The sequence below is a fragment of the Spermophilus citellus genome (genome assembly GCF_964194105.1).
Source record: "Spermophilus citellus genome assembly, chromosome: 3".
Taxonomy (NCBI): Eukaryota; Metazoa; Chordata; class Mammalia; order Rodentia; family Sciuridae; genus Spermophilus; species Spermophilus citellus.
Window position 1 is genome coordinate 137,367,528 of NC_138184.1, and position 57,069 is coordinate 137,424,596.

Sequence of the window (57,069 nt, forward strand, 5' to 3'; positions counted from 1 at the left end):
TCTGGGACACTCCGGCTGTACCCAGCAGGGGCAGGGAGAAAGAAGCAGAGGGAGTGTCGCTGACCCCTGCGCTTTTCCTCAGCTGGTGTTCGTTTCCGGCTTCGGGCAGTCTGTGCGCCTGCAGCGCTCCAGGCAGTTTGCGCACCTTCTTAAGTCTGCGATTGATTCCCTTCCTCTTCCGCTGGTTCGAAGTCTCTGAGGCTCTAGGGCTTTGCGGTGGGAGAGAGGAAAGGCCAGCGTGGCACTCTGGGGAGTTTAGAGCTGTTTCTTCTGAAGTCCCAGGCTCCGCTGTGACTGCACTCGGAAACTTTGAGCTGTTTCGTGTCTTTGTCTTCTTTGGGGAAACTGGACGGCAGTTCGGTAGGCCCTGTCCCTGGCCAGGACCGCGCGCCGGGGACCATGGAGTTCACGGCGTCGCCCAAGCCCCAGCTGTCCTCCCGGGCCAACGCTTTCTCTATCGCCGCGCTCATGTCGAGTGGTGGCTCCAAGGAGAAGGAGGCTGCAGAGAACACCATCAAACCCCTGGGTAAGTTGGATTGCCTGGCTGTCCGTGCAGACAGGGGAGGCAAGTCCTGCGCATCCATCAGTTCCCTGGACATTTTGCGCGGCTCGCGAGTCTGGCGGCAAGTGTGGCCGTTTTTCCTTTCTCGTGGCGCTTCTGACCGCCCCCCCCCCCCCCGGCCCTGTGCCTACATCTCAAGAGGGACATTTTTTTTTTTCTTTCTTCGCTCAAATTTACTTTGGAGGTTTCACACTATGTTGAACACCAGGGGTATGGCATCTCCAGATTGGGGTAGTAGTCGCTCTCCTTATTTATCTAGAATCCCGATGTCAAATCGGATGTATGGCGTATGAGTGTTAGGTTTGTTGAGATAAAAATATTCAAGGACAAATAATAATAAAGCCCCCGTTTAAGACCACAGGACTTAGGATGCGTGTAACACCTACTTGTGCATTAGAAACCAAGGGGAAGCCAAGCGGTTTCACAAGAAACCATTTTGGTTTTGTGTGTGCTCTGATGTGAGTAGACCGAATGGAGCCGGCTCCTTAACACCGCTGTGAAGTGCTGTAGATTAAGCCGCTTCTCCCCGCATGAACCATTTTCTTTACAGAAGTACCAGACTTAATCAGTAAAACTCATTTTGTAACTGTCATTTTCACTTGAGGTTGGCAAAAACATTAACCAGTAACCATTTCCCAGATTCCTCAACTTTTAGTTATACTGTTTATTTAACAACCTTTGCCATTTATAGTAGTCACTAGGCACAGAGTAAAGGGAGAGTAGGGTTTATGTTCTCCTTAACACAAGTGAGTTGTGTGGGAAAGAAACTACCCAAGATAAGTGTTTTAAAATCCCTTTACAATCAAGGGGAAAGAAGTGTTCTCATCATCTACTCTGGTGTTCTCAGTAAATAATTATCACATATCCTGATCACTTCATATACCTAATATAGTGAAAGTAATCAAATAGCAAACTTAAGGTAATTTTTTTCTATTTTAACTAGCTTCAATATTTCCTTTATCCTCCCTATCCTCCTCAAATCTTCAAAAACAATCTTAATATCATACCATATTCAAAGTAATCTTAATGTGAAAGAGAAGAATTAGAGATGAAAATCAAGGGACTTGGGCAGAGAGGCCAGAGAACTAAAATCCCTAGCTATAGGAACCAAGGAAAATGAAACAGAAGATCTTAAGGAAAGACCGTTTCAAAAAGTCTCTCATCTGAGGTCTTCACTCTCCTTTTCTGGTTCTTTCCACCTACTTCCATCTGAATAAAAACCTGTTGAAGAAATGGGAGCAACCAGTGAAACCTCAGTTATTTAGAAGAAACCTTAAGGACCAATTTCAAAATCATATTTGTGGGACTTCTCACCATTATTCACCTCTAATTGGGGAGGGGGCTTAATTCTTTATGAAATCCCCATCTCATTTTGGTACCTAGCAGGAAAAGAGAATTTCAGGTTAAAATTCTTAACAGATGTGTGGACAGTGAACTGGGGGACATGCCCGCTCCAGTTGCACTGTCATTTCTATGTTACTTCTTTATTGTTCTGAGAAAAACCACCTTCTCTCTGAATTCCGAAATTCGGAACTATAAAACCATTCCCAGCCCTCATGAACCCCTTCAAGGGACCCCCTCCCAGACACTCTCAAAACGAGCATTCTCAGACTGGAGTTCTGGCTCAGTGGTAGAGTGCTTGCCTGGAATGTGTGAGGCCCTGAGTTTGATTCTCAACACCGAATATAAATAAATAAAATAAAAGATTCATTGACAGATAGATAGATAATGAACATTCTCTTAGCTTTTGAGAAGAGCTCAGCAATAAGTGGTAGATGTTCTCTCTTGCATTGGCCAGTTCAACAGAGCATAGTTAATGACTGTAAGCCAAGGACTCCTACAAGAGAACGCCCAAAGGTTCTGTTATGAGACAGCGTGGTACCTTTATGGAAGCGCTGTGTATGTGTGTGTGACGGGGGCACAATGTATCCTGTGTTCACCCTTTAAACATATTAAGTCTATTTAAAAGAACCAGTAGAGTTTTTAAATTAAGAATAATCAAATCAATTGTCATGCTAATTGTTTCAAGTTCAGAGAAAGAGAACAAGACCATCTCCAAATTTTATCTTCTGATATTTTGAGAAACACATTCACATGATGTCTTTATAGAGATTTAAGTAGTAACCTTAACATAGCTCTTATTTTCCAACAACTAAAAGAGACAAAATTCCCTAAGCCTTAGATTTAATCAGTACATTAGGACTGGGAAGCAAAAGACAAGAATAATATTAAGGTTACTCCTTAATCCTATAAAGCCTCATGTGAATGTGTTTCTCAAAATATCAAGAGAAGATAAAATTTGGGGATGGCCTTGTTCCCTTCCTCCGAATTTGAAACAATCAGCATGACAGTTGTTTGATTATTCTTAATTTAAAACACTCCCATGAGTTGGATGATCATTGTATGAGAAGAAAATGCAATCTTCTCTATATCCTGTTTGTCCCACATAAAAAAGTGTGAGAATTAACAAGGGATTTTATGATATAAACATGTCATACGTGCCCATCTACCTTGTACACCTGTGCATACATACATTTAGAACTTGTTCCCAGTCCTTGAGGGTACTTAGAATAGAGTTGCTTGGAGGTCAGCTTCACATTGTAGATTCAAGTAGTTTCTTTTTTAAGGGATGGAAGATAATTGGGACAATTACAAAAGTCCCTCTGTATTCCATCAAAGTGACTGATGTAGTCCCAGGCCCTTATCAGCCTGGCAGGAAAATGTTCGGTTCATCCAGTGGTATTCCGTCCTCGGACTTTTAATTCCATCTTCCCACTTTAATTCCCTGCTAACCTGGCTTTGAGGTGCCTTTTCTCAATTCCCGAATCTTTTTGAGGGAAAAAAAAAAATCACATACTTTACCTCTCCAGGAATTTTCCAAGTCTAATCCAAAAATGGCCTAAAGAGTCTGCTACGTGCTATAACAAGCTATACGCTGGCATCGTTCATAAGATCTCGGGCTGGAAGGGAGATTATAAAATTTTATAATCTAATGTTGTCATCTCAAAGTCTAGAAAACTGAGAGCCAGACATAGAAATGGAGTTGTTGCTATTATTATTAATCACATCCTCACCTTTCTCCCAATTCCCTGTCCTCCTTTTATGGAGAGAAGGCTCCAGGGGAGAAGGGAAAATTCCTCTCAACCTGGTAAAGGTACTGATTGATCTCTTCACTCCCTTGATTTCCAGGAAGAAAAGTGTCCTGGTTGTCAGAGACAAGACTGGTGCCACATCTCACAAGCTACAAAGTCTACATTTTAGCCTGCATGATCACTATCTTTCTCTTTCTTCACTCCTCACATTTTCCCCCAAAATGGGTTTCAATAATACTGATAATAAGTAATGGTTCTAGAACTCACTGATTTGGTTTAGTAAGCAAGCAATGGGCGTGTTACTCTATGGAAATGTCAGGTACATTTTGTACAGTGGGATATCTTCCGTGGAAAATTTCCTGGAGTTTCTGAGTTTAACTTTCCCAGAGTCACATCCAGGTGTGTATTTGGGCTATGCCGATCTTCCTGAAAATTTCCGTGTTTAACAGTGTCATTCTCTATTCTCTTTGCCTCCAGAGCAATTCGTAGAGAAGTCATCCTGCTCCCAGCCGCTGGGCGAGCTGACCAGCCTGGATGCTCACGGAGAGTTCAGTGGAGGCAGTAGCAGCCCATCCTCCTCCTCTCTGTGCACTGAGCCGCTAATCCCCACCACCCCCATCATCCCCAGCGAGGAAATGGCCAAAATTGCCTGCAGCCTGGAAACCAAGGAGCTCTGGGACAAATTCCACGAACTGGGCACTGAAATGATTATCACCAAGTCGGGCAGGTAGCTGGGCCTTGGCGGGTGGGAATGAGGAAACTGTAGAGACCACGGAGGAAGTGCTCAGGGGCTTCCAGGAATTGGATTTTAGAGCTAGCTGGTCCTGGAGCAGGGAAGCAGCTTTGCTGAAAGGCAGCTTCCTTCAGCCAACTGGCATTTAGAAAGAGCTGCGGATGTTTGCATTCTCAGTGTCTGGCCATGGGAAGCCCCACTAGGGCCTTGATGAGGATGTTACAGAGACTGACAATGGGCTTCCCCAAAGGACACAGTGGGTGGAGTCTTCTTGTCCCTTCACTCCAGGAGGGTTTGGAGCTCCGGGTCACGCCCGAATGCGGAATGGGCGGCTGGGCACTGCAAGGGAGGGAGCAGCTTCCCTATTAGCATCCACAACTTGCAAAAGCCGCCAACTTCCATTAACTACTATTTTTTTAAAATATTTATTTCAAAATAAAATTTGGAGGAAAAAATTTCCTGTCTCAAGGATCCCTGGTGCGGTGGGCCCTTTGGCTCTGAAGCTGGGCAGACTCCAGCGGCAGGAAGTCTTGGGGGGTAGGGCGTGGGCAGCTGGAACCCGGCAAAAGCTCCTAGGTCCGTGCCCCTGGGCAATTCCCGCAGTACCATAGTGTCTTGGGAAACCCGTTCCTGGATTCCCTGCTTTTAGGGTTTGTTTTTATAATCTTTTTCCTGGGTAGCACGTGCAAATTGGATCAGCTCTGGTGACTTTGGGTCCTCTCTAGCTGAATTTTCTCTAATCACACACCTTCCGATGTTGGTGTGTGGGGGTAGGGACCATAAAACTTTCACCTTAGCAATGAGGATTTGCGTAAAGGTGAAACTAAAACCTTGCACGTTTTAGGAGAAGTTGTGTCTTTATTCACATCACTGTGGCTTTACAAGAAAAAAAAGGGTGGTTTGGGAAGGGATGCACTTGGATGAAAGTCCATCCTTTCCCTCCCCTCCCAATTCGAGTCAGTTCAGTTCAAGTCATTTCAGTAGGAAGTGTGAACAGGGCGGGTTCTTTGTCTCTCTTTGTCAGGAGGATGTTTCCAACCATCCGGGTGTCCTTTTCGGGCGTGGATCCTGAGGCCAAGTACATAGTCTTGATGGACATCGTCCCTGTGGACAACAAGAGGTATCGCTATGCCTACCACCGGTCCTCCTGGCTGGTGGCCGGCAAGGCTGACCCGCCGCTGCCAGCCAGGTTCGTGCTTCTGGATTTTTCTGTGGAGCAAAATGTTATTAACCCCTCTGGCAGAATGTCTCTGGCTTATGTGAATTTTAAGCAGGTCTGTTTTTAAAGCAGGGTTCTGGCATGAAGACTTTTCAAACCTGGAAACTCCAGGGTTGAATGGAAAATATATTAGTCTCTAAGAAAGACAGTTTACACATAGAGAAAACACTGATTTTGTTTTTCTTGTACTTCAAAGTTTTCCTTAAATTTGAATATTTATTAGAAATGTCAACCATCTGATTTATGTTTGTGTATAAAATTGCTAATTGATACTTAAACCCCAACTAGGTAAAAATACTAATGAAATGGTTGCCCTAAATTTTTTTTTCAGAACGATGTATTTTAGCAGAGTGTTTGCTTATTGTGAACATTTTTTAGTAATTGGTTATATTTGAACATAATAAACATCATTTTGGTAAAATTTGGTTGTTTTTGACAGATGAAGGGTTCAGAGATTTTAAGAAAATCAAACCCCTTCCCCCCCCTCCACAGTTTTAGTGGATCAATGTAATTCAACAAGTTAAGACTCTTTTACATGAAACATTACTCAGTTAATGTATTAGGAATCATATGTATTTATTCATGTGGTAGTCATTGCTAATAATGTTTTTCTAGGAATATACTGTTTAAAAGAATTCCACACACACTTTTATTATTGTTGATATTTCACTCAAATGACCATTCTGGGGGGGGGGGAGAGCATGTATTTGTGAATAGTAATAGCTAAAGCTACAAAATATAACCTCATAATTTAATATAAAACAGAATATTAGTTGACTTTGTATTTTGTGTTTAACCTCATAATTTTTAAATTGTTTCATGACTATTTTTTTTTTTTGTGTGTGTGTGTGGGTAACTGAAAAGTGGTGTCAGATAAGAATTTACTTAAATGTGCAGATTTTGAAGTTATGACTGATATATATCTAGTATGGAGTTCTTGTCAAGACACACAATTTACACATTCAGCTCAGATATTCTACTTAATCAATAGTTGGTCACATTACTGAGTTTATTGTGTGCTAAATCCACTAGAGAAAGGATTATTAGCACCCTTTCAGTTTTCTTAGAGTAGGAAGGTCATCTTCCCAACCTTTCTAAATCAATATATTAAATAACACTTAGGACTAAGACATGTCTTAAAAATTACAACTCATATTTTTAGTTGAGCAAGATGTTACAGTTTACAATATAAAATTAATGGAACTAGTATTCTCTATTATTTAATAGTCAATTTACTGTTATTCTTGAGCTTCCTTCTGAACTTTTTTTTTCCTTCTGAACTTTTTGATATTGTTTTAAATTAGAGAGAGAGAGAGAGAGAGAGAGAGAGAGAGAGAGAGAGAGAGAGAGAGATTTTAGCCGATTCTTAACTGTTTTTTATAAACACTCTTTTTTGTTTTCCCAGTCTTCTAAGAAGTTAATCGCTCTTATTTAACATGCATTTTCTTCCTATCTGAAGGTATGGGGAAATGGTGCAGGCCAGCAGGACTTTGGAAATATGACATGTCTTGTTTATGTTACTAATCTGTTCTGGTTAGAGAAAGAAAGCTCGTACCAATACACTATCTTAACTGAAGCATGTTTAAGCTATTGCTGGAATTTTAAGTCCTCCTTGGGAGGGGGTCGAGAGGGGAGGGGCTTCCTGTAAGAGTTTTCATTTATTCTACTTCAGTTTATTTATGTTGATATTAGATAAAACTGTGTAGTGGATTATGGGATATAAATATTCTGGATAATTTAGGCAACTATTCTTTATTATCATTGTCAAAAGAAATAGTTTGCTGTATTCTTTACCTCCCCAAAGAAAAGGGGGAAAATTTGGGGAAACGAGAATTTTTGTACTGATAGAAGAAATTTTTTTGTGGTTCTAGGTCTTTGAAGCACTATATTTTAAAGTCTGTTGGTCTGTCATTTTTAATCAGAAGAAATAATGCCTGACAATATTATTTGACAGTTATGGGCAAGACATTTTCATATAGGACATTCTTTTTTAAAAAAAATGATTGGTATGTAAATAGGTTGCTATTTACTCTTAATGTGATTATGTATAGTGACTATGATACTTTAAAGAAGAAAATTTCATCAACTTCTTGGATTTTCAGTAATTTTGTACTTTGGGGGGAGGGTAGGAAAGGATACTGATCAATAAAACAACTGCACTTATAAAATTACAGAGGGATGAATTTGAAAAGCTATTATTTCTGTGCTATAAAAAAAATGAATACTTTAATGAAAGCAGTCATGAGCACCTGTCTTAAGAACAGTGAAACAAACACCTGAAGGCTTTAAAGTTCTTCCATGAATCTGGCAAACATCTTGAATGCTGTTAGCCTTTTCTTTGCTTTGCTCTGAGTGGGCTTTGTGAGTTCTAGCCTGAGTTCAATAGTCTTCTGTTCTTAGTCTTCTTGACAAACCATGGCATAACCTTCTTGTCCTGTATACGAACGTTACAAGGATTGTTTTTGTGACTTCTTTCTCTTGCTTTGCCCAACCAAAATGTTAACGTTTAATTATATTTATAAGACTCCTATATGGAACCTCCATATAAATAGGCTGTTTCATGGATAAAGGAATTTGTCAGGGTTGGGGTGTAGCTCAGTGGTAGAACTCATTCTTTGCATGTAGAGGCTCTGAGTTCAATCCCTCAGATATTATTTTTTTCTGTGAAAACCAGAATTTCACCTTCCCCCTCAATAGTTCTTTAATTTCCCTCTGATTTCAGAAAGGTTTTGTCAAGAAAACATCAGGATAGAGATTTACAAAGAGTTGTACTTGAGGTAATGGTTGCAGGTATAACAAATGGCCTATGTTTTGCTGTGAGTAAAAGATTGCCTTGCATAAAGGAATGGATCAATAAATGATAGATTTTTTTCCATCAAAACTTTTATTTATTTGCTTAAGCTGTTTTACAAATGAATTGATTGAATAATTCAAAGCTTATGCAGCTTGTTTAAACTCTTATTTAGTGAGCATATAAACAGATGATGATGAAAGTAGGTGACAGTGTTTAAAGTACCAGAAGGCTCACCAGAATCTCAGCTCTGATAGAATTCTCTATGTTCCTGTATGAAAATTCCCTTTTTTATGTTTGCAAAGAACATGGACTTTAAACCAAGTCACTATTAAGTTTAAATAAATGGATTCTCTAAAATTGTTGCCTCTTTTAAATTCTTTGTTTACCTTGCTTTTTGATGATACTTGTAATAGGAACTCATGTAAATAGTCTAGTCTTTTTCTTCTGAAAATACCTACAAGATTTTGTGTTTGGTAGTTGCAGACCGGTAGCTGACTAGATAGATAGAAAAAAACAACCCATCTTTTAAAAATGGCTTGCTTGGCACATACAGAATACTTATTATTACCCTTTTAAGATCATTGGTGCATGAAACATAAGATATGTTTTTGAATTATTTTAGCATTATTTATATTAATAAAATGGAAGCATACGGAGCAAACAAAATGGGCCACTTATATAAGGTTTATGTGTTCCTGTAGGCACAGAACATTGTACAACTCACAGAGACAGATTTTTTAAAAAGTGTCTCAATGAAGTTCTCTCATGATTTTAGGCTCTATGTGCACCCAGACTCTCCCTTTACTGGCGAGCAGTTACTCAAACAGATGGTGTCTTTTGAAAAGGTGAAACTTACCAACAACGAGTTGGATCAACATGGACACGTAAGTAGGGTGCTTTGGACTGTGCTGGTACTCTGGATGGAATGGAGAACTCATACAAACGTCCTCTCAGTCCTTTCCTCCCTTCCCACTCCACTTTCTGCTTTTCATCTCTGAGTCATTCTATGAGAACATTCATGTGTTCTTCAGGGAACCTTGACAGATTTTGTCAAGAAGCCATTACACAGATGTCATGTGCCACTGCCCTGGGAGAGGGTCAGGGATCTTCTGTGCCATGGGTTTCCCAACACTTCTGCAACTGCCTTATCACCTGAGTCGACTACACATAGGAGGCTATTGCAAACTGGTCTTGGCTTAAGCATCTAATTTCTGTTAGTAGTGTATCAAAAAATTCAGCATAAAGGAAATGGGACTAAGACTTTCCTTGAGTGTGTTCTATAGAACATATTCATGTAAGATGCAATAGAATAAAAGGGCTTTTTTTTAAATAAGTTTGCAATGCTGTTTACTTATTTTGTATCCCCTTTTGGAGAGTTTTGTAAATGTTAAGACAGAGAATCCTTGCAATTAAAAATGAAACATTTATTTTGTGTCAATAGAGGGTTCATTAAAATATGGAAAAAAAGTGAAATAATAACCATAAGCTCTTATCAGTAGATAATAGAACAAATAGTCATTGATGGAGACCCTTACACATTTGCCAGAATTCCTTTTTAAGGCATTATCTGTGATGTGATTGAGTGCTTCTATATGACAATTTACATAATACATTTGGATTCAGTTTTTATATTAAGAAACTTTAGACAAACTTGCAAACTTCTTTTCAATAAGAAATTACTATCTTTTTCTTTCTTTTACCTCTTTACTAAGTAAGGATTTTGTAACTTAAGGTTTTAGTTTTTATTGAATCTGTGCCAATTAGAGGAAGTATTTCAAAATCTTTTTCAAAGATGTCTTTAAATAGGTAATTAAATAGAGAGTTCTAGATACAGTTTCAAATGACTGGATTGAACCTGGAACCAACTAAATGGCTTTTGGTGTTACCACCATTCATTTGCCCTCAGGCCTCCTTTATAACATCAGTCAAGGTGACCAGGTTAACTTCTGTCTAATGATGGCGCTATTGAGATATTGAAAGTAGGTTAGTAAGCTTTTGTTGTTTTAAGTACTGACCTTTATGGATGTTGGCATAACTTCCTTTCAGTATTTTATTTATTTATTTAATAATAATAATAATAATTTTTATTATTTTGATGTGTCCATTCATGGATTTTTTTCAGGTTAAAATTTATGAAGCATCCGAATGATTTTTTTTGTAGGTCAGTGATAATTTTTAAAATTTCTTGGGCACCAACTGAAATCTTTGCAAGGAGAAAGGAAATTTTTTTTATGGGTCTGGTATTTTCCCTATGTGAAGCTTTTAGGAGGATTATTTGGGTCATTCCAGAAAGACCTGACTGTTCATCTTGAGATAAACTGTCCAGAATTTAAATGTCTTTCTTGTTCATGACAGCTTCATGGTGGGACTAGCACTACACTGGATTTCAGGAGCTCTGGGTTTTAACTTGTTCATGTCAAGATCAGACCTTGACAAACTGTTGCTCATATCCATTTTGCCTTAAAAATTTCATGATTCAATATAACCCTTGGTCACCAGAATGAGTGTGTTCTGAAAATTTTAACCAAAGATTTTTTTGACAATGTGTTGTGGCTAACTTTTTTGAACATGTTCTGAAGCCCTAATACAGATGCATTTTTAGCCTTATAACAGGGCAATTTCCTATCCCCAGAAATTTATTTTTGCAATGAAGCAGAGTCCATATTTCTTTTAATGTTTCTTAGCTCCAGGAGGCATGGTGACTAGAGTCAGAAACTCTGGGGTCTCAGACTGTTTGGTGCATGTTCCCAAATGAAATTGGCCTTGGGAGCAATTGGAAGTAGGGGAAAGGGTGTTATTTAAAGCTTACTGTATTTTTTTTGTCATTTCAATATGCATATGTATGAGTGGGTGTGTAAATGATTTGAAAATTATTCTTAGTAGAACATATAAGGAATGTTGAAGTTTTTATTTTTTCTTATATCAGTGTTGAAGACAAATGCTTCCTTTGGTTGCTTCAAATGTATTCCAGTTTTGTGATTAGCATCAGTAGCATGGACTTCCAGGGATAAATGTATTATGCAAAGAGATGACATTATTTTTTAAAGTTTTATTTAATTCATTTGAAGTTCTAATTTGTTTCAGTTATTCCTATTCTAGTTTAGAGTCATAAAAAGGTGACATATGCAAAATTCAATCCCTTCCCTTCCTGTTACTTTACTTTGGCTTAAAAGTTAAAGAGACTGACAGAGATTGATTATGTTGTTCCCTCCATATCAGTGGGGGTTGGTTCTCAGACTGCCCCCCCCCAAAGCAAAATTCATGGATGTTCAAGAACCTTTATATAAACTTATGCAGTCTTTGCATGTAACTTCCTATATACTTCAGATAACCAGTAGCTTATTCATAATACCTAATACAGTGTACAGTTGTTATACTGTGTTATTTAGGAAATAATGACAAGAAAAAAGTCTATATGTTCTATATATGCAATTCAAAAATTTTTTTGGATTTGAAGTTGATTTAATCTGGAGATGCAGATTGTATATAAATTTATCCCACAATATCTAGCACTTAATTCTGCTAAAGCCTATTGGCAGAAACACTCACCACACCCATGTTAGCAGGAGAGCAAGGGAGTCATCAGCTGCAGTATCAGTAGCAGCAACCAACACTGAGTGCATGCGGCCCTGCCACACTGTTTATCAAGTGAGTGTGAGAGCCAGTCTCTCTGCTAGGGGCTTAGAAGAAAGCAAATAATGTAAGCCCCTAAGCCCAGGAAAGAGACCCAGTTTTAGACATTTAGGTAGCTATCTGGGTGACAGTGGGAAGAGGTGAGAAATTTTTATATCTAAAAATGTGTTTTGTTGCTTACATTTCATAATGAAAATGTTTTATATTTTATTTAAAAGATAAATGAAAGATGTTGTCTCTTAGTTGCCTTGTAACAGGGTATCTTTATTATTTCTAAGAATTTGTCAGCTTTAATCAGCTATAGAATGGAAGATGGCCACCACTGTGATTCGGATTTAGCTTTCTTTCTTTCATCTTTTGGCTGGGCAGATACTAAGGAATTGAACCCAGGGGTACTCTACCACTGAGCTATATCCCCAGCCCTTTTTATTTTTATTTTGAAACAGGGTCTTGCTAAGTTGTCCAGGGTAGCCTTGAACTTACAGTTCTCCAGCCTTCCAAGTAGCTGGGATCAGAGGCATGCAGCACTGTGCTGGACTTCAGGTTTCATGTTATAACTGGAAGTTTTGAATGGGGGAAGCTGTCATAAATATGAACAGTAGAGTTCATATTTACTGAGCATTTCCTATTTCTGTGTGTTTTACCAGGGTTATGCTGTCTGGTCCTCATCAGAGCCCTATGAGGTTAGCCTTGTTTTTGCATTTGAGAAAACTAGAGGTTGGAGAGTTTTAAATAATTTGGTCCCAAGATTAAAGAGCTGTAAAATGGAAGATCTGGGATTCGAACATATGTCTGTCTTATACCATACATCCTTTCTAAGTTATTTTACTCCCGCCCCTATGAGTCATAACCTGGCCTCCTATAATATGTAATTTTTTTTAGAAAATTCAGACATACATTATTTTTAGCCTAACTAATAAAAGTATTTAAAGACTTGATTTTTACCAAATGAATAGAACTTATCCTCCAGACGACCCACTCCCTCTCCCTCATCATTTTAGAAAGGACCTTTGAAGCAAACTGGGTTATTTGCAGTTATTTTGGTAAAATGTGATTCACAACAATGACTCTGCAGAAGTGTGTGAAAATGATTTGCCTGGAATGGAAAGGATAGATCCTAATCTTAAAATTGAATTTGAAATTATAGATTTGATTTTTCTTGCTTTGTCTCACTATACTCTTTGGCTGGCTAAGTATGTAAAATTCAGTACTTTCTATCTCTTTGTTGTAGATCATTTTGAATTCAATGCATAAGTACCAGCCAAGGGTACACATCATTAAGAAGAAAGACCACACGGCCTCCTTGCTCAACTTGAAGTCTGAAGAATTCAGAACGTTCATCTTTCCCGAGACAGTTTTTACAGCAGTCACAGCCTACCAGAATCAGCTGGTGAGTGCACAGTGCACAATTTAGCTTCTGCAGAGGGTAAGGACTTAGGACGCTTCAGTTGCCAGCCCTCAGAATGGTTGTTTACTTAGGATAAAGCTACTGAATGGCATCCCTAGGCCCTCTAGGGGTGTGATGAGTGGCTGTATATGACATCATTTTACTTTCTAGAATCTTCAGATTCTGAGTCAGTTGTTCATTGCCCACTCTCTGCCCCAATCTGCCTTCTCAAATTTTCTTTTTAAATATTTTTTTAGTTATAGATGGACTTTTAAAAAAAATTTATACGTGGTGCTGAGAATCGAACTCAGTGCCTCAGACATGCTACACAACTTCTCTACCACTGGGCTATAACCCTAGCCCTACCTTTTCATATGATCTTTTCTAGAAGATTATCTGCTTCTTTTTTCTCTACCTCCTGTCAACATGTACAACCCTGTCCTTGTTGCTCCATAAAATTTAAAAGTTCAGTTTCTCTGATTAATTAAACACACATCTTCTTGTCAACTGTCCAAACTACTGATACTTCAGATATCTTGTGAGGTTGACTCAATTGTAATTTAGAATGATTCTAGTAAAATTATTTTAAATGTTTCTTTAAATAATAAACTGCAGTATGTAAACAGTTATGCATTTAATTAACATCAAGATATTTAATTTATATTCTTGATATTACATTTCAAATTTGTGCATTTTATTTGTCCATAAAGTTTATTCCAACATAGTAAATATTTATCAAGGTCCCAGTAAGGGCCTAGCACTGTTAGATACATTTTCTTCTTTTGTGGTCAGCATGAGCTCAAGAGACTTACAGTAATAGTAACAATCTACAGGTGAGGAAGTTGAGGCGAAGAGGTAAGTGACTTCTGTAGTTCAGAAACACCAGAATTCGAATTCCTTTGGATATTCTTCTGTAAAAGGGGCTCAAGCTCTCAGTGTACTTCCCGATTCAGTTGTTCATAGCCTGGTTTCATATCTTGCTTTTATTTGATTAGTTGTGGGTAGTCAGGACAGTTGCTCTCCTCTTGTAGTATTCTTGAGCTTTAGTTTCTGAGTGAATAACGACGAGGTACTGCCTGATAGATGGCTCAGAGTCCATCATAGGTTGACCAAGCAGAGGGAATATGGTATAGGCTCTTAGGAAAAGCAAGATAAAGCCTAGAGCACAGGTAGCCCATTGCTCATGAAGGAATGGAAGCCCAGGAAAGGGATGTGGGCAAATTGCCAGAGTGGGTATGTAATGCTTGAGGACCTACAATTCCTGTATGACTTTGAGTAGGCTTTATTTCACCACTGTGGCTGCCATTTTCCTTACTGATAAGTTGGGGCTAAGAACTGACCAGACCATCTTAAGGGACTGCCATGAAGATTCAGTGAAAGCAAACATGCCTTTGGACTGTGTCAAGTTGGACTATCTCAGGCATGTCAAAAGAGAATTTGTCATTGTTTGAATTTTAAATTTAGCGATGTCTTTTCTCAATGAGATAAATGAGGGCATAGTTGTTATCCTGTGAGTCATCTTATTGCAGAAACAAAACAAAGTATTTTACCTTTCACATTTTCTCCAAAATGACAACACAAGAAGAGAACCTTTCAGAGAATGCCCAAGCTAAAACAATGTGTACTGCCTGAAGTCCACAAAAGCCAAAAACCCTAATGCTTGTTGCCCTGAAAATCTGGAATTTTGAAACCAGTAATCCCATTTTTAATTTACTTGAAGGCACATGGAATGCAGATATCATAGATTCAGAAGAAGTTTGGGAAACATACAATTCATTTTTATACTAACTGAATTTAAAACCTTGATAATACAAATACCAGATTTACGAAAATTTAAGAAGCCCTGTTGATGTTTCAGAATGAAGTAAAAACTTGTCACTTGGACATTTCAATACTTTTATCTGAATTCTTTGTAAAAAGGGCAAAGAATTAGTAATTGTTTTTAGTGAAAATTATAGAGACAGATCAAAAACTAAAGGAAGTTTCTATATATAATGCATTAAATTTAGTTTAGCAGGTAACAAAGCAATCATAAATAAATATAGGTAGGACTTCTCATAGTACACTGAAATAGGAGAATATTATATATAATAATAATTTCAGTACTTACTATGCACAAAACACTGTTTGAAGGGTATTTTATTTTTTACTTTTCACAGTGATATTATGAGATAGGAACAACAAAAGAGAAATTATTAAAAGAGAATTTTGAGGGCTGGGGATGTGGCTCAAGGCGCTGGGTTCGATCCTCATCACCACATAAAAAATAAAAAAATAAAGATGTTGTGTCCACCAAAAACTGAAAAATAAATATTAAAAAATTCTCTTTCTTCTCTCTCTCTTTAAAAAAAAAAAGAGAATTTTGACCAATTTTTAAGCAAAATTTTTATTCTGCATTATACAGTTAAAATCGAGGCAGAAGTTAAAAAAGTCACCCAGAGTGATCTTACTGCTCCCATCACAGATTTAAATCCAGGTGGTTACATTTGAGAATTGTTTTTAACCTTCAACGTGTAGGTGCCTACTGTTCAGAACTCATCTTCTCTCTACTTTTGACCTTTATATGCTGAGACATCCTTTTTTTTTTTAATAGGGTTTCATCTCTTTATGCTCTTTTTTTTTTCTCCTCCAAAAATACTCACTGCTCATCTGCTGTGTGAAGGGTTCCATTCAGACTGCAAATTATTGAGTGTAACTGGAGGGTCACCATCCTCAACTGGAGGTCAGAAGATATACTAGTGTTAGCTGTATCTAATAGGAGCTATATGCTTTAATGTCATATTATCTCATATAATTATTTTTCCACTAAACTTTTTACTTAGAAAATTTTCAAATAAGCAAGGAAAAATGTAGTGAATGTACCCTCCTTTTAGATTCAGCAACTAACATTTTTCCAAATTTGCTTCATCTCTTCCTTCTCTCTCCTATTTGTATACATACTTTCCTCTTCCCTGAATTACTTGAAACTGATATGCAACATCATGACATTTTATTACTAAAGACTTCTACAAGTGTATCCTGACAATAAGGATATTTTTATGACCATAATATCTTTATCAATTAATAAGAATTATTCATTAATGTCGTTTAATATTCAGTTCATTTAAAATTTTTAGGGTAGACCAATATGTTTTTGGTAATTTTTTTCTCTCTTTACTAGGCTCTAACTCAAGTTCATAGTTTGGATTTATTATTTCAAATTTAGAAAAACCTTTCCACATTTTTTTTTCTTAATCTATTTAATTCTGACAGTTATCCCTAAAGGAAGCCCTATGAGCATTATTTTGTAGATAAAAAAAACTGAGGTTCAGAGTGGTTAAGTCACTCGCCCAAGGCCACAGATTTGATAAACAACACGGTCCATCCTGAGGTTTTGATCTTCCAGGTTTTAATTCTTCCCTTTTGGTGGCATTATGGTGTGTTTCAAGGCCAAGGATATGACCACTGCCTTGTCAAAGGTTTGAGAAGTGAGTTTGAAAATGTTACTAAGGGCTGGGAATGTGGCTCAAGCGGTAGCGCGCTCGCCTGGCATGCGTGCGGCCCGGGTTCGATCCTCAGCACCACATACCAACAAGGATGTTGTGTCTGCCGAGAACTAAAAAATAAATATTAAAAAAAAAATTCTCTCTCTCTCTCCTCTCTCACTCTCTCTTTAAAAAAAAAAAAAAGAAAATGTTACTAAGTTAAAATAGGTTAAGATAATAATTAATGCTGACTCCAACACTAATTGCTTCTCTTGCTAATGTTTTATTTCTAATTGATACTATAAATGGACTTAAAATCCAGCCACAAGAATCCCACTATCCTTTATTGCATCGTAAAGTATAAAGATTAATATGATTAGTATGTCATTTCATTGCTGAATAACCCACAGTGGAAGCATGTGAATTCAGAATTAACTTCCTCAGCAGACCCTTTTGTGCCTTAGTTTATTTCTGTGCATTTGCCTTTAAAACCACCATCTTTAGTATAAACCCTTGTATAAATGTGAAATTCAGTTAATAGTCCAAGACTTGATTTTATATACTGATAGGCCAGTTTTGCAAATGGTTTATAAATCTCAGAAGATGAATCAAAATTCCTAAAGCAGATGCTTAAAAATATGTGGAATGAATAAATCAGTTTGAGGGGTTTAGCATTTTTACTAGTTTTATGACAGTTTCTAAAGTTTTACTTAATTCTTTCTAGGTCTCTGTATATCAACAGCTTCTTCAGTGTTATGCTGTTTATGCACTGTTTTCCTTACAGTAAACATATGCTAAAATAAGTGTATAAGATATAAACAAAGTAAATATATACTGTGCATAGCATAAATATTAAAATTTTTTCATGAGTGAAGAACAAGGAAGTAAGAAAAAAGAGGAGAGGATTTGAAAGTTGATATTTAGGACCACTTTATATCTTGAATTTTGGATAAGACCATTATTTTTATTTCTATTCAAATCCAAATCAAAGTTTTCAGTAGAATTTGTGGGAAAAAAGCTTCTCATTTATTATGGCTGGTGGTTTTATTTATAAGTAATGAAAATCAAAACTTTTTTTTTTTTTTTGCTACTCCTTTCTCCTTTCTTTGCAAGGGAGTGATTGCATTTCTGTACATTATTAGATAAAAGCTAAATACATTACACTTTCAACAAACTGTTTTATAATTTAAAATTTAAAGGTCATGCATTGCTTTTGAGCAGGCAGATCATTGCCATAGAGTTGAAGTGTAGGTCAGGTTTCATTTTTAAATGCCTTTGGTCAGATCTTTTCCTGATAATTGGAGAAATGGTCTCTGAGGGCCAGTTTCACCTTGTCACTGGGAACCCCAGATTAGGTTCAGAGTCCGGTGATATCACTGGGAATCAGGACACTGTAAAAGCTTCCTTTTGACAAATGGTGGTGTCAAAAATCTGCCCTCCAATGATGCACATATTTATTTGCAGATAATATAGATGTTAAAAGAGTAAATTTTCTCCAAAAGAATTTTATTATGCTCTATATTGTGGAAATCATACATGCAAAATAAAAGCAGCATTGTATTTTGACCTGAATTAGTCATACACACTCTACACTGTAGGCGCTCTTAAGCAATTACAATTACTTTATGTTCTTTTCACCAAGTAAGAAACATGGCTTCCTTTAAAAATTGATTTTGAATGATAAAGAAGCCATAGCCCTGGTTTCTCTATAAGTGATGTTTCATAGTTGATCCTTTTTTGATTCTTCTTTTTTTAAAAATCTTTGACAAGGGTGATCTTGTCCCATGACATACCTCAGGCTTCCTGTATTAGAGCATGAGTGAAATGATGTCCAGCTGCAGCCGGGACTATAGCTCAACTCTTCTCTCTGACCAACTCTCAAGTGCGCTGCTTTTTCAGTTTTCCCAGATTTCAGAAAGGGATGTAAAACTACACCTCCTGAAGTGAATATCTGTCTGTATAACTACTGGCTTTTATTTAAATAGTGAGGAAGGAAATCTCTCTCTGATCTTTTAACATGTGGTTACCCAGAATGTTAAAATTTTACTATTTAAAAATCATTTTATCTTAAAAATTAGAAAATGAAATAAAATGCTTTTAAGTAAATTTACAGTTTTAGTTAGTCTGTAACTAGTAAAAGGATGAAATCATATTTCCGGCTGCTTGTTGTTGAAGTAAAGCATAACATACATTTTGAGTCTATTAGTGTGGACACCCAGGTAAATTCAGCCGTCTAGCTTTATTATAGTGAGTGTGATGGGCTCACTGAGAAGTTGAACCCAGGTCCCTGTGCTGCCAATTAATACTCCAGAAAAAAAATTTAAGGATGTAGTATCAACCAAGAGTTTCTATACAATTTTAATGATAATAGATTTTTTCCCTCTAATATATAAAAGGAATTATGTTCTCCAGAATTAGACAAAGTGGTCCATAGAAAATGTAAACACCTAGTAATTGTCTCAAAGTCTTTTTTCTAATTAATACCCTAAAATTAAATCATTCTGTACCTAATTAGTAAATCTGAGTATATAAAACACCATATATAATTCTTGCAACTTTTCTAAAGTCTGTAATAATATCAAAATGTAGAAGAAAAAGTTACCATTGATAGTCCTGGATTATGAAAACTGGGTTTAAGAAATATTGAAGTAGAGAATTCTAATAATAAAAGAATTCAAAAAAAATTTGAAAACTCACATTAAATTTAATTCAGTTCCTTGCTCAAAGCTGTGGCAGTAACATTAGATAAAGGGAGACAGTGAACAACACATTTTTAGAGTACATATTCTATCTGGTGTTAGGGACTGAAGGTTTTAAGATCACTCCACACTCATCACATTCTGACACATTAATCTTTATTTTTGGAAATATGAACAAGACCAAATATATTTTGAAATCTTTTTTCAGGGACAAAAATATTTAGAAATTATAAAATATAGATAATTCCTTCTGTCCTTTTAGTTTACACTGGGATTTAAAAAAGCTTTCCATGGTTCACATTTAAGAACATCTGTAAAAGAATTTCTTACAATATGAGCTTTTCTATCTGATTTCTTATCTGCTATTATCTCTAGAACATTTAACCACTGGAAAATCCATTCACTTTTTTTTGCTTTTATAAACATGCTACTTGAAGGAAAGCTCACCTTTATTATTCTGTCCTGTTGTTTTGGCTTGAAATTTTCATCTGGGTTTGATTCACCCTTAAGGTGACTAACCATGCAGGGACATGGTGCCACCTTTCAGTTCCAGTTAGCAGTGCAAGACTGCCTGCACCAAGAGACCATGTGTTCTTTATTTATGAACTATTCAACATCTAGCACTGTATATGCAAAGTAACCCTCATCAAGTAGTTGTTGATGAATTATTGCAAAAATATTTTCATGAACTATAGAACACTTTAGAAATATAAAATATTTTAAATTATAATTGTTCAGTAGAAAGAGACATAGCTCTTGCCCTTGAGGATTTTAAAATCTTGTTGATACTTAGAATCGTAGAATACATTGATAGTGTGAGTATTAGGAGATATTTATGATTTATTTCAAACAAACAAAAATTTTCTCCTTCCTGAAAAATCAACCTTCAAAAATAAAGTTCTGGTCCATATGAACAAATGGCTGGAGCTGACAACTCTGTAGTAAATGTTAGTTATGTATGAGAAAAGGTTCTCTACTAGCTTTTGATGGCATGTTATAGAGGCAACCTCAGGTGACCTGTATATTATTTGTGTATATCCTCTAAGTAGATGTTGTTCTCCATTGTCGTCAGGTTGTTTATTTATCTTGCTTATTTTCTTCCCTATTTACCAATTTTCATAACTAAGTAAGAAGGAAATTAGTTACTTTCTTTTGGTGCTCTACAGTGGATGTTCATGAACTAAAGATAAACATTTCTGAGAAACTTAAAGCCCTTAAAGGTTATTACCACAGACCCCATCTTGTGGCTTCCTAGTGTAATGGATAGAATAGAGCTGTCCATCTGGTGGGAATTGTGCAGGAGAGCTTCCATCTTTTTTTTTTTTTAATATTTTTGAGTTGTCAATGGATCTTTTATTTATTTATATGCAATGCTGAGGATTGAACCCAGGGCCTCACACATGCCAAGCAAGTGCTCTACCACTGAGCTATGACTCCAGCCCCAAGAGCTTCCATCTTAAGGGAGGTGAAGAGCTTGTGTGCAGTTTTGCAAGTTTAGCTCACATTAAGAAAAATAGAAAAAAACACATCTTTTTAGTGAGAAAATAAATTATGTGTTAATGATTTAAAGGGAACTGTGGATATACTTTAATTAGAAAAAGTTACACTTGGCAACATATTATTTCACACTCCCTATTCTAGTTGCTATTCCTTATTTTGAAGGAAAAGGACATTTTTCAATCCATGACTACCTTCCCTGTAAGAATATTTTGTATGTGTTTTCCTTCAAAGATTAACATGGGGTCTAATTTTGATGCTGGTGAACTGTGTCTCTCTTGGTAGGTTTCCTCTGTTCTAATTCAGTTACTGACCAGCTGTGTCTTGGTCCTTACACCTTTGTGCCTCAGTGGAACCATATATCAGAGGAGGGCATGGGTTCAATGCTCTCTGAGGTTCCTTTCAGCTCTGATAGAAACTTTCCATGTCAAGTATCTTTTAATTAGTATCTCATCTATTTTTTGCTTCACAACCTAATGTATTTTTCATTGGAGACATGGTACATATGATTTAATGGATCTTTCTACTTTAATGTTAGTATTATAAGAATTATAAATACTGTTGGGTATGATATCACATGCCTGTCTTTCCAGTGGCCCAGGAAACTGAGGTAGAAGGATTGCAAGTTTTCTCCTTATCTTCAACAGGAGAAATGTCAGCAACTTAGAGAGACCCCACCTCAAAAATAAATAATAATGACTAGGGATGTAGCTCTGTGGTATAAGCACCCCTGGTTTCAATCTCCAATACAAAAAAAAATTATAAATTCTTTGGCATAGACACTTAATACTGAAGACTGCAACACTTATTAGAAAGTATTGGTTTCCATATAAGCATAGAGTTCTATAAATAACTTTGTATGGAAGATAACAAAAAATGGACTAATTTGATTCTAATTTAGTCAAGAGGAAAGTGGGAGGGGGTAAACTTATATTCTGAAGACTTTATAACATGTATTTATGCTATGTAATTAATATAGTGTTGAACATGAAGCTATGATTAGCCATTTAATTTTTTAATTTATTATGACATATGTACATGCTGATAGTATTAACAAAATCTGTTGCGAAATCAGAGTGAGTTTGCGGTTTTGCTTTTATTCCCCATTTCCCACCAATGCTGGAATTGTACACAGCTCTCCCACTTAGGGAGTTTCCCCTTCTGCAGTTGAATTCTAGCCTTTCACTATTCTCTTAAATGATTCAAACTCCAGTTTATGTCTACCCTTGCCTGCAAGGCCCTCAAATCTAATTATGTTTATCTTGGCCATGATCCATTCCTTCTGTGAACTTGTCTAACACTGAAACCCTGCTTACGATTTGAGAGACATTATGATATTCTTGGGGTGCTATGAAAAGTGAACAAACTTTCTGATTTTCCCTCCTTGAGCACAGAAATGAGATTATTTTGTACCCATTCTTTTTTTTTTCCAGATAACCAAGCTGAAAATAGATAGCAATCCCTTTGCCAAAGGTTTCCGGGACTCCTCCAGGCTCACTGACATTGAGAGGTAATGAGAATTCTCTGTTTACTTTTTTGTCCAGATAAGATAAAGAGAAGAGTGAGTTTGTAAGAACACATGCCTTTCGACGCCAAGGAACCATAACCTTTCTGCATATAGTCTCCAGTTCTTTGCACCCTTTCCTTCCAGTTGTAAACCCCACAGATATTCAGTTCTTAAGTTTTGACAGCTGCTGCAACTGGATCTATCATATGCTCAGTTTGAGTAAGGAGATGCTTTGGTTGGGGCACTCATTTCACAGTGAAAAATAGGACTTTGTTGTTATCAAAGTTTTAGTCCTCTTGATAGTATTAAGTTTCATGTTTTGAGGAGTGACAGTCTGCAGAAAAATGAAAACTTGATAGCCTTTTGCCTTCTGAAGTGGATGTATTTGCTGACACCAAGAGTATAAGGTTAATTTGGAAGTTTGAAACAAGGAAATGTAATTTAATTTAAGGTTACATGATTTTACCTATAGAGTAGATGTCTTATCTTCAACAGGAGAAACGTCAGATCTCAGGACCTGAATGAAGAGAAGCAATAGTCATGTACCTGTAACTTAGCTTACTTCTTCTCAATTAAAATGGTTCATGCAGTTTGAGACCATCTAGGTCATGGGTAATGACTATATCGAGATTTATAGTTTGCCCAATATGAATGTCAAAAAATATATTTCCCAAAGAAACTTCTAACCATATCAGTTATTTGTATTTCTTCAACACACTGTCTCTCTATATTTAATTTTTTACGTGACTGATGTCTGTGTTGACTAGGTGAATACCTTAGATCCCAGCCCTTTGGTTTACTTGTGTCTCCATATCTTTGTGTGATTTCTTCACCAGCTCCTATACATTTCTGCCACACTCTTTGTTACCCACCACATAGCCACATCTGACCTCAGCACTTCTGCCCAACTTCTCTTGGCAACTCATATTAAAGGATAATGATGTCTGATTCTTCTTGCACCTTCCCAAGTGTCAGGGAAATGGGGAAGTGGTTTGGATGGGGAGAAGAAATACAGAGACTCAGTTTGGAGGCAGAGGATCAAGCAGGACTGGCTGAACATTGGATTCAAACTGTGGGATTTGAATCAAAAAGAAAGATTAATTAGTTGGAGAGTTTCACAAGTGGTAGGGGGTGGTGAGGTCAGGGTAGGAAACTTGGGCTTATGGTTGCAAATCCACTGCAAAATGCAGAGAAAAGACAGGGTAGGTGAATAAGTCAGTGAGAATGTTATAACCAGTGTGGGTAAGAAAGGAGTTTACTTACAAAGCCTTCTTTATTTAGGCGTGGCTTTTCCAATTCCTCCTTCTGAGGGCCAGAAACTCGGATGCAGATGAGTTTGTGCAGCTGGAATGATTTTAAGTGAATTTTTCTTCAGTTTTATATGGGTTTCAAGTGTGAATACCAACAATGACTCAGTGGTGCAGTAGTAATATATTTCCATTGTGTACTGTCATATCTCCTGTCTCAGATCAGGGGGTAAGCATGATATATTGGGAGAAAACAGTCATGGGATAGGGGTGCAGCTCTGCCTTTTCCTGGGAGAATGATCCTGGAAAAGTCACTGAATCAAAGTCTCTTTCCTAATCCAGAAAATGGACACAATAATCTTGCTCACTTTGAAGGTTTATTGGAGAATCAAGTAAGAGGACATTTATGGAAGCACTTTATAAAATATAAAAATGCAAAATAATTGCAAGCTTCTCATTGTATTAGGTGGGCATTGCCTCTCACAGCTTGTCCACCATCTAAGGCTACTTTTAATGGTCTCAATGAACTACTCTTAGAGTAAAAATAACCTTGTAGTCACACATGTGCTCATGAGATAGGCGTACACAGTCTGACTGCCCTTTAGAGCAGCAGATTTGATAATACACGTGGCCACATTTTCCACTTATTGAATAAGCATCCTGATGTGAGAGCACTCACGTGTATGTGAAGCTAAGTAGTTTTCAATGGTCTGAGGGCCAAGAGAGCACTCTTACGTGACTAGCTGAAAGTTTGCAAGATGACCTAAGTAGTGTGAAATTGGCCAAGGTTTTGGATTTCATTTCCAGGTAGTTAAGTCTGAATTTTTCCTAAACAGCCTTTGGGGATGGGACAAATCAGATCAATTGATCTTTAGAGACCTACAGAAATTAAATTAGTCTGGAGTCAGTTACTGCACTAAACCATCTAGTAATTGAATTGCTTCTTGTAACTGATTGAAAACAGCCCCATCTGTAACAATATTGGGAGCTTTTCTTCATAAGAGATCTGAGAGAAAAACACATCTTTTTATGACATGATGACAGATATTGCACTTTTCTAACCTAATTGAATATGATGTTATGAATATGTGACCTTAATGATTTCAAGTTTCCTGTTCGAGATTTACAACTTACTGTGTAGGACAACCGAACAAAAATGCCTTTAGGATCTGATCTGTTTGTCTATACCTTGAAACTCTGTTATTATTCCTTTTGTAACTGCACTAGCTTGGTTACTATTAAGGCATTAGGTTTTTCTAGGTTTAATTTTACTACATTGTGTTTGAATAGTGGAATGTCTCACTTCACGTATAATCTTACTTTTCAGGGACAACATCTTCCTCGCTTGTAAAAGAAAACCAATCTTGTTATCAAAAATAGAAAGTATATCCACTATGGACAGCTAAGAAGCGGTCTAAAAAGCCCAAAGGGATATCTTAATGTAATCTAATTTCTAGTTATTTAGATCAGAAAAAGAATTACCTACTGGTTCCGTATGATAAATAACTACAGACAGTCTGCCAGTTGGCATTTTCTTTTTTGCTTTAGGCAGGGGGTACATTGTGCACTACACAAAGGCACAGTATTCCACCTGAGAAAGGAAAAATATCTGAGATTTTTTTTAAGAAAATGATTTCTTCAGAAATGTTTCTTTTATTAATTTTTCCCTTTTACCAAAAGAGCTCATGCTCATTGCAAAAAAAAAAAAAAAAAACAAAAAACAAAAAACAAAAAACAAAAAACAAAAAACAACAACAAAAAAAAACCAAACCAAAAAAAAACCTAGAAAATAATGACAAGGAAGAAAAAGCATAAAAATAATGAGAATCCCATTCAATTAGAAATAACCACTGGCAAACCCTGTTATCTGTTCATTCTTTCAAGTGCTGCTCTCTGCATGTACAGAACATTATTTCCTTTAAAATTTGTCATGCTGCACAAACTACTTTAACTCTCTATTTACCTAATAATCTATACCTATGACACACTTTTTAATGGCTGCCTATGTTTTCATTATGTACCATTATTTATTTGACTAATCCAATGTGTTGGCTACTTAAGTTCCTTTTTTTTTTTTTTGCCATTACAAGTATGTCAGGAGGAAAATGATTTTTTTAAATACATATTCTTATTATGACTCACATAATTTTTGTGGGTAGGACAAATACCCACAAGTAAAAATGCTGGGTCATGGCTTATACTTTCTTTTCTTTTTATTGTAGTGCTATTTTTAATGTTAAAAATTGGGGGGTAAGAACCTAAATGTTCAATAGCATAATAATGGTTTTTAATGAACTTTATAATCATGGAAATTTTAAAAATAGTGGTAAAATATACATAAAAAACAAAATTTACCACTTAACAGTTTTTAACTGTGCCATTCCATGACATTAATTATGTTCATGATGTTAGGCTGCCATCACCTCTATCCATTTCCAGAATGTTTTTACTATTTCATCCTAATAGACACTCTGTACCCATTAAAATAACTCCCCATTTGTTTTACCTCCAATACTTAGTAATTTCCACTCCACTTTCTGTCTCTGAATTTGCCTGGGGTAGGTACCTCATATAAGTGGAAAGATACACATGTTTTCAATCAATTCAAGCTTCCTTTCAGAAAGACTGTATTAACTGCCCACTACCCTGCACTCTTGTCAAACATGATCATCATCTTTTAATCTTTGCCAGTATGATAGGTGAAAATTTGTGTTTTCTTTTGGAAATTGGCCCATTTATTTCTTGAGCTCAGTTTTTTTCCTTTTTGATTGCTCACCTTCTTCTCTTATTTATCTGTATAAGGTATTTATGTATCAAGAGTGTACATATTGGGGCTGGGGATGTGGCTCAAGCGGTAGCGCGCTCGCCTGGCATGCGTGCTGCCCGGGTTCGATCCTCAGCACCACATACCAACAAAGATGTTGTGTCCGACGAGAACTAAAAAATAAATATTAAAAATTCTCTCTCACTCTCTCTTTTAAAAAAAAAAAAAAGAGTGTACATATTTATTGTTCCTATATGTTGGAATCATTTTACCAGTTTGAAAAGTTATGTTTTTGAGAAATAAAAGATTTTATTACAAAATTTATCATTCTCTTTATGATTTTTGCCCTAGGAAGACTTTCTTCACTCCAAAATTACATGAATATTCAACTATAGATTTTCTATCACTTTATTCTTTTTTAATTTTCCACTTAAATCTTTAATTCATGTGTTATTTATTTTGGTATAAGATATAAAATAGACATATTACCTGATTTATTTTTTAACAAGTAGCCCTAATATCATATATTTACTAATATATTTATTTCTTACTTATTTATAATTCTCCCTTCATGAATTCCAGATTCTTATCTGTATTTTTTAGTTTATTTATTAAAACGGCATTATTACACTGTTATAATTTTCATAAATTGATAGCAGTTGATGATACCTAAATATCTGAGATTTCAAATCTGTTCTTTTTACTTGTCATTTTTTAGATCTTCTTTATGTTTATGCTTCTAGTATTTAGAATCATTTTGTTAAGTCCTCTAAACAATCTTGGAACTTTAATTGACTTAGATACTGAGACTTCCATTTTAGAAGTATGTCATATATTTGTTCTTCCATTGTAATCTCCTCCTATGTTCTAAGAAGTTTTGGCATTTTCAAGTTTGTAAGTCTTGTATGTGTTTTCCTAGGCACATACTTGTCCAATACAATAGCTATTGGCCACAGGTAGCTGGTGAGTACTTAAAATAATCCTTATTGAGATGTGCTTTAGATGTAAAACATAAACAAAAAACTATGGCCCAAGGGAACAATCCTCTTTCCCCCATTCAAAAAAAATAAAAATAAAAATAAAATAAAACAAATCTGGACTGGATTTTTAAGACTCAGTATAAAAATAAGAATGAAAAGTTCTCATGAACAGTTTTAAAATACTGATTAGATACTGAAGGATATCTTGATTTGGTTAAATAAAATATGTTTTTTATGTTTAATGTGGAAACTAGACTATTTCAGAATTAGTTATGTGGCTCACATTACATTTCTATTGCAAAATACTAGAGTTTTCGTAGGGGCACAGGTTGCTTTTGTAAATAAAATTTTAAATTAGAAATCTGCCTAATTTAATCTATAAAAACTATTACTTTCCCTGTCTCTAGCATTCTTCCGTTTACAGAACAAAAAATTAGTTTTAATAAATTTCCATTTTAGTCTGTTTTTCAGATTGCTGTGTCATTTGGAAAAACAATGATTTTTCTCTGTTCTAATAGTTACACATTATCTTTTTCTTATGACAGTGACTAAAATTTCCAAGATAGTACAGAAAAATAAAAATAATTGGCATTTTTTCTTTTTTTTTTATTTATCTAATAATGCTTGTAGTGTAGATAGTTTTTGATGGCTTTCAGTTTCAGATGATATAAATGCAGTACCCATCTATGCCTGAATTAAGAATCTTTTGCTAACTTAATTTCAATTGAATTTATATTTAATGCTTTTTAACATCTATTGAGTTGATCTTAGTTATTTTTCTATTTTCACATAACAATTTGATTAACTCTAGTCATATTGTCTAGGTTGAACCATCCTTATATTCCTGCAATAAATCCTACCTGAATTCTATGTTATTCTTGTAATATATTGCTAAATTGAATTTACATTTTTTTTAAATATTTATTTTTTAGTTGTAGTTGGACACAATACCTTTATTTCACTTATTTATTTTTATGTGGTGCTGAGGATCGAACCCAGGGTCTCACATGTGTGAGGGGAGCGCTCTACCGCTGAGCCACAACCCCAGCCCATTTTTTAAGGACTTTTGTTATTAATCTTCATAACAAAGATATAACTTTGTTTTTCCTTCTATCAGTTTTGGGTGTCAGATTTCTGCTAGTTTGTTCATATTGAAATGAAATATTTTCTTTTAAATTTTTTTTGGATTAGTTTAAAAAGCAAAGAAGTAATCATTTACCTGAAGAGTTTATCGATCTGGTTCATAAATCCACCTGGGTGCAGTATTATTTGGAGGGAATACTTCTTTAACAGTGTTCTCAGTTTGTTCCAAATTCACAAATATAAATTGACTTCTGTCCCATTTAGTGCTGTTTGCCTCAAATTCTACTTTGTCTAATCTACATTTCTACCCTTTAAAATTTTTTGCTCTGTTTGCCTGTTGATTTTTAAAAAATGTTCCCCTCTTGTATCAGCATAGAAATATCCTGACATTACTTTCATTAAGACATAAACAACCCTCTCTTGATTCATTTGCCTTTCTCAGTTTTCTGTTCCTTCTTAGAGTAAAGCTTCTTAGGAAGTTGTATTTCCTTCTCCAATCCCTTGCTTTCCTTTCTGCTGCTCTGCCTTTTAGATTTACACTGCCATCTTTTCCAGCCCATCTTTTCCAGGTCACCAGCAAACTCACCATTGCCCAAACCAGTGACCAGGCCCATTCCAGTCTTCATCCTACCTGCCTGTCAGCAGCAGCATTGAGAACAGTTGTTTATTCCCTCCCTGTTCCCTCCCTTGGCTCCCAAGACCTCTCTTCACTCTTTTGGCCAAGACTCCTCACTCTTCTGGGTTTTGGGATTTTTTTTGGGGGGTGGGTACCAGGGATTGAACTAAGGGGTACTCAACTACTGAGTCACATCCCCAGTCCTATTTTGTAGTTTATTTAGAGACAGGGTCTCACTGAGTTGCTTAGTGCCTCACCATTGCTGAGGCTGGCTTTGAACTCAGGATCCTCCTGCCTCAGCCTACTGAGCTGCCGGGATTACAGGCATGTGCTTTACCATGCCTGGATAAAGCTTTATCCTTTTAATTATAATAACAACAGTAAGAGCAAACACTCCATATTTGCTATGTGTCAGGCAGTGAGTTATATACTTGGTACATTTTTTTTTTAGTTACTCTTGAAAACAGTCACATAACAAGGAAACTATTATCGTCCCTATTTTACAGGTGATACACCTGAAGCTGAGAATTTAATACTTTGTCCACATTCACATGATTAGTACAGAAATCATGTGAACCCAATTTAGTTTGTTAGAAACCAAAGTCCTTTCTCTAATGTTCATTATATTTCTTTCAAATAATTATTAACATCCTTAAATTCTAAAAGAACCTTAAAATTCTAGAAGAAAGTAATATAAAGTTGGTACTTCTCTTTCTTTTTGCCAAGAATGAATTTATTCATTTTTACGTTTTCTTGTCTGACAAAATAGGAACTACACATACTACCTCTTTCTCAACCACTAATTTTTGTTTAAATAATCTTAAACTTAAAATACAGACTTTTATTCCCATATTTTTTTATAGTCTTTCTCAGATTTTTCCTTAATGTTCATAGAAGGATTGCAACATATTAATTACAATCATTTTAAATTTAATGCAAGCCACTCATTTTGTTGCTTATTGCTCATTTCTTCTATACTTTCTTGAATCACTGCAATTGTATTGTGACTTTATTCTCAGTGTTGAGTAAACATTAAGTAATTGGCTGAGGAAGGTCATGCTGGACTTCCTCATGTGTTCTTGTTTTTTCTTTGCAGGAAACTTGCCTGTTTCCTGTCTGTACAAATTATTTCTAGAATGTTTTCTTTATCTTTGAAATTCATAAATTGTATCAATATCTGTCCTGTTGTAGGTTTTTTTTTCATTAGTGTTTAAAAATTATTTAAGCTTTCCCTTTAACAACTCAAGTTTTAATTGAGCTCAGGAAGATTTACTTCCTGTTTTTGTTTTTCTTTCTCCTCCTCTTCTTCCTTCTATTTCTCCTAGCTTCCAATTGGTCTGCTCTACTCAGATCTTCTAAAACTCCTGTCATGGAACATATGTTGCATCTCCTGAATCTATTACCTATTTATATATTTAACTTTTTACTCTGAATTTTTTGAGAACTTCTTGTATCAGTTTTCCAATTTGTTTATTCTCTTTTTTTTGCAGCATCCAATATTCTGATTACTGTCTTTATGCGTTCCTACAAAATGCTGTTTTATTGTTTCCAGAAAATTTGTACAAGTTCAAAATGTTTCCCTTTCATGGCTTCTAGTTCCTGTTTTATTAATATAGTCTTCTTAACTCTCACTGAAAATTTGAAAACACAAGTTAGATTTTTAAAACCATGTCTTCCTGTTTCTTGCAATAAATCTGTTTCAGGGGGAATAATTTATTTTGCTTTATCAAATAACTCTTCTCCTTTTGAATTGCTGAATGGTTTGTAATGTCCAATTTTTTTTCTGTAGTTGATCTATAGAATGCAATATCTGTTTAATATTAGAAACTAAGGTTAATTCTGAATGTTAGTGCGTGGTGCTATGTCAGATCTTCCAAATGCAGACTGAAGAAAGGGGAGTAAATTTACTGTCATTTTACCAATATGGAAACACAGTATTTCTGTGTAGATTAGAGAGCTGTTGCAGTTAGGGGGAAGCAGCCTCTGAAAAGGGAGCATTATCTTTGCAATGCTATCTACCTTGGCTGCTAGAAACCAGTCAAGTGACCCATGCCTCCTCCAGAGCTGTTCACAGTCATGGCTTCACACTCTTGGGTGAACCAAATGCATTGTGAGCTAATTCTGTCCCTCTGGACTCCAGAAGTTTGAGAATCTGCTCCCTATCAAGTACACAAAGATTTGCCTTCATCTTAACATCCATTGCTCCAAAGCTCAGAAGCCTTCTCATTTACTTCCCTCAGATATTTTTCTTCTTTGCACATGGACAGATGGCAAGCTGGTGAATACCTCCCTCATTCCTCTCCTGTTTGTGGGTGAAATATCTAATGACAAGTTTGGTACCATACCTCATTTTGGGGTTTCTCTTGTTTTCTTGGTCATATCAGTGGAGCAGGAAATTAAATATATGTTTATATCACCCCATTGGTTTGGAATTCATACTGAGAATCTCTGTAAAAGTGATTTTAAAAACCCCTTACATTGAATAAAACTTTCAAAACATGAAATTTGGACAAAAGCTCAGTGGGCTTTTTTTTTCCCCTCAGAATTCACTGTTGGTTTAGATGAGGAAGGAGACTTTAAGAAATAAAGTTGAAAATCTAATTTCTAGGAATTTATAGAATTTTTATCTACATCAAGGCAGTGAGTTGCAAGCATGTTGGCAGATTTGCTGAAGAGGTACGTACCCAGTTTGCAGATAATTTATGGGTCTTTCATAATGACTTACAGTGCCAGAAATTATTGTGTAGTCCCATCATAGATCTAGGCCAGTTTGTATTTTCTGATGCAGAAGATTTTCCTTAGGAGTACTACATGGTTAGCAGAGCCTACATCTAATCAGTTAAACAACCTTGAGCAAGAGATGGCTAATGATAGCACACAAGCTAAGAATGGCTTCTCACATTTTTAAATGGCTGAAAAATTTTTAAAGTAATATGTCCTGACATGCGAAAATAATAGGAGAGTAAATACTTTTGTCTATTAATAAAGTTTTATTGGAACATAGTCAATATAGTTTATATTTGCCATCCTGCTATAAGAGTTGAGTATGTGTGACAGAGACCATATGGCTTGCAAAGCTTAACGTATTTACTGTCTGGCTCATAACAGAAAAAGTTTGCTGATCTATCTTTGCTTAGATCTTAAGGGGCTATGAAATATTGGCAGCAAGGAAACCTACTATAAAATTTTACCTCTTTAGGGTGATTTTTCCTCTTTTTTCTGTAACTAAAATGAAGAATCCTAACCTCATTGTGAGACCCACATGGTGCCACTACTTTGACAAAGCTGGAGATATCTGATCTCTGCTAATACATGTCCTGCCTGTCCCTAAAGAGGTAGTGGAGACATGTTATTAGGGTTGTTTTCGCACTGGTAGTTGAAGCCAGAAGAAAGATGACAGAGTGGGAAATAGCTTAGAGATGCACACTTTTCAATGGTTCCCTAGAGATCTTAGTTATCTGTGTAACTTTTGTCCATCTTCTAAACTTGTGCCTTAGTTATTGTGAGTAACTGAAAACCAGGTTATGCTATGGTTTGAAGGCTGTAAGTTGAGGCTTGGTCTCCATGGGGTGGTGGGGATGGCAACTTTATGAGATGATTAGATCACCAGAGATGAGCACTTTACTTAAGGGAGTGAGTCCTTACTCTAGAGGGACTAGACTGCTCACTTTGAGAATGTCTCCTTCATCTTGCTTGCTTGCTTTCTCTCTATCCATGTGTGACCGCTCTCTCCTTTGCACACACCATCATCATTGTCACACATGCTGTCACATGATGCTATCCACCATGTTATGACATAGCACCAGGTTCTTGACAGATGGGGTCAACACCCAATCTTGGACTTTCATCCTCCAAAGCCGCAAGTTAAGTAAATCTCTTTTCTTTATAAAGTACTCAGTCGCATATATTTTGGGGATGGTAGTACAAAACAGACTAAGGTTGTAATTTTTTTCTCTTTCAGAGTACTAGAACCTTGGAGTCTTTAGACAATTAGTATTAAAGGAGTTAGGAAAAAATAAAAAATAAAGTAGGAGTTAGTAGGTGTTAAAAAGATTACTAGAATATCAGCTTGTTAAAGGATTGGAAAATACCTTCTTTTTCCTTTGCTTGTATTGTCTATGCAAATGGTAGGGTTTTCAGGGGGCATTATTGGGGCATTATTTCAGGGCCTCTATTTCTTTTACCCACAGACTTTCTGAAACAACAGAAAGAGGGTAGAAATAATTCTCTGAATATCACTTTTTCTCTTCTTTGTACTTTCTTAGAATGAGGGGTCCTTTTAAGACACCTTGAGACCCTGCCTACACTAAATTATAGGGAGCTTCCCAGTGGAATCCTTTTTACATTGTCAAAAGCTCTGCTGATGACTTTATGGATGGAGAGGAGGAAATTCACAGTGAAATGAAGGATGAGGATTATGTAGATTTCCCTTCTCTCATCTAGTACCCCTCTGGCACTTGAGCCAGCTCAGTGGACTGGGAGATCTGAATGGGCTCCATAGTCTGTCTGTCCTATAGTAGAGGCATTTCTTAAAATCCTCCTCTGCCTTGGAATTCTGGACATATTAGTCACTTTTCTTAGAGTTTGATCTAGAATGAGACTTTCTGCAGTGCAGTTTTGTGCACCTAGTTCCTCTCTCCTCTGTGTAGGATGTCTGCTTGTCTGGGCTTTCTTCCAAGCCTTCTGTCTAGCTCAGAAAAGAGAGAACTCTGCCACTGTCACGAACCAATTAGTTCAACCTGATGGTTGTTACTCAGGTAGCGAACAAAATAAGTTCTCATTATCACTCTTAAAGAAAATCAGATAGATTTGGGCCAAGGAGAAGATTATTTATATTAATTTTTAGAGGAGGGGAAACAATACTGGCTCAGAATAATATCTATTAAGCTTAAGCCTAGTGAATAACAAAATTTTTATGGCTCATAAATTAGCTAATTCCCTTAATCTTTCATAAATACAACTATATTTGGGTATTATGGAGACTTTTACAAAGCAGATCATGAAATCTCTGTAATAAAGTAGAAGTGAAATGTCATTTGCATTTGTTATTTAAATGTCATAAATGTCATTTTATGTAAATATACATAAAAATCCATCAAACAAGCCTGAATAAAGGGAAACACTACAGAAGAAGCAAGCTACTTGAAAGAAATACTAAAGATAGGAAATGGCAAAAGTTAATGTCAATTTTTTCTGTACCTTAGACCATACCCCTTCTCCTGCTGACCTGCAGTGCTCTCCTGGGACCTACACTCTGTTATAAGGAGCCATGAAGCAGATTAGGGCTTCTGAGATGGGGAGAATAGAGGACATCTATGTCACCTCTGCTTAGAGGGAGGGAACCCAGCAGCATACTGTTACTTGGATGTGTCTTAGTAACTAAGGCTGCTTTAACAAAAGACATAAGTTGTGTGGGAAGTCCAAGATCAAGGTGCTGGCAAATTTGTTGTCTGGTTCATCTCCCTCTCTGCTTTATAGATGGTGCCTTCTTGGTGGAAGCCAAACAAGCTCCTTCAGGTGTCTTTTATAAGGGTACCAGTCCTCATACATGAGGGCTCCACTCTCATGACCTAGTCCTTTCAGCATCCACCTCTTAATATTATTATCACATTGGGGATTAGATTTCAGATTCAAACTTTAATGGGACATAGACATCAAGACCATAGTAGATATTAGAACCAAGAGACAAAAATAAAGGAGTTTAAAATTGAATTTTATCTCTGTGACTACTGAATAGCATATTATAATATTCTAATCTTGTTGAAATGAAAATAGCTTTTTTTCTTAATTATTGGTGTGTGATTTATTCTTTCTTAAATATGGACTAAAAAGTAAGAAATTAGTTTTCAATTTTATTATGTGTACAAAGGTATGCCCTGGTGTTTTGCTTTTAAATTTTCAGAAAAGAACTTAATAGGAAGTATTTATTTTGACATTAGAATTAAATTTAGTAGTTTATCATTTTATCCCTGTCAGTATACCAATTGTGGCAACTAGGGTACAGACAAAAAGTGATTTGCCTACAGTCAGCCACACAAATAGTAGATTTGGGGTTAGCACTCAAGTTTCTTTTCAACTAACACTTGAATTTTCCAAACTAACTACTTTAAACTTTTTGCTTTTGTTTATATGTAATCATGTGTTACTTAACAACAGGGATATCCTCTGAGAATTGCATCATTACACAATTGCGCAGTTGTATGAACATCACAGAGTATACTAATACAAACCTAGATAGTGTGGCCTACAGCAGACCTGGGCTGTAAGATAAAACCATACTGGTCTATGTGTTCTGTCATTGACTTAAATGTTATTACATGGTACATGGCTCTATTTATAGCTTCATAAACAATATGCCATAATGAACCTACAAGATCATCTAGTCCATCTGCCATTCCCCTCCACATCCACTTTTATGGAAGAAATCAAAGCCCAGATATATATAAGGAATCTGGTTATTTAGCTTCTTGGGAAAGAAAAAGTCTCCAATGAAAATAGACTTGGTATAAAAGTCTACATGCATAAAATAAAAGCAGTTTTGCTTGGCAACTATATTAAATTTTGCTCTTTAATAAAATCTATTCATTTAATAAAATTTAAATAGTCTGTTAAGAAAACAACAAATGAGAAGGGATGGATTTTAACAAAGTTAATTTCTTTTTTCAAATTATTGGACAAATCACCACAAAATTCCTTTAACTAGCAAAATGTTTTTCTGCATTAAGAGGTTACTCATTTATCTACAACTTTTAAGAGGAAACATTTGTTTTACAAAACTGCAAGTCTAAATCACTTCAAAAAAATCCCCTTTTTTCCCCTTCCTAGAGACTAGCATAAGTAGCAATCCTTCATGGTTGACTTATGGTTGTGAATTATCCTGTTTTGTTTTTGCTGGTGTCTTTAAAGGATGTCTGTTCCCTACTTCACAATTTAGTGAAGTTTATTTATAGGCTGAGTAATCTGGACTTTGCATGAAAGCTTTCTTCTAGTTGTCACAGTCCTAAGACTTACAAAACTAGGTTTTGTTTTTTTCACTGAAAAATTATTTAAGTTACTAATTATAATATAAAACTAGAAATGTATATTACTGTGAAAAGGAAAAAATCAATAGGATTTAGTCAAATAAAAATAAAGTCTAAAAGCTTTTTAAAAGATTAAGTATTTTGTTTTCCATAATTGATTGCTTAATATATTTCAATTCTCAAATTAAAATTAATGATTTATAATACATCTCAAATTGTATTACCTAAAAATTTTCATTTATCAAGTATTTTGTGGAAGCTACAATATTGATGTATTATAATTTATAATATACCTGCATAAATCTTTAGCAAAATATTGTGACAAGGAGCTATTTATAAAGACTCAATGAGACATGATATAAACTTGAACAAGTTGATGAGCAACAACTTTAAATATTTTGTTTTTGAAAAGGTAGGTTTGTTTTTAATGGATTTAACATTTTCTCCTTGAACACAGTTTTTGCCAGGTCTGTATTTAGAAGAGGAAATTAAAGTTTAAATGAAAATAACATTTAGGTATATATAATCAGAAAGAATATATTCTTTCTGATTATATATATATATATATATATATATATATATATATATATATATACCATGATATATATATATATATATATATTTATTTATATATATATATATATATATACATAATTTGGTGGGAAGGAAGGTTTAAATGAAGCATAGAAAGTTGTAGGGCTTGGTAGTGTCAATTTCAGCTAAAATGAATGATTGTGTAATCAGCTTTTGGAACACAGGATCTTGATACTCATTATTAATAAAGAAAAATTAATTTTATTATCTATAAACATTTACTGAGCTATGCTAGATAATAATTAAGCTGTATATGTGCATGAATTCACTTAACCATAACTTTTAAGAGAGAGATAATATTAAAATCCTCATTTTACAGAGAGAAAATGAAGACATGGGAAAGTGAAGTAATTTGCCCTCAAGCACACAGCTGACAAGTGGCAGAATAAAGACAGTTAAGCAGCTCCAGCAAGCACACTCTTAAATCATTTATTAGGGCAGTGATTTTTTTAGTGTGGCCTCCATGCTAGTGGCATCAACGTCACTTGGAAACATGTTAGATTCACCCCCCAGATATAGTCTGAAGCTCTAGGGTAGGGCTGGACAGTTTATGGAACCCCCTAGGTGATTCTGATGCACACCATGTCTGAGAACCCCTGCTTAGACAAAAGAAGCATTTTTTTTTTTTTTTTTCTGATCTGGGACCAGTCGTCCAATAGTGAAGACAGTCAATGTAAGCACATAATTGCTATTAATCTAGTAAGTGCAGTAAAAGAGGAATCTATTTGGAACAGTGGTGATGAAGAGAATGTGAGGGGAAAGGGAAGGCTTTGTTTTTGAGCATTGAGACATTTCAGAGATAGAGGAAGGGCAGCCAGTTCTAATATTGGTAGAACACTGGAGAGTTTGAACAAATAGTTCAAATGACTTGAAGTAGTTCTGAACATTTTGGTAGGAGCTATGAAAATCATTGTCACCATCCTCTATTTTGTCCATGTTTGGCTCTGATTGTGTCTCTGACATGCATATTATTCCTGGAATTGATGGTAACAAAGTAGTCAGAAAAGTTCTTTTGAAGATCACCCAAGAGAATGATGCACTTTTTTGCCTAGAAGATAATTTAGCAATAGATGCTAAAAAGGCTAACCTTCCATAATGGTATCCATTTTATTTACCTTTTAAATCCAAAGGTAAATCTACTAAAACTCAAATCTCTTGCACTAGCATTTAACAGAATTGAGCATGACAAGATACTGTCATAGCTCAAAAGACCTAAGTCACTTAACCTATTAGGTGAGTCATCCCTCATTTTTGAGGATACAGCATTTTAGAAATCCTTGTGATAGGCTTCCAGGCTATGTAAATTCTTTGCACTTTTCATTCTGCTGCAAATAGGGATTAGACATAAAGTAAACAACATGGGCTGACTACTTTTTGTAACATCTTCCGAAGAGATGGCTCTGATATGCACCACTGTGTTCAATCACTTAAAAGGCAATAATTCAATTATGCTATCCTTTATATAAGAACTGCCATTGCTTTCAGTTCACTTCCAGGCCTGACACAAGTAAATCACTTCGATAAAATCCCTTTTTTTCCCTTCCTAGAGACTAGCATAAGTAATGATACCAATGATCTAGCAAGGACAAAATGAATATAATGTATTTTTTATAGAAAGGCAGAATGTTTCTCAAGGCAGTGATTCATTGTGTTATTTAGAAAATGAGTTTTCTTTTGAGTGTATGTGAAAGATGTTTAAGTGCTCTTATATGAAAAAGCACTTTTGGAGAGGCAAATACTGTAATTCTATTTAGAATTTCAATGCTTGAATGTAGCATTTTGTATACGGAAATTACAGAAAGAGGAATACATCTTAGAAATATACCATCAATAATTTGGGCCCTTTGATGGCCATTCCTTTATAACTATACCAAAGAAAATATCTCTAGGATATTGAAACAAGTTTTGCTTGTACTGAAACAATCACCTAATTCTTATCTAATTTTATTTTAAATATTAAAAATAGAACACATGTCCCAGACTCAAAAAGATACCAACTTGAGTATTTGTTATAATTTTAATTTTATTATGAGTTATATAGGTCATTTGACTTTCTTCTTAAGGATACAGGTTATCCAAAATGACAGTCACTTTCTAATATTATAGTAAATTAAATCCTTGAGTAAGTGACGTTAACTGTTAAAGCTTCTAGTTTCAAAATTCAGCATATAATGATTGAAATATTTGGCAGTTAGCAGATTAATTAGGACCTGTGTCATGCCAAATTGTCATTTTCATTATTTTTTTTTATTAACGTGGATTGTACATGTTAATGTGGTTCGGTGTGATACTTCAACACAGGTACTCAGTGTATACTTATCATATCTAGCCTCCCTTATCTACTCTCTTGTCCTCATATCCCAATCTGTAGTAATCACTATTCTGTATTCAAATCAACTTTTAAAAAATATTTCCACATATGAGAGAGAGCTTATTTCAGTTAACATAATGTCCTCCAGTTATGTCCATTTTCTTGCAAATAGCAAGATTTCTTTTTTATAGCAGAATAATTTTACTGTGTGTGTGTGTGTGTGTGTGTGTGTGTGATTTTCTTTAGCCATTCATCTGTTGATGGGGACGTACATTGATTCCATATTTTAGCCGCACAATGAACACAGGCATGTATCTTTTTTTAAAATATTTTTTTTAGATGTAGATGGACACAATACCTTTATTTTGTTTATTTATTTTTATGTGGTGCTGAGGATTGAACTCATGGCCTCACACTTACTTATGCAAGTGCTCCACCACTGAGCCACAACCTCTGAAAGTTTCTTTTCAGAATGCTGATTTCATTTTCTTTGGATATACACTCAGAAATGGAATAGCTTGATCATCAGTTACCATGATGAAGTTTTTATTTCAACAAGTCTGCTCAAAGAATTTCAAAAAAATAGATTATATTTGTAATCAAGTGAAAAAGAACCACTAAAGCTTTCATTTCCTAATGAAAATATTAATATGATAGATATAATTTTGTAGTAGAATTGTAAAAATCATTCTAGAAAATTTCTCTGCTCACTTTAACATTAAATCATGGGAAAATGATTTAATGTTAATAAATCATTAGATAAGGGATCACATTATTATGAAAAGGATTATTCAGAAAGGTAGAAATGGAGAAAATAATCTAGAGAATAAAATATTTTTGTCTGTTTTAGATATATTTTTTCTAGGGCTCTAACATTTTCTGCGTATCTTCTATGTGTCAGATACTTTTTAAAGTAATTCAAATTCAGTATTATTTAATGCTGACACTAACAGTTATTATCATTATTCTCTGATTTCCTATTTATATTTTTCCTAGCACTATGATTTAATTTACTGTGCTTTTCTTCCCCACCCCCATGATTTTCCTCCCTTAGTAGGCAGGGAAGTTTAAGTGCTTTGTTTACTGCTATCTCTGCAATTTCTAAAATAATGCATTGTTCATAGCAGCAACTCATCATATACATATCTATATGTGTGGATGTATCATATATTCATTTGTTTATTCACTATTCACTCATTTTATTTATATATAAGCATCTGAAAAGATTGCAGGAAACAACCAATGCCTAATGTTCACACAGGAATGGGAAAAGTGCCTAATCCAACCAGTTGGAATGGAAAATTTTTGATTTTACATGGCATTTGGTAGAGTGCTTAGGAGGGTTTTGCTTCAGAAGTGAGGAAAGGTTAGCTCTCAGCTGAACGGGGGTCCATTCCTATATCGCATATTTTGAAAGCCAAACCCAAAATTTTACTTCCAAATAATTTACTCATATCCCAGAAGAAAGTTCTGTAATAAGAAGAATAAAGATAAAGATGAGAGCAGGTTTATTGTTAGAAACAAAGTGAGGAGACAGTGAAGGAATATTTTTAAAGAACAGAAAGAAAAGGTCTGTCAACCTAGAGTTCTATACCCAGAAAAAAAAAATGACTTTCAAAAAACAAAAGCAAAATAAAGACTTTTCTTCAGACATACAAAAGCTAAAACAAACTGCACTACAGATGTGTTCAATGAAGTTCTTCAGGTGAAAGGGGATTATACTAGATGTCAGTCTGGGTTTACACAAAAAATTGAAGAGCAGGAGGAATGATAACTACTTGGATAAGGAGATCAAATATTTTCATACTATTTAAATTTTTTAAAACAATAATTAACTATTTAAACAAATATAATAATGCATAGTGGGATTTATGTAAATCAAAATGTTTGACAGGAATGGCACAAAGGTTGGAAAGGAGAAATGAAAATATATTATTGTGATTTTTTGGGGTGGGACATTGCTGGGGATTGGTAAGTTGCTTTTTTTTGGGGGGAGGCATATATCAGGGATTGAACTCAGGGGAACTCAGCCACTGAGGCACATCCCCAGCCCTATTTTGTATTTTATTTAGAGATAGGGTCTCACTGGCACCTTGATGTTGCTGAGGCTAGCTTTGAACTCATGATCCTCCTGCCTCAGCCTCCCAAACCATTGGAATTACAGGCGTGTACCACTGCACAAGGCAGTGAGATTCTTATACCATACTTGAAAACATAATAATTAACTTGAAGATAAATTATGACAAATTAAAGATATTTACTACAAATGTGAAGGCATCTACTATCAAAACATAAGAAAGTTGTAACTAATAAACCAATGAAGGAAACAAAATGGAATCATAAAAATTTAACCATAAAGAAGGAAAAATAAAGGAAAAAGACAATAAGGAACAGATGTACAAATAGGAAACATATAGGAAGCTAATATATTTCAGTGTAACCACATAAAAATCACTTTAAATATAAATTCACTAAATACCTCAATTTTTGTTTGAATTGAAAAGTGAGCCCAAACTTCTGTTGCCTACAAGGAACACACTTTACATATAAAGACATAAACTGAAAGTAAAGCAATAGAAAAAAATGATCTAAATGTTAGCACTAATCAAAAGAAAGCCAGAATGGCTATATTAATGTCAAAGTAGATTTCAGGGAAAAGAATGTTATTAGAGACAAAGTAGATCATTTCATACTAATTAAAAGGCTCTACTCCTCAGGAGGACATGCAATCTTAGGTGTTATGCACCTAATAATAAATCTTCATGTTTGGCAGAACTATAAGGACAAAGAGACAAATATATAGTCATCCTTAAAAATTTCAATATTCCTCTCTCAAAATAATCAGGTAGACCAAGTAGATATAAAATTAGTAATGAAGAATATTTGAATACCAACCAAATTGATCCCGTTTACATTAAAAACACTCCTTCCAGCATCAGCCAAATATATCTTCTTTGCAAATTTTCCATGATAGACCATACTCTATATCACAAGTCTCAATATATTTAAATGCATGTAACTTACAAAATATGTTCTCTGACCACAACAGACATGAATTACATCAGAAATCAATGACAGGAAGACATCTGGAGAGTCTATACATATTTGGAAACTAAATAGCTAACTAAATCTGTTATTTATATAACAGATTATATAATTATGTTAAACTAAAACTGTTATTTATATAGAAAATGAAAACAACCCATAGGGCAATAAAAATATCAAAAAGGAAATAAGAAAATATTTTGAACTGAAGGAAGATGAAAATATGACATATAGAAACTTGTGGGATGCTGCTAAAAAGTATTTAGGGAAATTTTTTATCTTCTTTAGTATTGAAGGAATATCTCAAATCAGTTACCTCATCTTTCATCTCAATAAACAAAAAGAGCACATGAGATCCAAGTTCAGGGGAAGAAAGTAAATAATAAATATTAGAGTCGAAATCAATGGAATAGAAAACAGGAGAACAATAAAGAGCATCATTGGAACCAAATGAAGAGATTAATAAAATTGACAATTCTTTCAGCCATACTGACCCAAAAAAAGTGGGGGGTGGAAAACACAAATTACCATTATCAATGAGAGAAGTAATATCACCATAGATTCTTCAAATATTAAACAGAATGATAATAAAAGAATATATTCTATAACATATTATAAACACTTCTTATAATTTCCACAATTTAAATAAAATGCACAATTTTTTTGAAGGCACAAACTACTAAATATTATTTAAGAAGAAGTAGACAATCTGATGGCTGTGAATTTGTAGTTAAAAACCATTTCATAAAAAAAAAATTGCAGGTGCAATGACTTTACTGGTAAATTGCACCAAACATTTAAGGAAGAAATAATAACAATTTTACATAAGCTATTCTAGAAAATTGAAGAAAAGGGAATATTTTAAAACTAATTATGTGAGACCAGTGTAATAACCTTAATGATAAAACTAAAGAAAGATATCACAAAATGGAAAACTATAGCCCAATATCCTTTATAAATATTATGGAAAAATTCTAAACAGAATTCTAGGCAATTGAGTCCAACAAAAAGATAATATATCAGGACTGACTAGGGGTTAGTTCAGGAATGTTGGGTTAGTTTAACATATGAAGTCCAACCAATATATAATTGACCATATTAACAAACTAAAAAAGAAAAAGCATTTGATCATTTCAGTAGACATACGAAAACATTTAAGAAAATTCAACATCTTCCTGGTAAAAATTTATTAAACTAGGGAACCTTTCAGTCTGATACAGGCATATACAAAACATTGAGGGCTAATGTTATACCTAGTGGTCAAAGACTAAATGATTTTGTTCAAAATAAGGAAAAATCATGGATGTCTACTCTTACCACTGTGAGTTCAAATTTGTATGGGCACTTTTAGCTATTGCAATAAGCCAAGAAAATTAAATAAAATCCATCATGATTGGAAAATAAACAAGCAAAATTATCTCTGTTCACACAGAATTTTTTTTATCTGTTATTTATGTAGAAAATGAAAACCTATAAAAAAGCTACTCGAGTAAATAGGTGTGTTTAGTAAGGTCACAGGATACAGGATCAACATGCAAAAAAATAACATACCTATTATCAGTGAACAATTAGAAATCAAAATAAAAAGTAATATTTACTAAAATATGTTTAGAGATAAATCTGGCAACAGACATGCAAGACATATTTAAAACTACAAAACATTGCCGGCTGTGTCAGGTAGCACACACCTGTAATCCCAGTGGCTTGGGAGGCATCAGTGCCGCAGTCCGGCTGCAGCAAAATAACTGGGGAGTGACGAGGAACTTGTGTAGATCGATATAGCAGGAGTGGGAGCCGTTTATTGTAGGACAGGAGGGGTATATATACAATCCACACAGCTTATCTTAATTAACATAAACTAGATACAGCAGTCAACCAATAAGGAATCTCCACACTTAATGGCTCGCTGGCATTACTTCACAAACCACTCCCCCTGGCAAAATGCCAGACACCATCTTGACTTGTTTATAGACCCTAACGCATCAGCAGGAGGATTGCAAGTTCAAAGCTGGCATCAACAACTTATCGAGGTCCTAAGCAATTTAGTGAGACCTTGTCTTTAAATAAAATACAAAAAAGAGTTTCAATGTGGCTCAGTGGTTAAATGCCTCTGGGTTCAATCTCTGATACCAAAACAAAACAAAGCAAAAACCAAAGCACTGCTGAGAGAAACTAAAGAAGACTTAAATAAAAGAAAGGACATATTGGTGCATGGGTTGAAAGACTTAATATGTCAGTTCTTCATAAATTGTTCTACAGATTTAACACAATTCTGATCAAAATCCCAGTAGGCTTTTTAAAAGAAATGAATAAAGTGTAATACTGAAATTCACATTATAATACAAAGGGAATAGAATAACAAAAACAACTTTGAAAAAAATACTAGCTAATTTCAAGACTTTATTTGAGCTATAGTAATCAGGACAGTGTGGTTTTGCTATCAAGATCACGCACAGATCAAAAGAACAGAATGGAAGTAGACTCATCCCCTATTCTAGCTGAGAAACTACCTTTTTCATCTGTGCACATACATGAGCTTTCTAGAACACCAAATGCACTATGAATTAGATAGTATTTTTCCCACAGGTAAAGTATGTATATCTATGTGTAATCATAAGGTTACATTTTGAAAAGTTAGTATGACATTTATTCATTTTTCTTATTCCTCCAATATGAAATTTACTACCAATATAAAATTTTAAATCCTCTTTTGGTCATTTGGTGGTTAATTTAGTGTTGATCATTAGTTCACAGATATACCTAAAATATATGCTGTGCAAACTTATGTGCTATTAGTATTCATTTTTGGCAAAGAACTTAACTTGGCTAAAATCTTGATAGATTTTTTTTTGAATAGCAGCAGATCAATTGCCCAGTACCAAAAATAATTTTTGTTTTTAAAGTTAACCTCATTCTTTGATTCACAGACTGGAAGATAATCTACAAAGACAATGTACCAGTTTTTCTAGGGGCTTACTGCCATTGATGTCTCCTTCACAGTTTTTCTGTAATTTTCAGTCTTAAAGCAATAAGGATCTCAAAGTGTGCATTACCCAAACTATCCATATTGTCATGTACTATCATCAATTGTTTGATCTGTTAGTGAACAATAAGTCTTTTTTATGATCAATTATTTTGGATTTTTTGGCAACATTTTGTCAGATGTTGAATCAGTGCCGTTTGGATCATTTGAGTATTTTGTATTCATTGTCAGTGAAATCATTAGAAAATGCTCCACAGATTCTCTTCTGTCACAAAATTTTTCACATCATTAAATTCCATATTCCTGTAGTCAGGTATCATGGTTCCTTGTTCACCTCTTTATCCTTCGTCTTATAGGGTTTCAAGAGATTGCTCTCATCCTATAGTTTTATGTGCTTGCATTTATGGACTTGAGTTTATGTTTGAGGAGTCACTCTACAACAGAATACATGAACACATTTCACATGTTGTTTCCCTGAAGTGGTTTCCTTTTGACTGAGAAAACAGATTTACTGACTAGTGAATTATCCTTAAGACCCCCTTGTATCTCTGAGTTCTTAACTTCGTAGTGAACTCATTACATATTACTTTGTAACCTAGGGAAAGTGTGGAGAGCCTGATCCAGAAGCATTCCTATGCCCGCTCACCCATCCGTACCTATGGAGGAGAAGAGGATGTCCTGGGGGATGAGACTCAGACAACCCAAAATCGAGGTAAGATAGCTTTGGGGGTTGTGGAGCCAGTGGGAGCTAGAGTTCCTAAAGGAGAATGAAGGTAGGTACTTGATGAGACAGCCTGTCCCCAAGGTACACACTGTCAGGAAAGGATTTCAGGGCCTTCTCAGGAGGGGACAGCCCCTTATGATCTTATGATCTCCACATGTATTATTGTCCAAGTTCTAAGTGATTACACTGCCTAAAGTTACTGTTTTCTAGTAAAAGGACACTGAGCCTTTGACTTAGGGGTCAGGAGGTACTTGTCTGTAATTTAGTACCAAAGAGCTGTTGAACCTTGGGGGCAGTTTACTTGTCTTTCTGAACTTCAGCTATATAATCTGAAAATGAAGGAATATATCTGTTCTGCGTACATTAGGTAAGTCTTATTAGGATCAAAGACAGAAGTGGAAAACACTTTTAAAAGAGGATTGTCCTGTGAAGGGTATCACGTAAAAGTGATGACCCCAGTGGTGAGAGGAAGAATAAGCCTAGTTTCCCTGTCTCAGGGAGGAGCCCCTACACTTGAGGAAGGAAGTCCTGAGAAGAGGCCAAAGGTGGGCTGGGGATGTGGCTCAAGCGGTAGCGCGCTTGCCTGGCATGCGTGCGGCCTGGGTTCGATCCTCAGCACCACATACGAACAAGGATGTTGTGTCCGCCGATAACTAAAAAATAAATATTAAAAAAAAAAAAAGAAGAGGCCAAAGGTGCTCTATCCCGGGAACTGGAGCGTCATTTTTTTTTTTTTGTCCATGCTATAGAAGATATCATCAGAGAAAATATAGAATATTTCTTATTACTTAACCATGCAAACTGCTAATGCAGCCAGAAAATTTAATGTCAATACTTGTTTAAACTTTTAGGTGCTGCAGTATAGGACAGTTTATTCTTTTAGATTTTCATAAGTGGCTTTGGAAGTTATATAGCTTTGTTGAGACTTAGACATCCATAAGGAGTCTTTTTTATGGAGATGCTGCAAAAGTTAGAACACAGATATTTGGAGCCCCAGGAAATCAGTTCATCACCTTCAGGCAAGCTATTGTGTTTTGGTCATTCTGTGGGAATATGCAGGCCATTTAGTGAGTTAAGTCTTTTTTCAGTTAGTAAATTCTTTCTTCCATGCAGGATTTAAATAATATCTTCATATCTAAAAAGGTAGATTTGGCCTATGACAAATCTCATGTGCAGTTGTCTTTTCAAATCATAGATCTATTAAATATTTTTGAAAATAAATAGAACTTTACAGATAATGCCATTCTAGTCTAATGAGTGTTTTTTTTTTTTTTTTTTCCTCATAGGGTCAGCCTTTACAACATCTGACAATTTGTCTCTCAGCTCCTGGGTATCATCATCTTCTAGTTTTCCTGGATTTCAGCACCCACAGTCTCTGACTGCTCTTGGCACCAGCACAGCATCCATAGCAACACCCATTCCTCACCCCATACAGGGTTCTCTGCCACCATATAGTCGGCTGGGGATGCCTCTTACCCCATCAGCCATTGCGAGCTCCATGCAAGGGAGTGGTCCAACGTTCCCTTCATTCCACATGCCACGGTACCATCACTACTTTCAGCAGGGGCCCTATGCTGCCATCCAGGGACTACGCCACTCCTCTGCTGTGATGACACCATTTGTATGACTCTTCTAAAAAGGGGAGAATTTAGATCCAGAATGTGCAAATGGGTATGGAAATATAGGCAGGGTTGGGTGGGTGGGATGGCGGGTATTGGAGCAGGGGCTCTCCAAGATACATGGGACCTATTAAAGAGGAGAGCTGGACTCACAATAAAATCTAATGCTAAGGAAATGCACCATGGACCAGGATTCATCTGTAGTTGGGAGAATATCTCTTAGAGAACTTAAGTTGGGAACCTGTCTTAGGTTCAGGAGAGAATCAACATAAAGTTCTTAGCCAGCCTAAATCTTGCAACTAATAGGATATTAATTTACCCAGAAAGCTTAATAATATAAGGCAGATGAATGTTAAGGTGCTTTACTCCTTAGTTAAAAATGCTGTGTCAATGCAGTAATGTATAAAATCAGTGTGTATAGGTTTTCTTTCTGCTTTCCACAGTTAAAAGAATCTTCAAAGAGGCAATACTATATAGCATACTGACCATATGACTAACTTAAGTCAGTTTCTCCCTGTAGAAAGTGGGAACCAATAGAGAAATATCTGTAGTGCTGTAGCTTAAGCATGTTTAGTTTTTTGTATTTAGTTTGCTGGGGAAGGAGCTGAGATAATGCTAATGCATCCTGTTGTGTGGATGAATATGTGTAGTAAGCCTTCACAAAGCTCTTTTTGCAATATTGAAGGGCCAGTACTTGACAAGCTCAGTCTTTAGTCTTCTTTATTTCTAATTCTCTTTCTTACAACAACTTGTTGGTTTTGAAGCAAGGGCCTCTCTAGATTAAGGACTGATTTTTTTTTTTTTTCTGGGCTGCATTCTAAATACACTACTGATTTACCACTGAGGAACCCTCCAAAGCCTATGCATGATGATATGTGAGGCTTTATTTCACTTACAGCTTAAATAAAAAGATGGTTGTTCTGTTCTGAAAGGAATTTTTCTACCAAGGGAGCCAAAGGCCCCTTCATTTTCACTTCAGCTTTTGGGAGACTTTATGGATGTTAAAATGCACTGGGCCCATATTCTTATTTTTGATAAATCTGCTTTGTTGCTGCTGCCACTGATTGACAGGGTTTGAGAATGACCATTCTAAATGCTTGGGTAGCCATGATTTAGTGTGCTCATGTGTAGTAATGTGCCCATGTATCTGACTTACCTTTTTTCCTTACTGTGTTACATTTGGAGACTCTTACCATTTTCTCACTCCTTAATATGAAATTGCATATTAACTTGCTGACAGAAACATTGGTAGTTCTTATAAGTCCATTAGAGCTTCATCCACTTTATTTTCAACTTTCGCTATCTTCTTAAGCCTTTCTTTAATGTGTATAATAGTAATTAGTTATATTTTAATTCTATATTATTTTTGAGCATCATATATCTTAGCATTTACAGTCTGGGTAACCACATTTGGTATTTAGCAACAGTTCATTTTCCTAATAATAAAGATTTAATGAAGTTAATAGTCTTTCAACTCAAGGTATAATGCATTCCAGCTACAGGATGTAAACTGTCTTCTTAGCCAATTTCCTCAAAACTCTAATTTAATATCTATATGTAATTTTCATTCTATTCTGTTCTTACTGCAAAAGTATTGAATCTATTATGAGAGATGGGAAATATTGTTACTGACAGTAGAAGTGTATTTGGGGGGTAAATGCAATATACTTATCACATCAGACTTCCGTAGATTTTATTTGGTTGTTTAACGTTAGACTTCTACACATCAAATGCCTTTCTTGGGCATGTTCAGCCCATGAAACAAGGCATCTTGACATAGTCTGACCATGAGATGCCAATTTTGGATTTTACACTTGCCATTTTTCACTGAATCCTAAAGTCTACTTACAAAGGAGCACGCACTCTGTTAACAAAGCATTTCAAAGCCCTATGGCATATACTGTAGGTTAATTTCTAACTTCTTGCATGTTATGCTGTAGCATCTTTAGGTAGTTTACTTTCAGAGTACAGATGTGCAATTCTTTAAACAAAGCAGTTATGACTAATGTTTAGATAGAGGCTTAATGTTTAATAGTTGGCATATTGCCAGTATTCCTTTGAATACAGAGTGCTGTTTCCTAAAGCAGGAATAACAAAAGATGCTATTTTACACAATGATGCCACTTAATTACTCCTTGGCTTAAGTGAATCTGTGTCTAAATTTCCTTTTCAAAGAGAATTAGAGGATTATTTACTATTTGAAAGTTCTCCCAATAGCAAGTAGGCTTATGTGTTTTTTTGTGAAATGTAGTTGTATACCATTATTTCCTAACTCATAACTTTGTTTTGTAATTAAGCAATATGAGACTAAAACTAGGGTAGACTGCTTAAAGAAAAGCAAAGCAGGCTCTGGAAAAATGATCCCTGAAATTCTACATGGGATATATTTTTAAGCATTGGTCTTACCTGAACTAGAGAGAAAAAGCACAAGAGAAGCAGATTGCAAGCAAATCAGTCACTCTAGTCATGGGAACCAAGAGGTAAACATTAACCCCACCTGTGTCATTCCAAATGATTCTGTTGTCAATTCTTATTGACCCCTGGGGAGCTTAGTATTTAAAATTCCAAATCTATTCTACCTTAGGTGATTGCAAGAACTATATATTTAATGGGAAAGCCAACCAAATGATAACAACCAGGAGTTAACATTTGTAATAAATTCTTGTTTTTTCCTCTAAGTATATTACAGTATCAAAAAGCATAGCAAATGTGCAGTGCTGTTAAAAAGAGTTCCTGTCTGTCAGATCCAATTGGTGGAACTGTAAGGAATCAAATCAGTTTATAACTTAGTAGGCTCTGCATTTGAGATTTGTTTTTAAAACAATTGTCAATAATTTTAAGTTCAGTTATTCTTTCTACTTATTTAGTAAATCTCTTCCCTCCTCTGCCTACCTTTAGCAGTACAAGCAATAAATATATCCATCTTGTGTCTAACATATCACAAATTTTTAGGTAACAGGTCTCCATTAACAATTTTGTATTGCATTGCTGGTCACTTCAAGTTTATACCAATGGTATCTTTCCGGGAGGGCCTATCACCATTTCTGATAGTTGGGCACTGAGTGCATGATATTATAAAGCTTCCTGATAATGCCATATTATCTAGCAAGCACCCTTGTGTAGGGCTAAGCTGCAGGCAGTACAGTGACTTCTGGGGCATTCCAAGATCTCTCCTCTTCCACCTTTATCCACACTTCTGTCATTTTGTTTCTTTAGCCACAAACATCTCCTAAACAAAAAGGAAAAGGAAACCCTCTAAAAGCCCAGGAAATAAATGTGAAGTATCTTCATCTCATACTGCTTATGAATTTTTCGGAAAGACGTCAGGATATTTATTCCATTTCTATGTTTCACATTAGCTTTTCACACTGTCTTGCTTATATAAAGCCCGGTTATACTGAGAACGAGCACCTTCAAATAAAATGGATGGAATGACTTTATACCCCATTAAATATACAGACAAGGTTAATCATGACTTAGTAACTAAAGCTCCAGAAATTCAGTTATGCAATATATAGGGAAACATCACAAGAAAACGAACACTTTATTCTATCTTCCACTAATTTAAGTGAGTAAAATTGTTTTCATTATGAAATGGATAGAGAATTGATAATTATTAAAACAAGAAGATGCTCTAGCCTAAATCTAGACAGAAGATTTTCAACTTGCTCCTCTAGTGAGTGGTGCCTGAGAGGAGTTTTGTATAAATTTTTATATTATGTTAGAATTAAAGGATTCTTTTTTCTGTAAACAAGCAAATGTTACAGATTTAAAACTTTAGAAAATCATAAAACTCTTCCTTCATTACTTCCTCATTCATTCCATTTATAAAATATCCTAGTTCTTATTTTTCTTCAGCATGCTTAAATATAGAAAAGTTCATTTATAAATATTTGATGGGCAAGTAATCCAAAAATATTTTCCAGCCTTCTTTCTGTTTCTCTCTCAAATAATTTCAATCCCCTCTCCCCTCTAAACAAAGTAGAAGGTAATAACTTTTCATTGTTTCAAGTAATAAGTAAATAACATTTTTGTGAAATAGTATATCTGGACAAAAAATACAATTTGTTGTATTTTACTTCTGGTACATTAACATATTGTATTTAGTTATTTTTTTTAATTTCCAAAACCTAAAAGAAGTTCTTTTATTTCCTAAAGAGTAAAATTAGATATGCCTCTTTAGACTATCACAGTTTCATGGTTTGCTGTGTCTTCGTTTGCTTACTGAACTGTGTGAGAACCATCACTGTAATGAAGTGTGTGTGTTCAGGGTGGGAGGGAAGGGCTTGGGAAATGTTCTATGGAAAAAAGGAAATTATACGCGTAATACTATGAAGTAACATCTAATGAAGTTCTTTTTAAGTGCAATATATTTATTTCTGCTAGAAATGTATTATCAACCTTATGTAATATTTGAAGCAGTACATGTTATTTGTAAACAGCTTAAAATTATATATTACCCCAAATTGTACAGAAGTACAAATGTGTGGATATCAGTTTCTTTCATTAAAAATGGTGTGGTTTTGATATATACGCACACATTTACATCTCTCATTATCTTACACACTGTAACTTTTGGTACCTTTTTCCTCACCTGAAAGAAAGATTGACACCATGTGGTCACAGCTGGCCTCTCCTAGACCAGACACAGCACGGGCTTATAACACAGTATTGTAGCATGGTTTTTAATTACATTTGAATGACATCAGCAAAAGCATTACTCGTATACCCCACCGTTTCCCATTTTTCTACGCCTAGTCCCCTTCTGTTTATCTTATATAATGTACCCTCAGAATCCTGTGATTTTTGCACCTCTTGTACTGAATGGTCCTGAAGACCACATAAAACTTAAAGAATTCCTACCTGTCATTCCAGCCATGAGTACTTGGATGTGCTATAATGATATTACACAAAGCAGGTTGACCTGAAATAAGATTAGTCAAATTCAAAGTCCTAATCCTCCTTCCACATGACAGTCCTTCAAAATATGTGGCATTATCAGACCTTCTGCTTTCAAGTTTGCTCTTACCCTTAAATTTTTGTTCATGTTGAACAACAATCTTTTAAAAATCATTTAGTTAGAAAAATTTCAAGTTTTAAGAAAAGTTGCAAGAATGGTATAACAAAATTCTGTACATCCTTAACCCAGATTCACCTGTTGCTACCTTTAGCACTATTTGCTTTATCTTGTGCACACTGTGTACACACACACACACACAGTGCACAGCTAAGTAATATATAGAGCTTGCTCTCTGAATCATTATGGATTAAGTTGAACATATGCCCCATTGTGTCTAAATAATTCAGAGTATATTTAAAAAATAAAGATTTCATTAAATAACCACAGGACTGTTAGCAATTTCAGAAGATTTAACAATGACACAACACTTTAATCTAGCTTCTGTATTTGTTTTGACAAATATGTACTCATGATTCGAAATATCAATATGTACTCAGTTTTGTCAAATGACCAGTAGTGTCTTTTGTAGCACATTATTTCTAACAGAATAGATCCACTTGGTCTTTTATGACCAAAGGATTCTTATTTTTCAATAATTTATTATTATACTTAATTATTCTGATGCTCAAATTTTCCAGTTTTGCCATCTGACAAAAATGAGTACATATTGTTATTTTTAATTCCAAAGCATTCCCAGTAGGGTCCTTTTTACCTTTGACACATTGCATCTTTATCTGGCCTCTTCCATGGTATGTACCCTGGATCCCAACAATGTCAACATATTTGTTAAATTATATAACAAATTTTATATTTTTCACTCATACTATCTATCAAAAACAAGCCGACTGAAAAGGAGTCAGGGCCTGTGCAGTGAAGCACACCTGTAATCCCAGTGACTCAGGAGGCTGAGGCAGATGGATTGCAAGTTCAAGGCCAGCCTTAGCAACTTACAGAGGCCCTAAGCAACTTAGAAGACCCTGCCTCAAAAAAAAATAATAAGGGCTGGGGATGTGGCTCAGTGGTTAAGCACTCTTGGGTTAAATATACAGTACAAAACAAAACAAAACAAGGTAGGATATATTTGCTGTTGTTTCCCTGATATTCAACTTAAGAGTATTGTCACAGACACATTCAGGACTTAGGTGAGGGTCCTTCTTGCCCTCCTTGCAGCACAGCTGAGTTTATTTTTCAGTTTTCTTTTTGTTTAAATGGATTTTTCTTCCCATACTTATTGTTTTAAAAATATACAAAAAATTAACAAGCTTCTAACAACAACAAAAAATAACTCATATAATTAATGATTAGCAAGGTTGTAGTATAAGGTTAATATTTAAAAAGTCGATTGTTTTCCTCTATGCCAGAAATGAACAATTGGAATTTGAAGTAAAAGCAAAACACCATTTATATCAGCACTAAACAAGTGAAAAATAAAAACGTGATATAAATAAACAAAATATGTTCAAGGTCTGTGTGAGAAAAAGTACAAAATGCTGAAGAAAGAAGTCAAAGAAAAGCTAAATAAATGGAGAGATACTGGAGATACTGCATGTTATGATTAGGAAGACTCAATATTGTGAAGATGTCACTTTTTCCCAATTTGTAGTTTCAGCATAGTACTGATAAAAATCCCAGCAGGTTAATTGTGGCTATAAAATAAGCTTCTAAAGTTTATGTGGAAAGGCTAAAGACCCAGGATAGCCAACTCAATATTGAACCAAGTCAGAGAACTGGCAGAGGTCAACTTGAAAGCTTACTACAAAATTAGAGTAATAAAGACAGGGTGTACTGGTAAGAGAAAAGACAGATTGGGGGACAGAAGAGGGAACTCAGAAATAGACTCACATGTATAAAATTAATGGATCTTTGACAAAGGAACAAAGGCAATTCAGTGGAGGAGCTGTAATATTTTCAACAATGATAGTGGAACAATTGAATATCTACATCAAAATAATAAACCTAAACATAGACCTTACACCTTTTCAAAAATTAACTCAACATGAGGCATACTCCTAAATGTAAAATGCAAAAATATAAAACTTTTAAAAGATAACAAAATCTAAGTAACATTTTTTTAGATGTAACACTGAAAGCATGTTAATTATTGATTTAAAAAAAGTTAATGGACTACATCAAAATTAAAAACTTCCATGCTGTGAAAGTCTCTATTAAGAGAATGAAAAGACTAGTCATAGAGTAGGAGAAAATATTTTCAAAATACATATCTGATAAAGCAACCTAATTAAAATAAAGGCAAAGATCTAACTGAACAGGCATCTCCCCTATGAAGGTATACACATGGAAAATAACCATATGAATCCCAGCACTGCAAAAAGAAAAGGAATAACGTTCAGTTACAACATTAATGAACCTTGCAATTAGGTGAATTATATCAACAAAAAAGGAAGGAAGCCAATCAACAAGACTACAGTGTTACAGGATTCCATTTATATGCATTGTCCATAATAAGAAAATTTATAGAGATAAAAATATTAGTAGTTACCTAGGGCTCACTGAGAGTGGGAGAGGTGAGTTAGTAGGTGAAGTGATTGTAATTGGTATGAGATTTCTTCTGGGAGTGATAAAAATGTTCTAAAATTGAATGTTGTGTCTGACATAACTATGAATATACTAAAAATCATTATCTGTATACATTAAATAGACTAATTACATATTATGTGAATTATATCAATAAAACATTACTTAAACATTAAAGAAATAACATCATGCAATGAGGGAATTGTAAATTAAAACATGAGATACTACTCCACTTCTATTAGAATGGCTAAAATCCCAAACACTAGCAACACCATCCTGTTGATGAACAACATGAACTCTCACTAATGGCAAGCAGCATTGCAAACTGTATAGCCATTTTACAACACAAGTGTATCAGTTTCTTGCAAAATTAACATAGTATTATCATGTGATCCAGCCATTGTGCTCTTAGATATTCACCCAAATGATTTGAAATTTTATGTCCCACAAAAATCTGCACATGAATATTTATAGCAGATTTATTCATAATTGCCCAAATGTGGAAACAACTAAGGATGTTCTTCAACAGGTAAATGGATGATCAGATGTACATCCATTATCCTTCCATCAGAATATTATTTAGTAATAAAAAGAAACACTATAACTCAATGGTAGAGTGCTTGCCCAGCATGCATGAGACCCTAGGTTTGACCCCTAGTACCACAAGAAAGAGGGGAGGACTATCAATCTGAGAAAAGATTTGAAGGAATCTTAAATGCATATTGTTAAAGAAAAAAATCATTCTGAAGGGATCACACACTATAAAATGCCAACTATAAAACATTCGGGAAGAAAACAAAATTATTGAGACTATAAAAACATCCATGGTTTCCAGGTTTGGAAGGAGAGAGGGAGGAATAAATGAATGGGGAGCACAGGAGTTTGGGGAGGCAGTGAAACAATTCTGTCCTGATACCTTAATGGAAAATACAGGAAAATCATGCATTTATAAAACAGTACAACTTAAAGGATAAAATACAATGTAAACTATGAACTTTAATAATGCATCAATATCGGTTCATTAAATGTACTGCACTAATGTAAGATGTTAATAATAAAAATTATGTATAAGAGTAGAGGAAAGGGAATCTATTGGAACTGTATTTTGCACATTTTTTTCTTTAAATCTAAAATTGCTCTGAAAAAATAAAGTCTATTAGTAAAATAACAATGACAACAAAGTATTACTTTGTACCCACAGCGATGGCTACAATCATTAATTGTGTATAATAACAGGTGTTGGTAAGGATTTGGAAAAATTGGACCACTGCCTCAACATTGGTTATTGGGAATGTAAGATGGTGCAGCCACATTGGAAACACAGTTACAATATGACCCAACAATTCCACGCCTAGGTACATACCTAAGATAAGTTAAAATACATGTCAAAACATATAAGAATGCCCATAGTGTTATAATTCACAATAGGCAAAAATGGGAAAAATTCAAATGTCCATTAGCTAATCAATATATAAATGAAACATGGTACATCTGTAAAATAGAATAAATGAAAGGTTAAAGCATGGATCAACCTTGAAAACATCATGTTCAGAGAATGAAGCCAGTTACAAAGGGCAACATATTATACGACCTCACTTATACGAAATGTCCTGCTTGTCAGAGACTGGAAGGAAGGAGAAATGGAAATAAGTACTAATGGATATGAGATTTCTTTCAGGAATAGTAAAAATGTGGAATAAAATAATGGTGATGTTTGCATAACTTTGTGAATCTAATAAAATCTCTCAATCACACACTTTAAAGGGGGTGAGTTTTATGGTATGTGAATTATATGTCACAAAGTTCTTATTTAAAACTTTGAAAAAAAAGGAAAAAGAAAAATACAACCCAGAAAATCTTTTATTTCAATTCTATAGGTAGCTCAACATGTCAATCTTGAAGATTTCCAGGGAAGTTAAATTTTGTATACTTATAAGAGTGGGCTGCCAGAATCTTCTCTCTGCCTCAACTTCTGTTATCTGTAAAAAGAAGCATTTAT

At 35.1% G+C, this 57,069-nt stretch overlaps 1 protein-coding gene across 1 annotated transcript; it reads left to right on the forward strand.

The window, feature by feature from the left end:
* Positions 1-399: 399 nt before the first annotated feature.
* Positions 400-47,583, forward strand: TBX20 (T-box transcription factor 20; the record flags this gene model as incomplete). The annotated part of the gene is made up of 8 exons (XM_081286475.1): positions 400-526; positions 4,132-4,381; positions 5,412-5,576; positions 9,176-9,284; positions 13,265-13,423; positions 22,514-22,590; positions 45,832-45,944; positions 47,243-47,583. The coding sequence occupies 8 exons, from the start codon at positions 400-402 to the stop codon at positions 47,581-47,583; spliced, it is 1,341 nt and encodes a 446-aa protein (XP_081142601.1).
* Between the last annotated feature and the right edge of the window lie 9,486 nt (positions 47,584-57,069).